At 43.9% G+C, this 72,089-nt stretch overlaps 1 protein-coding gene across 3 annotated transcripts; it reads left to right on the forward strand.

Moving 5' to 3' along the window:
- The first annotated feature begins 6,521 nt into the window (after positions 1–6,521).
- Positions 6,522–50,752, forward strand: LOC122941361 (oocyte zinc finger protein XlCOF7.1-like). Of its 3 annotated transcripts, none has more exons than XM_044298552.1 (7): positions 6,522–7,047; positions 14,544–14,681; positions 14,789–14,980; positions 15,125–15,248; positions 15,369–15,457; positions 15,878–15,989; positions 50,486–50,752. In XM_044298552.1, exons 2-7 carry the CDS (start codon positions 14,601–14,603, stop codon positions 50,515–50,517), a joined length of 630 nt encoding a protein of 209 aa, XP_044154487.1. In that variant the 5' UTR covers positions 6,522–7,047; positions 14,544–14,600; the 3' UTR covers positions 50,518–50,752. The 3 variants fall into 3 exon arrangements, with proteins under 3 accessions (XP_044154487.1, XP_044154484.1, XP_044154485.1); XM_044298549.1 differs by lacking the exon at positions 50,486–50,752 and adding an exon at positions 38,526–40,523; XM_044298550.1 differs by lacking the exon at positions 50,486–50,752 and adding an exon at positions 38,529–40,523.
- Positions 50,753–72,089: the final 21,337 nt, after the last annotated feature.

The raw sequence follows: 72,089 nt of genomic DNA on the forward strand, positions 1-72,089 counted from the left end.
GGCTCAAAGTGTTTCTACGTGACATAGTCTGCCCTGTGTCATCAGGAGCGAAAGTCTCTCAATAAGGTAAGCCTGTAGAGGAAAAGTGCCCCACACTTTTGCGTGTCAATGCTTCGGCTCTATGACGGCCGTACACGGGCGCATGAGCGCCGAAAGGATATCAGACAAGCCCCGCCTAGGGGGAGGTATGTGCTGTTACTAATGCGAATCAAGACTTGGCGCGTCATCTGAAATCCGCCGCCTTAACCAGCCGAGTACCCTGGTAAATGCATCCACCTCCTTACGATTGCGCAATCCAGCAGACATTCGCACAAACGTGCCAGCAGGATTAGGATTTAGTCCAGACTGTATGTTGTGTAGCGGGTCTATTACCTATTGCTGGTATAACCCGGGCATCTCCTGTATATAATTATATATGTACAGCTGGTATACGTTATACATCTTCATGTATATAGTGACATGGACCATGCTGGTATAACCTGGGCATCTTCTATATATATATATATATATATATAAATATATATGTACAGATAGTATAAGTTATACATCTTCTTGTATATAGTGATATGAAGCATGCTGGTATAACCTGGGCATCTCCTGTATATAATTATATATGTACAGCTGGTATAAGTTATGCATCTTCATGTATATAGTGACATGGACCATGCTGGCATAACCTGGGCATCTCCTATATATAAATATATATGTACAGCTAGTATAGGTTATACATCTTGTATATAGAGATATGGACCATGCCCTGTATATGATTATATATGTACAGCTGGTACAGATGTCCTCCTTTTTGGGGCTCTGCTGCAAGTGGCCACCCTAGATGTTTACTGTGAGCTTACAGAGGAACAGATTCCATAGTAACCATCACCACATTCCTAAGGTCTTGGTTGCACATTTCATTTAGTGTTTTGTTCCTTAACCACTTGGCGCCACGCTAACGCCGAAAGGCGTCATCTCCGCGGCGCTCCCAGGCTACGCTAACGCCGATTGGCGTCATCTCGCGTGAGCCGAGATTTCCTGTGAACGCGCGCACACAGGCGCGCGCGCTCACAGGAACGGAAGGTAAGAGAGTGGATCTCCAGCCTGCCAGCGGCGATCGCTCGCTGGCAGGCTGGAGATCCGAATTTTTTAACCCCTAACAGGTATATTAGACGCTGTTTTCATAACAGCGTCTAATATACCTCCTACCTGGTCCTCTGGTGGTCCCTTTTGTTAGGATCGACCACCAGAGGACTCAGGTAGGTCAGTACAGTCGCACCAAACACCACACTACACTACACTACACCCCCCCGTCACTTATTAACCCCTTATAAACCCCTGATCACCCATGATCACCCCATATAAACTCCCTGATCACCCCCCTGTCATTGATCACCGCCCTGTCATTGATCACCCCCCTGTCAGGCTCCGTTCAGACGTCCGTATGATTTTTACGGATCCACGGATACATGGATCGGATCCGCAAAAAGCATACGGACGTCTGAATGGAGCCTTACAGGGGGGTGATCAATGACAGGCGAGTGATCACCCATATACACTCCCTGATCACCCCCCTGTCATTGATAACCCCCCTGTAAGGCTCCATTCAGACGTCCGCATGCGTTTTGTGGATCCGATCCATGTATCCATGGATCCGTAAAAAATCATACGGACGTCTGAATGGAGCCTTACAGGGGGGTGATCAATGACAGGCGGGTGATCACCCATATACACTCCCTGATCACCCCCTGTCATTGATCACCCCCCTGTCATTGATCACTCCCCTGTAAGGCTCCATTCAGACGTCCGCATGATTTTTACGGATACATGGATCGGATCCGCAAAACACATGCGGACGTCTGAATGGAGCCTTACAGGGGGTGATCAATGACAGGCGGGTGATCACCCATATACACTCCCTGATCACCCCCCTGTCATTGATAACCCCCCTGTAAGCCTCCATTCAGACGTCAGCATGCGTTTTGTGGATCCGATCCATGTATCCATGGATCCGTAAAAAATCATGCGGATGTCTGAATGGAGCCTTACAGGGGGGGGTGATCAGTGACAGGGGGGTGATCACCCTGATTACCCTGATCACCCCTGTCATTGATAACCCCCCTGTAAGGCTCCATTCAGACGTCCGCATGCGTTTTGTGGATCCGATCCATGTATCCATGGATCCGTAAAAAATCATGCGGATGTCTGAATGGAGCCTTACAGGGGGGGTGATCAGTGACAGGGGGGTGATCACCCTGATTACCCTGATCACCCCCTGTCATTGATAACCCCCCTGTAAGGCTCCATTCAGACGTCCGCATGCGTTTTGTGGATCCGATACATGTATCCATGGATCCGTAAAAAATCATGCGGATGTCTGAATGGAGCCTTACAGGGGGGGTGATCAGTGACAGGGGGGTGATCACCCTGATTACCCTGATCACCCCCTGTCATTGATAACCCCCCTGTAAGGCTCCATTCAGACGTCCGCATGCGTTTTGTGGATCCGATCCATGGATCCGTAAAAAATCATGCGGATGTCTGAATGGAGCCTTACAGGGGGGGTGATCAGTGACAGGGGGGTGATCACCCTGATCACCCCCTGTCATTGATAACCCCCCTGTAAGGCTCCATTCAGACGTCCGCATGCGTTTTGTGGATCCGATACATGTATCCATGGATCCGTAAAAAATCATGCGGATGTCTGAATGGAGCCTTACAGGGGGGGTGATCAGTGACAGGGGGGTGATTACCCTGATCACCCCCTGTCATTGATAACCCCCCTGTAAGGCTCCATTCAGACGTCCGCATGCGTTTTGTGGATCCGATACATGTATCCATGGATCCGTAAAAAATCATGCGGATGTCTGAATGGAGCCTTACAGGGGGGGTGATCAGTGACAGGGGGGTGATTACCCTGATCACCCCCTGTCATTGATAACCCCCCTGTAAGGCTCCATTCAGACGTCCGCATGCGTTCTGTGGATCCGATCCATGTATCCATGGATCCGTAAAAAATCATGCGGATGTCTGAATGGAGCCTTACAGGGGGGGTGATCAATGACAGGGGGGTGATCAGGGAGTCTATATGGGTGATCACCCCCCTGTCATTGATCACCCCCCTGTCATTGATCACCCCCCCCCCCCCTGGTAAGGCTCCATTCAGACATTTTTTTTGGCACAAGTTAGCGGAAATTTTTTGTTTGTTTTTGTTTTTTCTTACTAAGTCTCATATTCCACTAACTTGTGTCAAAAAATAAAATCTCACATGAACTCGCCATACCCCCTCACGGAATCCAAATGCGTAAACATTTTTAGACATTTATTTTCCAGACTTCTTCTCACGCTTTAGGGCCCCTAAAAAGCCAGGGCAGTATAAATACCCCAAATGTGACCCCATTTCGGAAAGAAGACACCCCAAGGTATTCCGTGAGGGGCGAATTGAGTCCATGAAAGATTGAAATTTTTGTCCTAAGTTAGCGGAAAGTGAGACTTTGTGAGAAAAAAACAAAAAAAAATCAATATCCGCTAACTTATGCAAAAAAAAAAAAAATTCTAGGAACTTGCCAGGCCCCTCATTGAATACCTTGGGGTGTCTTCTTTCCAAAGTGGGGTCACATGTGGGGTATTTATACTGCCCTGGCTTTTTAGGGGCCCGAAAGTGTGAGAAGAAGTCTGGGATCCAAATGTCTAAAAATGCCCTCCTAAAAGGAATTTGGGCCCCTTTGCGCATCTAGGCTGCAAAAAAGTGTCACACATGTGGTATCGCCGTACTCAGGAGAAGTTGGGGAATGTGTTTTGGGGTGTCATTTTACATATACCCATGCTGGGTGAGAAATATCTTGGTCAAATGCCAACTTTGTATAAAAAAATGGGAAAAGTTGTCTTTTGCCAAGATATTTCTCTCATCCAGCATGGGTATATGTAAAATGACACCCCAAAACACATTCCCCAACTTCTCCTGAGTACGGCGATACCAGATGTGTGACACTTTTTTGCAGCCAAGGTGGGCAAAGGGGCACATATTCCAAAGTGCACCTTTCGGATTTCCCCGGCCATTTTTTACACATTTTGATTGCAAGGTACTTCTTACACATTTGGGCCCCTAAATTGCCAGGGCAGTATAACTACGCCACAAGTGACCCCATTTTGGAAAGAAGACACCCCAAGGTATTCCGTGAGGGGCACGGCGAGTTCCTAGAATGTTTTATTTTTTGTCACAAGTTAGCGGAAAATGATGATTTTTCTTTTTTTTTCTTTTTTCCTTACAAAGTCTCATATTCCACTAACTTGCGACAAAAAATAAAAAATTCTAGGAACTCGCCATGCCCCTCACAGAATACCTTGGGGTGTCTTCTTTCCAAAATGGGGTCACTTGTGGCGTAGTTATACTGCCCTGGCAATTTAGGGGCCCAAATGTGTGAGAAGTACTTTGCAATCAAAATCTGTAAAAAATGCCCTGCAAAATCTGAAAGGTGCACTTTGGAATATGTGCCCCTTTGCCCACCTTGGCAGCAAAAAAGTGTGACACATGTGGTATCGCCGTACTCAGGAGAAGTTGGGGAATGTGTTTTGGGGTGTCATTTTACATATACCCATGCTGGGTGAGAAAAATATCTTGGTCAAATGCCAAATTTGTATAAAAAAATGGGAAAAGTTGTCTTTTGCCAAGATATTTCTCTCACCCAGCATGGGTATATGTAAAATGACACCCCAAAACACATTCCCCAACTTCTCCTGAGTACGGCGATACCAGATGTGTGACACTTTTTTGATGCCAAGGTGGGCAAAGGGGCACATATTCCAAAGTGCACCTTTCGGATTTCACCGGTCATTTTTTTACACATTTTGATTGCAAGGTACTTCTCACACATTTGGGCCCCTAAATTGCCAGGGCAGTATAACTACGCCACAAGTGACCCCATTTTGGAAAGAAGACACCCCAAGGTATTCCGTGAGGGGCATGGCGAGTTCCTAGAATTTTTTATTTTTTGTCGCAAGTTAGTGGAATATGAGACTTTGTAAGGAAAAAAGAGAAAAAAAAAAAAAATCATCATTTTCCGCTAACTTGTGACAAAAAATAAAAAATTCTAGGAACTCGCCATGCCCCTCACGGAATACCTTGGGGTGTCTTCTTTCCAAAATGGGGTCACTTGTGGCGTAGTTATACTGCCCTGGCAATTTAGGGGCCCAAATGTGTGAGAAGTACCTTGCAATCAAAATGTGTAAAAAATGGCCTGCAAAATCTGAAAGGTGCACTTTGGAATATGTGCCCCTTTGCCCACCTTGGCAGCAAAAAAGTGTGACACATCTGGTATCGCCGTACTCAGGAGAAGTTGGGGAATGTGTTTTGGGGTGTCATTTTACATATACCCATGCTGGGTGAGAGAAATATCTTGGCAAAAGACAACTTTTCCCATTTTTTTATACAAAGTTGGCATTTGACCAAGATATTTTTCTCACCCAGCATGGGTATATGTAAAATGACACCCCAAAACACATTCCCCAACTTCTCCTGAGTACGGCGATACCAGATGTGTCACACTTTTTTGCTGCCAAGGTGGGCAAAGGGGCACATATTCCAAAGTGCACCTTTCGGATTTCACCGGTCATTTTTTACACATTTTGATTGCAAAGTTCTTCTCACACATTTGGGCCCCTAAATTGCCAGGGCAGTATAACTACCCCACAAGTGACCCCATTTTGGAAAGAAGACACCCCAAGGTATTCCGTGAGGGGCATGGCAAGTTTTTAGAATTTTTTATTTTTTGTCGCAAGTTAGTGGAATATGAGACTTTGTAAGAAAAAATAAAAAAAATAAAATCATCATCATTTTCCGCTAACTTGTGACAAAAAATAAAAAGTTCTATGAACTCACTATGCCCATCAGCTTACTTACTTTCCGAAATGGGGTCATTTGTGGGGGTTTTCTACTGTTTGGGCATTGTAGAACCTCAGGAATCATGACAGGTGCTCAGAAAGTCAGAGCTGCTTCAAAAAGCGGAAATTCACATTTTTGTACCATAGTTTGTAAATGCTATAACTTTTACCCAAACCATTTTTTTTTTGCCCAAACATTTTTTTTTTATCAAAGACATGTAGAACAATAAATTTGGCGAAAAATGTATATATGGATGTCGTTTTTTTTGCAAAATTTTACAGCTGAAAGTGAAAAATGTCATTTTTTTGCAAAAAAATAGTTAAATTTAGATTAATAACAAAAAAAGTAAAAATGTCAGCGGCAATAAAATACCACCAAATGAAAGCTCTATTAGTGAGAAGAAAAGGAGGTAAAATTCATTTGGGTGGTAAGTTGCATGACCGAGCAATAAACCGCTAAAGTTGTGGAGTGCCGATTTGTAAAAAAGGGCCTGGTCACTAGGGGGGTATAAACCTGTGGTCCTTAAGTGGTTAATGAAGTAAAAGAAACATGAGCGGAGGTGCATGAGGCAGCTAAAGAAATGCAGGCATTATTTTCCAGCGGCAAACATTCACAATTATAACACCCTTTATTTATTTGCGTAATAACAAACAAGCAGCACAGGTCCCGGACTATAACACCTGCCCATAGCTGCTGCCAGTCACAGCAATGTCTCTCCTAGCTTCCGGCGCTTCACCTCTGCACCGGAAGTTATCACTGCCACTTCAGTCCGATCCTTGGTGGTTTTTGAATCAGAGTTGGGTGACTCGGACATAAAAAAAAGATATACAGTGTACTCTACCAGCCCAGGATCCTGAACAGTACCGCACATGGTCGTGAGAGACGTCATCCGCCCCGAAAGAAAACTAGAGAGAGAACTGGAACACAGTGAATTGCCCCGATTGTCAGGAGTATACATAAAGCGGCCATTTTGTTGTGGACAGACGTGGCAAATCCATCCTACCAGTGGTTATTCATACTTCAGTTCCCAAAACCTTCTTTTGTATAAGTGATAACTCCCAGAATCCTCTTCTGTCCATGGATGACTACAATCCTCAGCATGCCTTCTTTAATTTCCTGTGTCACTGGGCAGTTGTAGAGGAGCTGTGTGTGACTCGGCTCTGAGCCTCCTGCAGGTAATTGCTGGATTTCTTACAGTGCTATAGTTGTGACATCTCTTGTAATGACACATTATTGGTAATCAATAATAAAGCTCTGATAAATAATGGGAGCATGAAAATAAATGAAATATTGTTACAGGATATGAGTTATTGCAAGACCCACTGAATAATAATCCTATATTGTTTGTTGTAACTACCGTTATTATTGTATAATTTACAATACCGCATATTTCATTTCTTTTAAATTATTATTTACTGTCTGCGGTTGAAGCTGTTATTGTTAATTTTGTTATTGATAGGCTGCATTTACACGGCCGTATGTGTTGTGCAGTCCGCAAAACACTGATCCGCAAAAAATGTGGATGACGTCCTTTTGGCATCCGTATTGCATTTCTTTTGCGGATCCATTGCAACAATGCCTATACTTGTCCATTTTAGGAAATGCTCTATATTTTTTGCAGGGCTACGGAACGGACACACTGATGTGGACAGCACACGATGTGCTGTCTGCATTTTTTGCGGAACCGTTGAAATGAATTAGTCCTCATCCAGTCCGCAAAAAAAATGGAACAAACATGGAAACAAAATATGTTTGTGTGAATGTAGCCTTAAGTGCAATTACCAAAACTGTTACAAGGAGAGAGAAAAAATGAAGCAGTTGCCCATAGCAACCATATACCATCTCATTCTTCAGAGGCCCTTTGTAAAAATAAAAGCTGAACCAGATTGGTTGCTATAGGTAATTGCTCCACTTTTTCTACCACCTAATAGGACATCTGAATGTGACCTTACAATGGCGTGCGCCATATTCACGTTGTCTTCTTATGTTGTAGTGGAACATAATGTGACTTTTTCCTGCTCCGTACAATTTATGCCAGAAATCAGTCTCCATGCTGGAAGAGTAGTAACTGCTATGTCACTATTAATAATACATTATTAATATTAATCACTAAATTAAAGGCATTTGCCACTTTGCTGCTAGTACTTAGGCGCAGTATGGGAAAAATGCAACATCTTAGAAAAGCTTCTGGATGGCAGCAACTCAATGCAACAAAATAAATACAATAGTGCCATACTGACTATAGAAACTGTACTAATGCTACGTTATAAATGTGAGATTCTTGGCAAATACATTTTCTACAAAATTATTTGTGCCTGTCCGCCAACAGCAAGACGATCTCTTTAGGACAGAAACCTACACTGAATCTACCTCTGTGGATGCCATCCTGGCCTCTAGAGATGAGCGAATTTTTAATATTTTGAAATCTGTTCACGCTTCGTTTGGTGGTAAAAGCAGAATTGAGTTATGGATTCTGTTACCACGGACCATAATGCAATTCTGTGACGGAATGCATAACGGAATGCCTTTAGAGGGTCATTAGTCATAATAGAAGTCTATGGCCTGCAAAACTACATTTATTCTGGCCGCCTCTCTGCATGTTTGCCGTGCTGCCACTGGAACTCTGGCCCGCCCCATTATAGTCAATGGGGCTGGAGCGTTAGTCCGGGGGCACGTGTGCACTAGCGGCAGCACGGATCCGACAGGTTGTTCACCCGTCGGAACAGCCTGCCAGAGTTCCTTGCCACTAGTGTGAAAGTAGCCTTAGTCAGCACGTCCCAATGCGCAGGTGCACATCGCCATGACTGAAAGCATAGAAGCAAAAACAAATATAATGCAACAGCAATCTGCAAACACAAATAAGAAGGTAAATGCGACAGTGCCATGCTCACTATAGAAAATGTACTAATGCTACATCATAAATTGTAAAATCCGGTTAGGTGTAGGGACCCACGTACCTTTCAGGCGCAGGTAGATGACGTCTTCCAGTCTTTTTTAATGGAATAAAGAAAGTTTCTTTTTCTTCAAAGTGCACTTGAATTTGTAGAAGCGGGGTATTTTTCCAAGGTCCTACGCCAAGTCATTTTTTAAAGAGTAAAATGTCCTGTACAGGCGTTGTTGTGATCTCTGAGTGGGCCCAATACACAGAGGAGGCACAAAGCATTCCATTATATTTTTTTTCTATAGGTTCTTCTCCTGGTTTTGGCTTACAAATAGATTCGGTAATGACCAGCATTCACAAGGTTCTGTTGCGTCCTCAGTATTTTATTAAAGGGAACCTGTCACCGGGATTTTGGGTATAGAGCTGAGGACATGGGTTGCTAGATGGCCGCTAGCACATCCGCAATACCCAGTGCCCATAGCTATGTGTGCTTTTATTGTGTAAAAAAAACACGTATTTGATACATATGAAAATTATCCTGAGATGAGTCGGAGCTTGAAAATATGACTCTTCTCTGGTCACACAAGTAAGATCTGACTCTTATGTTAATTTGCATAAAAGGCGGGAAGTACAAAAATGCATAATACTTATTGAATTCGTCTGCAATTGAAATTAAAAGTGTAATTTATATGTTTAGGGTAACACAATGAACATTTAGAAAGAAGAGCACTTTGCAGTGTCCATCTGTAGAATGTAATCTCTGTCAGGGATGTTTGCAAATATATGTGAAAGGATACCGAATGTCATACCTAGTATCATACACACACAATACACTGTCCCATAACTTTACCCAGAATATAGAAGAGGACTGTGGCACACTCAAGTCTTCAATTCAATCTAGCAGTTTATTCACCAAAAAAGTGCAATGTTTTGACCTTACATGGTCTTTTTCAAGCTTGACTTGACTTTAACCACCTCCGGACCGCCTAACGCACATGTGCGTTCCGGAGGTGGCAGCCCTGCGCTCAACGACGCATATACGCGTCATCTCGCGAGGGCCGGGATTTCCTGTGAACGCGCGCACACAGGAGCGCGCGCTCACAGGAACGGAAGGTAAGCGAGTGGATCTCCAGCCTGCCAGCGGCGATCGCTCGCTGGCAGGCTGGAGATCCGAATTTTTTAACCCCTAACAGGTATATTAGACGCTGTTTTCATAACAGCGTCTAATATACCTCCTACCTGGTCCTCTGGTGGTCCCTTTTGTTAGGATCGACCACCAGAGGACTCAGGTAGGTCAGTACAGTCCCACCAAACACCACACTACACTACACTACACCCCCCCCCCCCCCCCCCCGGTCACTTATTAACCCCTTATAAACCCCTGATCACCCCATATAAACTCCCTGATCATCGCCCTGTCATTGATCACCGCCCTGTCATTGATCACCGCCCTGTCAGGCTCCGTTCAGACGTCCGTATGATTTTTACGGATCCACGGATACATGGATCGGATCCGCAAAAAGCATACGGACGTCTGAATGGAGCCTTACAGGGGGGTGATCAATGACAGGCGGGTGATCACCCATATACACTCCCTGATCACCCCCTGTCATTGATCACCCCCGTCATTGATCACCACCCTGTAAGGCACCATTCAGATGTCCGCATGATTTTTACGGATCCATGGATACATGGATCGGATCCGCAAAACGCATACGGACGTCTGAATGGAGCCTTACAGGGGGTGATCAATGACAGGCGGGTGATCACCCATATACACTCCCTGATCACCCCCCTGTCATTGATAACCCCCCTGTAAGGCTCCATTCAGACGTCCGCATGCGTTTTATGGATCCGTAAAAAAATCATGCGGATGTCTGAATGGAGCCTTACAGGGGGGGTGGTCAGTGACAGGGGGGTGATCACCCTGATTACCCTGATCACCCCCTGTCATTGATAACCCCCCTGTAAGGCTCCATTCAGACGTCCGCATGCGTTTTGTGGATCCGATCCATGTATCCATGGATCCGTAAAAAATCATGCGGATGTCTGAATGGAGCCTTACAGGGGGGGTGATCAGTGACAGGGGGGTGATCACCCTGATTACCCTGATCACCCCCTGTCATTGATAACCCCCCTGTAAGGCTCCATTCAGACGTCCGCATGCATTTTGTGGATCCTATCCATGGATCCGTAAAAAATCATGCGGATGTCTGAATGGAGCCTTACAGGGGGGGTGATCAGTGACAGGGGGGTGATTACCCTGATCACCCCCTGTCATTGATAACCCCCCTGTAAGGCTCCATTCAGACGTCCGCATGCGTTTTGTGGATCCGATCCATGTATCCATGGATCCGTAAAAAATCATGCGGATGTCTGAATGGAGCCTTACAGGGGGGGGTGATCAGTGACAGGGGGGTGATCACCCTGATTACCCTGATCACCCCCTGTCATTGATAACCCCCCTGTAAGGCTCCATTCAGACGTCCGCATGCGTTCTGTGGATCCGATCCATGTATCCATGGATCCGTAAAAAATCATGCGGATGTCTGAATGGAGCCTTACAGGGGGGGTGATCAGTGACAGGGGGGTGATCACCCTGATTACCCTGATCACCCCCTGTCATTGATAACCCCCCTGTAAGGCTCCATTCAGACGTCCGCATGCATTTTGTGGATCCGATCCATGTATCCATGGATCCGTAAAAAATCATGCGGATGTCTGAATGGAGCCTTACAGGGGGGGTGGTCAGTGACAGGGGGGTGATCACCCTGATTACCCTGATCACCCCCTGTCATTGATAACCCCCCTGTAAGGCTCCATTCAGACGTCCGCATGTGTTCTGTGGATCCGATCCATGTATCCATGGATCCGTAAAAAATCATGCGGATGTCTGAATGGAGCCTTACAGGGGGGGTGATCAATGACAGGGGGGTGATCAGGGAGTCTATATGGGTGATCACCCCCCTGTCATTGATCACCCCCCCCCTGGTAAGGCTCCATTCAGCCATTTTTTTGGGCACAAGTTAGCGGAAATTTGTTTGTTTTTGTTTTTGTTTTTTCTTACTAAGTCTCATATTCCACTAACTTGTGTCAAAAAATAAAATCTCACATGGACGCACCATACCCCTCACGGAATCCAAATGCGTAAACATTTTTAGACATTTATATTCCAGACTTCTTCTCACGCTTTAGGGCCCCTAAAAAGCCAGGGCAGTATAAATACCCCACATGTGACCCCATTTCGGAAAGAAGACACCCCAAGGTATTCCGTGAGGGGCATATTGAGTCCATGAAAGATTGAAATTTTTGACCTAAGTTAGCGGAAAGTGAGACTTTGTGAGAAAAAAATCAAAAAAAAAATCAATATCCGCTAACTTATGCAAAAAAAAAAAAATTCTAGGAACTTGCCAGGCCCCTCATTGAATACCTTGGGGTGTCTTCTTTCCAAAGTGGGGTCACATGTGGGGTATTTATACTGCCCTGGATTTTTAGGGGCCCGAAAGTGTGAGAAGAAGTCTGGGATCCAAATGTCTAAAAATGCCCTCCTAAAAGGAATTTGGGCCCCTTTGCGCATCTAGGCTGCAAAAAAGTGTCACACATGTGGTATCGCCGTACTCAGGAGAAGTTGGGGAATGTGTTTTGGGGTGTCATTTTACATATACCCATGCTGGGTGAGAAAAATATCTTGGTCAAATGCCAACTTTGTATAAAAAAATGGGAAAAGTTGTCTTTTGCCAAGATATTTCTCTCACCCAGCATGGGTATATGTAAAATGACACCCCAAAACACATTCCCCTAACTTCTCCTGAGTACGGCGATACCACATGTGTGACACTTTTTTGCAGCCAAGGTGGGCAAAGGGGCACCTTTCGGATTTCGCAGGCCATTTTTTACACATTTTGATTGCAAGGTACTTCTTACACATTTGGGCCCCTAAATTGCCAGGGCAGTATAACTACGCCACAAGTGACCCCATTTTGGAAAGAAGACACCCCAAGGTATTCCGTGGGGGGCACGGCGAGTTCCTAGAATTTTTTATTTTTTGTCGCAAGTTAGTGGAATATGAGACTTTGTAAGGAAAAAAGAGAAAAAAAAAAATCATCATTTTCCGCTAACTTGTGACAAAAAATAAAAAATTCTAGGAACTCGCCATGCCCCTCACGGAATACCTTGGGGTGTCTTCTTTCCAAAATGGGGTCACTTGTGGCGTAGTTATACTGCCCTGGCAATTTAGGGGCCCAAATGTGTGAGAAGTACTTTGCAATCAAAATGTGTAAAAAATGGCCTGCAAAATCTGAAAGGTGCACTTTGGAATGTGTCCCCCTTTGCCCACCTTGGCAGCAAAAAAGTGTGACACATCTGGTATCGCCGTACTCAGGAGAAGTTGGGGAATGTGTTTTGGGGTGTCATTTTACATATACCCATGCTGGGTGAGAGAAATATCTTGGCAAAAGACAACTTTTCCCATTTTTTTATACAAAGTTGGCATTTGACCAAGATATTTTTCTCACCCAGCATGGGTATATGTAAAATGACACCCCAAAACACATTCCCCAACTTCTCCTGAGTACGGCGATACCAGATGTGTCACACTTTTTTGCTGCCAAGGTGGGCAAAGGGGCGCATATTCCAAAGTGCACCTTTTGGATTTCACCGGTCATTTTTTACACATTTTGATTGCAAGGTACTTCTCACACATTTGGGCCCCTAAATTGCCAGGGCAGTATAACTACCCCACAAGTGACCCCATTTTGGAAAGAAGACACCCCAAGGTATTCTGTGAGGGGCATGGTGAGTTCCTAAAAAAATTTATTTTTTGTCGCAAGTTAGTGGAATATGAGACTTTGTAAGAAAAAAATAAAATAAAAAATAATCATCATTTTCCGCTAACTTGTGACAAAAAATAAAAAGTTCTATGAACTCACTATGCCCATCAGCGAATACCTTAGGGTGTCTACTTTCCGAAATGGGGTCATTTGTGGGGTAGTTATACTGTTTGGGCATTGTAGAACCTCAGGAAACATGACAGGTGCTCAGAAAGTCAGAGCTGTTTCAAAAAGCGGAAATTCACATTTTTGTACCATAGTTTGTAAATGCTATAACTTTTACCCAAACCATTTTTTTTTTTGCCCAAACATTTTTTTTTTTATCAAAGACATGTAGAACAATAAATTTGGTGAAAAATTTATATATGGATGTGTTTTTTTTTGCAAAATTTTACAGCTGAAAGTGAAAAATGTCATTTTTTTGCAAAAAAATCGTTACATTTTGATTAATAACAAAAAAAGTAAAAATGCCAGCAGCAATGAAATACCACCAAATGAAAGCTCCATTAGTGAGAAGAAAAGGAGGTAAAATTCATTTGGGTGGTAAGTTGCATGACCGAGCGATAAACGGTGAAAGTAGTGTAGTGCCGAAGTGTAAAAAGTGCTCTGGTCATGAAGGGGGTTTCACCTAGCGGGGCTGAAGTGGTTAATGTGCTGCGGTCCTCTTCTATATTCTCCATAACTGTTAGAATATATTAATATATGAGTATAGACAATAATAATACTGATAAGTCGTGATAAAAAACGGTATCGCTCAAGAGTTTGTGACTCCAGTAATTCCTCCCTAAAAACATTGGAGGATTTTAAGGTCATACCCAGAAATGAAAGAATTCTAGATCCCCCCCCCCCCCTTAAAGAAGCAGACCCTGTGTACTGTTTGTACTAGAATGAAAGTTATATATTTTAAATATGCAGTTTCCTTTATTGCATAATTCATGTTTTTATTGTTCCTGTTTTGCAGAAGGTACCTCGTATTTGATTAGATCCATGAAGGCCTGATTCCATCTTTAAGGTCTTAATGATGGAGAACGGGAAGGGTCTCATAACTAAGAGAATATTAGATCTCACCTTGGAGATCATCTACATACTTACTGGAGAGGTCAGTGATTCTGGAAGTGATGACATCCCTCTTATCTCCGAGTAAAGATGAGAGTAATTGTTAGAATACTACACCTATGTTTATAAATGTAGTCATATTTTTATCAGGAGTCCACAGTAGTGAAAAAGACATCAGGAGAGCCAGTCACCCCGAGCAACTGCCCACATATGTCAGGAGTATGGAACAGGACAATGAGCCCCGTGATGGAAGCATCATCTCTCTCGCTGATACATGAAATTAACAATGAGCAAAGGATCCTAGACCTCACCAACAAGATCATTTGTCTGCTGACTGGAGAGGTGAGCGCTGTCTGGAGTATCGGAGCAGATCTGTGAAAATCTCTAAAACAAAAACTGTCTTTGTTGCCCATAGCAACCATTGCTTTTTGGCAGTTTCATAACTCTTCTATGTCTGGATGATGACTGTATCATTTTGTAAGTCAGGTTCCTATAAGATGTCAGGATGTCACTGTCTATTTCTCCATGGAGGAGTGGGAGTATATAGAAGAACATCAGGATGTGTACAAGGACATCATGATGGAGAATCGCCAGCCTCTCATATCACTAGGTAAAACTGGATGTAAAGGGGAGAGTAGCTTTGATGGTCACAAAGATACAACCATCATTCAGTTATCACAATGTACCTATCACAGTGTTTTAAAACCGTTTTTGTGTGATTAATCGACAGATGAATCCAGTTATGAAAATTCACCAAAGAGACGTCCCAGCCTTGTGAATTTTCAGGATGGTCCAGATGAAAATCACATTGTCTCTCAGGTAGGCTGAACTGACTTCTTGTCAGATTGCAAAATGAATTATTCGGGAAATAATACTGTACAGTTTATGTATAATGAAAGGAGTTGTCCAGTCCTTGACAAGTGATGGCGAGGGTCTGACAATCAGTTGTTTTGCAGTAGCTCTGGTGCCAGTGCCACATGGCTCCATCCATTGTGTAGTGGGCAGAGTGGTTACTGCAGTCCTGCTCCCATTGAAGTATGTGGGAGCAGCACTGCAGCTACCAGCTCCATCCACTATATGAAGGTTTGTACTTCCAGTGCTAGTCTGGTGGGGCCGGGTGTCAGACTCCTGCCGATCAGACGTTGATGGCCTATCCTGAGGATAGGCCATCGCTTGTAATGTACAGGACAACCCGTTTGATCTTGAATTATTGAAAATCTTGTTCTCTGGATTATCTAGGACGAAGGTTTTGTTGGTATTAAAGTTGAAGTTATAGAAGGGTTGGAAGAAACTTATGGGACAGGTGATCTGCAGTCGGGAAAGAAGAACACCCCTACAAATTCCAGTAAAGGTAAGTAATAAAGACACAGAAAAAGAGTAAAGCTGGCCATACACATTAGATGTATTGCCCGATCCTTTGTTAGAGGAGTCTGGCAGAAGCTTTCTCTCCTTTGCCATTCATTGCTTGTGCAGCCAGTTCAGCTGTACAGCTACACTACACTACAAAGCGGAGAGTGGGGTTTATTGGACTGGTGGAGGCGGAGCGTAGCAGTGTGCAAGGGGCCTCCAGACATGCCACATCCACCTCTGCTCCCATTGACTACATACGTATGCTCGGCCAAGATTATGCATATGTATCGGGGCATCATAACAGCTGGCAGCCAAACAAGCAGTCACCATTCTACACCTTTCTCAGTCAGGACAAAGTAATAAGGAAATTCTCCTACCTAGTGGAGGTTCTGTGCTATCCCCATTGCTTGCTGCCAAGGCAAAAGATGCGACAGATCCCCCACATACTCATTGGTCTTAGCCTTGGGGGCATCATTCTGCCTGCCCACACTTACTAGTATTTTTCAAACTATCATTTCTTACCTAGCAGAGCAACATATTTCAAAATTACTCTGTTATTAGGTGTCCTTAATTTCACATTACAATGGTTGGAGCTGTTTATTTGTTTTTATTTTGGCAGCGCTAGGCTTAAAGGGGTTGGCCAATCTAAATGTTAAAATGTATACAGGCACCAGAATCCTCTATATCTGCCATGTGCCAGTGCCTCCAGTTACCACTCAGCGCCTGTTTACACTGTGCATGACACTCATGGGCTAGCCTCACATACTGTGCGTGTTATTCAATGGACATTTCTGGCAACATGCCCTGCCATAAGCAGCCATGTTTGAACTTGGCACTATACAAATCAAGAAATCAGTGACGATCTTTCAATAATGTTATACTAGTAAGTGTGTTTCCAGCACACTTGGGAAAATAAAGTGGGCAGACGCTTTAACCCCTTCCCGACATATGACGTAATAGTACTTCATGGCGACAAGTGACTTGCCGCATTTCGATGTACTATTATGTCTTAGTGATCGGGCGGGCAACAGAGTGGTGACAGTCCCTAATATCCACCCTGCTGTATCGCTGTAAAATCTGATGCCGGCAGATTAACCTCTTCAATGCCGTGGTCAGCACTGACCTGCCTTCTATGGGGGCCGAGGAGATCCAGCCCCAGGCTGTGTCTCCTAGGCAACCTGTTAGTTAATTACTCAGTGTAATACACTAACAGGAAATGCATTACACATTACAAGATGTATTGTAATGCATTGCAGAGGGGATCATAAAAAAAATTAAGTTTCAAGTAAAAAAAAAGAAAAAACGCCCCTTTCCTCTGATTTTATAATAAATAAAAAAAGGGGGAAAAAAACACACCTATTAGGTATCACTGCGTCCATAATGACCGGCTTTATAAATATATCCACCCCGTCCAATAAACACCATAAAAAAACAACCATTTTTGTCACCTTACATCACAAAAAGTGCAAGACCAAGTAATCAAAAAGGCGTGTGTTCCACAAAATGGTACCAATAAAACCGTCACCTCATCCCGCAAAAATGAGCCCCATCATAAGAAAATTGCTAAAAAAAAAAATATATAGCTCTCAGAACATGGAGACATTAAAGGGAACCTGTCACCAGGATTTTGGCCATAGAGCTGGGGACATGAGCTGCTAGATGGCCGCTAGCACATCCGCAATACCCAGTCCCCATAGCTCTCTGTGCTTTTATTGTGTTAAAAAAACGTTTTGATCCATATGCAAATGAACCTCATATGTGTCCTGTATCCGGAGATGAGTCCAGCGGAAAGGAGCCCAGCACCGCCCCGCATCCTCCGAATCTCCTCCTTGCTGGCTGACGTCACAGAGCTGGAGCGCATGCGCAGTGTCGGCATCATGTTCATTCCCTGTGCTGGCAGGCAACGAACTACGCATGCCCTAGCTCGCGCATCGCGAGATTTCGGCGCTCCAGCTCTGTGACGTCAGCCAGCAAGGAGGAGATTCGGAGGACGCGGGGCGGTGCTGGACTCCTCTCCAGATACAGGACACATATGAGGTTCATTTGCGTATGGATCAAAACGTTTTTTTAACACAATAAAAGCACAGAGAGCTATGGGGACTGGGTATTGCAGATGTGCTAGCGGCCATCTAGCAGCTCATGTCCCCAGCTCTATGGCCAGAATCCTGGTGACAGGTTCCCTTTAAAACATAATTTTTAATGTATACAAATTAGATGATGCCACATCCATAACAATCTCCTCTATAAAAATGTCACATGACCTAACCCCTCAGGTGAACTCTGTAAAAATAAATAAATAAAAAGTGTGCCAAAACAACCAATTTTTGGGTCACCTTGCTCCTTTAAAGTGTAATAATGAATGATCCAAAAAATCATATCTACCCAAAAATGGTACCAATAAAAACGTCAACTCTTCCTGCAAAAAGCGAGCACCTGCACAAGACGATCGGCAGAAAAATAAAAAAAATATGGCGTTCAGAAAATGGAGACACAAAAACTTTGCTTTATTATGTAAAACTGAAACAAACAAAAGAAAGTAGACATATTTGATTTCATTATGTCCGCAACAACCTGCTCTATAAAAAATGGCACATGATCAAATGAATGTTGTAAAAAATAAAAACCATGCCATTTTTTTGGTTACCTTGCCTCACAAAAAACGTAATATAAAGCAATTAAAAATCATATGTACCCCGAAATAGTACCAGAAAAAACTGGCACCTTATCCCCTAGATTCTAAAATGGGGTCACTTTTTGGGAGTTTCTACTGTAAGGGTGCATCTTTAAATGGGACATGGCATCTAAAAACCCAGTCCAGCAAAATCTGCCTTCCAAAAACCATATGGCGCTCCTTTTCTTTTGCGCCCTGCTGTGTGCCCTTACATCAGTTTACGTCCACATGTTGGGTGTTTCTGTAAAGAATCAGGGTAATAAATATTTAGTTTTGTTTGGCTGTTAACCCTCGATTTGTTAAAGAAAAAAATGGATTAAAATGGAAAATCTGCCAAAAAAGTTAAATTTCATCAGCATTTTCCTTTAATTCTTGTGCAACACCTAAAGGGTTAACAAAGTTTGCAAAATCAGGTTTGAGTAACTTGAGGGGTGTAGTTTCTACAATGGGGTCATTTATAGGTGTTTTCCACTATGTAATCCTCACAAAGTGATTTTAGACCTGAACTGGTCCTTAAAAAGTGGGTTTTGGACATTTTCTTAAAAATTTTAAGAATTGATTCTAAAATTCTAAGCCTTCTAACGTCCTAAAAAAATAAAATTACATTTACAAAATGATGCCAACATAAAGTAGACGTATGGGGAATGTTAGGTAATAAATATTTTATGAGGTATCACTTTCTGCTTTAAAAGCAGAGAAATTGAGAATTTTTCAAAATTTTTGGTAAATTTGGGCTTTTTTTCATAAATAATGGGGAAATATATTGACTCACATTTAGAATATCATGAAGTACAATGTGTCATGCGAAAACAGTCTCCGAATGACTTGGATAAATAAAAGTGTCCCAAAGTTATTACCACATGTCAGATTTGCAAAAAATGGCCTGGGCAGGAGGGCAAAAACTGGCCCGGGGTAGAAGGGGTTAAAGGGTACTTTTGCTTTTTTGCTAGCATTCTTGTTTACAGTCAAAAATTAAAATCTGACTGATCTGTTTGTATGGTTACTAAGACAACAGTATAATGGTCCTCCGGCATATCGTAGATGGGTCAAAGGATACGTTCAGCGGGGACATAAAACACAGCAGAAAATATCAGTGGATTTTGCTGCGGATCCAGGGCAAAAACCGTGTGAATTACATGCAGATTTTGATTGCAGAGGGTGAAATCTGGTGGCGATCAACCATATAGATTGATGTGCTGCAGATTTCAAATCCACACTAAAGGTCAATTTGCAGTTTTGTGTTGTGAGGTTGAAATTCCTTAAGATCTAATTGACTTTGCTTGTACTGTACGAAAATCCACAAAGGCAGATCTGCTGCATAACTGTAACATGTAAACATGCTACTAGGGGGTCTTATGGTTTCCTTATACACAGTACTGCCTGATCTGCCGTATCCTCCGTAGAGTCCTTTAGGTTATATCCGCATGGGACAAAATTGCCTCAGCTCTGCACTTCCACAGCAAAATCCTCTCCAAATCCGTGGCAGAATACTCTTCTGTTACATAAGGATTGCGGATTTGCTGCTTATTTCACCCCATGCAATCCACAGTGAATGTCCGCAGCCTACATTCACGTGCTGACGATTTAAATTCCACTTGGCAGGTCAATTTCTGCTGCTATTTGTTTTTCACACAGCATAGACGAGAGTTCTTAAGGGGCATCTGTCAGTAGATTTGTAACTATGACACTGACTGACCTGTTACATGTGCTCTTGGCAGCTGAAGGAATCTGTGCTGGTCCCATGTTAATATATGTGAATGAGCCTCTAGGAGCAATGGGGTCATTGCCATTACCCCTAGAGGTTCTGCTCTCTCTACAACTGTTTTCCACTTCACCACCATGACAGCCCAGAGAGATTGACCCCTGACCTCTGTAGGGGCAGGAACAGAGAAAGGTTTAAAAGGACCCCTCCCACCACCATTCACCAGTGTGTTCCTGCCCCTATAGCGGCCAGGACAGAGAAAAGTCCTCTCTGGCTTCGGAGAGGCATCATCCAGGAAAGCGTCCCCTGCTCTCCGGCGGACTAGTTCTAAAGCTGGCAGGGTGACGCCAGGGTCACACTCCCTGTTTAGGGAAGCCTGCCCTGAGCTTCCGCCGGTCGCCTACCTCCCTGTGGGGGAGCCGACCGGAAGGATGTTCTGCGCAGTCACACGCGTCTGACGTCACTTCCGGGTTGCCGGCGAAACCCGGAAGTGGACGGGGGCTCTATAAAAAATAAATGCTTTCAAGCACTCTTCCCGCTGCGCTCTCTGCATCGCTCTCTGACCGGAGGACATGTCGGACCAGGAGAAGGAGACGCAGCAAAAGGAGCCGCAGCAGAAGGAGCAGAGCGCCCCTGCGTCAGTAGCCCACCTGGGCAGCCGGCAGCTTCACAGATGGCAAGAGGGGGGGGGGTGAACCTTAGTGGGATCCACTGTTCCCCCTCCCCCTGGGGGTCTGCTGGTATACTGCATCTAAGTTGTGCTCCTATACCAGATTGGCATAAATTTCATGAGCTGCCTCTCTCACTTTAGGCCAAACTAACTTTAAAAAAGTCAAAGAAGACCGCCAGATGCATCCAGTGCTCCGTGGCTTCCTGATGACTATACTAAAAAAATTAGCAAGGATTGCATTGCCAAATTAGTGAGAGAGGAACAGCACTCAATTATGCAGGAGTTCAGATCCATGGTTCAGGAGGAGGTTAAGTCTTCACTGGCCTCCCTCCGTGAGGATATCCGGGGGTCTCGCCCACCTAAACGGCCCAGGATGGCGGATATTTCCTCTGACTCCAAAGATTTGGAGGACGATGCCTCATCCTCTAAAAAAAGAGGACGACGACCCCTTATCTGTGGGTGAGATCGTCAAGGACTCTCGAAAAATTTTCTTTACCCCCAGTGAGATGAGTGACCTTTTTAAAGGCTGTCAGGGATACCACCGGGGTGGAGGACATCCAGCGACCCATACAGTTCAGGAGGAGATGTTTGGTGGATTGAAGGTCAAACGCTCCAGGGTCTTCCCCATAAATGAAAACATTAAGGAAATGGTGATGGATGAATGAGCCCATCCTGAAGAGAAACAAGGAATTCAGGAACCGCCTTGTATTTGACCCGTCAGATTCTAAGATTTTTGACTAGGTCCCTAGAATTGACGTCCAGGTGGCCAAGGTCAATAAGAAAACCTCACTTCCATTTGAGGACTCCTGTCAGTTAAGGGACACTATGGAAAGGAAAGCTGACAGTTTATTAAAGAAGTCTTAGGAGGCAGCTATGTTTAGTGTCAAGACAAACATAGCTGCTACTTCAGTCGCCAGGTCTATGTACCTGTGGCTGAATGAATTAGAAAGTCATCTAGTTAACAAGACGTCTAGGGACCAGATACTAGATTCTATTCCCCTGCTAAAATCCGCCACGGGTTTTCTAGCGGACGCCTCTGCAGAGACAATTAGGTTCTCAGCCAAGGACGCCACGTTGTCCAATGCTGCCCGGCAGGCACTTTGGATGAAATCTTGGTCGGGTGACTTCTCTTCCAAGATGAAGTTATGTTCTATAGCCTTCTCGGGGGAATATGTGTTTGGTCCTGTACTGGACAAGATCCTTGAGAAGGCTACGGATAAAAAGAAAGGGTTCCCTGAGGAGAAGACCGCTAAAAAGAAAACCTCCTTTCGTAGTCAATATTCCCAAAATAGCTCCTTTCGTGGTAAAGGTAAATCCAGACGTTGGAGTTACCCAAAAGGGGGGAAGGGTAGAGGATTCCTCCTTAATCCCCAAAACAAGGGAAGTGAGAAACAGTGACGCCAGGGTAGGGGGAAGACTATCCCAATTTTTTGCTCAGTGGCAGCAGACTTCTCCCAGCCTCTGGGCTCAAAATCTTGTCAGAAACGGATACAGGATAGAGTTATCTCCCCCCCCCCCCCCCCCCTCCGAATGTGTTTCTGATTTCTCACCACCCTTCTCAGCACAGCCAGATCTGGAGGGAGGTCCAGAATCTCCTGGACTTGGGAGTAGTGATTCCTGTTCCCGAGCTTCAACGGGGGCAAGGTTTCTACTCCAGCCTTTTCTTAGTAAAGAAACCGGGGGGTTCCTTCCGTATGATCATAAACCTCAAGAGGCTTAACAAATTTGTTATCTACAAAAAGTTCAAGATGGAATCTCTAAATTCCACCATTCCTTTAATTCAAAAAGATGTGTCCCTCTGTACAATCGACTTAAAGGACACATACTATCATGTTCCTATTTACTCCCAGTCTCAAAGGTTCCTGCGGTTTGCGGTAAGGGATCACAGAGGGTCTGTTCACCACTTCCAGTTCGTGGGTCTCCCCTTCGGGCTGGCCTCAGCCCCAAGGATTTTCACGAAGCTGGTGGTAGTGATGGTCGCCTCCCTGAGGTCTCAGGGTGTGACGGTCGTTCCTTACCTAGACGACTTTCTACTAATTTCAAACTCGGTAGATCAGTCTATAGCAGACCGAGACATCTTCTGCTCCCTTCTGACATCTCTAGGTTGGGTGATAAACCTAAAAAAGTCATCCCTAGTTCCAAATATAAGGGTAAAATTCCTGGGGGTTTTGCTAGATTTGGAAAAACAAACAACCTTTCTTCCTGCAGAAAGAATTCAGAACCTGCAGTCAGCAATCAGGGCCCTCCTGGGACGTCGCTCCTTCTCGTGCAGAGAAACGATGAGTCTTTTAGGTCAGATGACAGCCTGCATAGTAGCAGTCCCTTGGTGCCAGGCCCATTACAGAGCCCTTCAGTCCTGGCTTCTAAGGAAATGGGACAAAAAACTTAACGAAGGGTATGGTCTGGTTCAGAACCCCAGCAGTGCATGTTTATACCGATGCCAGCGTAAAGGGGTGGGGCGCAAAAATTTTCTCCGATCTCTACCAGGGAGACTGGCTCCCAAAAATTGCAGCTCAGTCTTCAAACTACAGGATGCTCAGGGCAGTTTGGGAGACAATACAAGTAGCCGCTCCAAAATTAAGGAACCAACATATAAAGGTCTATTCAGACAATGTAACGACCGTGTTCTACCTCAAACATCAGGGGGGCACACAGTCTCAGAAACTGGAAGGTCTGTCCAGAAAAATCTTCCTCTGAGGGGGAAAAAAATGTAAAGTCGATATCTGCAATTCATTTAAAAGGAAGCCTAAACTGTGCAGCGGACTTCCTTAGCAGGACTACCATAGACATGGGGGAATGGTCTTTAAACAAGGACATCTTCAATCTGATTGTCCAGAGGTGGGGCCTCCCACTGGTAGACCTATTCGCTACAAGGATAAACACAAAGGTATCAACCTTTTGCTCCCTAAACCCAAGGGACAGGCCCCTAGCGATCGACGCCTTCTCCCTGCACTGGAACTGGGACATTGCATATGCCTTCCCTCTGTTCCCATTAATCCCAAAGGTTCTCCAAAAAATCATCAGGGACAGGGCCAGAGTAATCCTGGTCACCCCGTACTGGCCCAAGAGGAGCTGGTTCTCGATTCTAACCAAAGCTCTCCCCACAGGAAGCTTTTATTCTCCCAAAGAGGAAGGATATCCTGATCCAGGGGCTGGTTCTCCAACCCCATCCGGAAATCTTCTATTTCCTGAATCCAACCTTTTAAGACGTAGAGGTCTCTCTGAAGGGGTTATTTCTACCTTGAAGGCCAGCAGAAAGAAGGTGACAAACTCCATTTATTTTAAAATCTGGAAGAAATTCTGTACCTGGTCAGGCAACGAAGCCCCAGACCAAACCAAACCTAATATACTGAAGATTCTGGATTTCCTGCAGAAGGGACTAGAGTCAGGGTTAAGTCCTTCTACCCTTAGAGTCCAGGTCTCAGCACTTAGTGCCTATTTAGATTCCGAATTGAGCCAGCCATATATGGATCCAAAGATTCCTGAGGTCTGCAGCCAGACTAAGACCATCTCTCAAATCAAAGGTGCCTACCTGGGACTTAAACACTGTCCTTAGCGGACTCACAGGTCCGCCTTACGAACCCTTGGACTCAAGTTCTCTGAAGCATCTTTCTAAGAAGCCGGCTTTTCTTATTGCTATAACATCAGCAAAAAGATTGAGCGAGATCCAAGCATTGTCAATAAGACAACCATACCTCACAATACAGGAGGATTGTGTTACCTTGAGGCTAGACCCGACGTTTTTGCCAAAAGTAGTAACAGACTTCCATAGGAACCAGGAGATCATTCTTCCCTCCTTTTGTGAAAACCCTAAGAATTCTGGAGAAGAACGTTTCTATACCCTGGATGTCAAACGAACAGTGCTAAAATACCTAGAGGTCACTAGAGACCTGAGGAAGGTGGACTTACTAGTGCTCTTCTGTGGTAAAAATAGGGGGAAGGCAGCTTCCAGATCTACCATTGCCCGATGGGTAAAACAGACTATTACAGACTGCTACAAGATCGAAGACATCAGTTGTCCAGACGTCATTCGGGCTCACTCCACGAGAGCCATGTCTGCCTCTTTTGCTGAAAGGGCAGGAGCTTCCCTAGATCAAATATGCCAGGCTGCAACTTGGTCTAGTGTAAACAGCTTCATTAAACATTATAGACTTGACTTATCCAGGTCCTCAGACCTGGCCTTTGGTCGCAAGGTCCTACAGGCCGTTGCCCCACCCTAAGACGTATATAATTTGTTATGTCTCTTTCTCTGGGCCGTCATAGTGGTGAAGTGGAAAGCCGGAATTAGACTTCCCGGTATTTCATTTTCCACGAATCCACCATGACGGCATGATATCCCACCCAAAAAAATAAAAAAAATATATTTTTTTACTCCAATGATTTGGTATGAGTTAATACCAAAAAAACAAAAACACTTTGTTGTTTCACTTGTTAACCGGTGATTGTGGCACTATAATCTGGAACTCACTGGTGAATGGTTGTGGGAGGGGTCCTTTTAAACCTATCTCTGTTCCTGCCCCTACAGAGGTCAGGGGTCAATCTCTCTAGGTCATCATGGTGGATTCGTGGAAAATGAATTACCGGTAAGTCTAATTCCGGCTTTCCTATTGCCCCCTTTTCTCCCGTAGTCAGCGCTCAGAACCACATTTAAATACATGGTCAGGACTGCCATGCATGTGCACCTGAGTCCTCCACCACAGCAGTCCAGACTGTGCATGTCAGTGCATCTTTGTGTGCTGACAGCGGGGGAATGGGGGGCAGTAAGAAAACAAAGAACGGTGAAGTGTACTCCATATATGCAGTACTACACATGTATTACTGTAGATAATAGTCCAAAATCGGCACAACAGATTCATTTAAAGGACGCAGCCTAGTCTGGTACTTAAAGGGTCATTCCATGATTTTAATATTGATGGCCTCTCCGGAGGAGGTAGTGCCATTGGAGTGAATGGAAGCAGTGCTGCACTAACCAGCTTCTACTACACAGTGGACAACTGTGTAGTTCTGGTGCTGGAGCTACTGCAGAGCAGTTGGTCGGCAAGTTGTTGTACTCTCGCCAATCACATATTGATAGCCTAACCTAAGAATAAGCCATCAGTATTAAAATCCTTGTATACCCTTTAACCCCTTCACTACCGGAAGTTTTTATTTATTTATTTATTTATTTATTTATTTATTATTTTTTTCGTTTTCATTTTTCTTCCCTATTTTCCTTGAGCCATACTTCAGATTTCCGTTCATATAACTCTATGAGGGCTTATTTTTTGTGGGACAAGTTGTACTTTCTGACAAAGAACTTAGATTTGGGGGCACACCAAGTAAGGCTGCTTTCACACTAGCGTTCGGGTTTCCGTTCGTGAGCTCCGTTTGAAGGAGCTCACGAGCGGACCCGAACGCAGCCGTCCAGCCCTGATGCAGTCTGAATGGAGGCGGATCCGCTCAGACTGCATCAGTCTGGCGGCGTTCAGCCTCCGCTCCGCTCGCCTCCGCACGGACAGGCGGACAGCTGAACGCTGCTTGCAGCGTTCGGGTGTCCGCCTGGCCGTGCGGAGGCGTGCGGATCCGTCCAGACTTACAATGTAAGTCAATGGGGACGGATCCGTTTGAAGATGCCACAATGTGGCTCAATCTTCAAGCGGATCCGTCCCCCATTGACTTTACATTGAAAGTCTGGACGGATCCGTCCCAGGCTATTTTCACACTTAGCTTTTTTTAGCTAATATAATGCAGACGGATCCGTTCTGAACGGAGCCTCCGTCTGCATTATTATGGGCGGATCCGTTCAGAACGGATCCGCCCGAACGCTAGTGTGAAAGTAGCCTAAACCACATAGAGTGCAAGCCATGGTATTAAAACACAACCATGTAGACACAAGAAAAGAAACACCAATTGCAATGCTGCACCTCTAATTATAAAAATATATAATTTATTAGAAAACACAAAGCCCAAACATTAAAATCATTGTATACAATTACAGTACCGTGTGTGGACTAAAGATATGTCCAACACACATGCCTACAACAACCAGTTTCTAGGTAGAAACATACGTATGCCGCCAAAAATGATACATATACACAAGTAGAGCACCAAAAAATGCAATACTTATCATATAAGACAATCAGCAAGCATGGTATGTAGGTCAAAATACGGCCCACGCATATCGCCAGGTCAAACTGGCTTCCCCAAGGGTTCATAAGTCAGAGCAAATGTGCCTAGTATAAATACATAAATCTATAATGAGTAAATGAGTGTCACCTGTTAAAAATAAATGTAAAAACTAAAATGCGCTGATGATGGTACTCACTGGATGGCGCCATTGTGTAAAGATGTAAGGATATGGGTCCTACACCGGCGGAAACATCAGTGTGGTTTTACCATCCACCGCCTTGCTTCTAACAGGTGACACTCATTTCCTCATTATGGATTCATGTATTTATACTGGGCACATTTGCTCTGACTTATGGACCCCTGAGGAAGACAGTTTGACCTGGCGATACACGTGGGGCGTATTTTGACCTACACACCATGCCCTCTGATTCTTATATGATAAGTATTACATTTTGTGGTGTTCTACTTGTGTATAATGTATAATTTTTGGCGGCATATGTATGTTTCTACCTAGAAATTGGTTGTTGTAGGACATATTGTGTTGGACATATGTTTAGTCCACACTCGGTACTGTAATTGTATACAATGATTTTAATGTTTGGGCTTTGTGTTTTCTAATAAATTATATACTTTTATAATTAAAGGTGCAGCCTTGTATATGGTGTTTTCTTTTCTTGTTTCTGCAAATTGTACTTTCTAATGCCACCATTAATTATGGCAAAATCCAAATGGGGTGGAATTGGAAAAAAAAAATGCAATTCCTCCACGGTGTTTCATTTGCGGCAAAACTGACCCATGCCCTTCATTCTCTGGGTCAGTACGATTACAACAATACCTCATACGTATAGGTTTTATGTATCTAAATAGTGTAAAAATAAATTTGGACTTTGAAAAAAATAAATAAACTTTTTTACATGACCATATTCTGACCCCCATAACTCTTTTATACTTATGTCTACTGAGCTGTATAGGGTCTCATTTTTTGCGGGACAATCTATAGTTTTCTTTGATATCATTTTGGAGTATGTGTGACTTTTTTTTTATCACATTTTATTGCATTTTTTAGGGTAAGCGAAGCAAGGAAAAAATGGCAAATCGGCCATTTTGACCCTTTTTTCTGTTATGCCATTCACCGTTTTTTGGTTATATATATATATATATATATATATATATATATATATATATATATATATATATATATATATATATATATAGTTTAATAGTATGGTCGTTTTCGGTCGCGGTGATACCCATGATGTTTATATTTCTTGTTATTTAGGTATTTTTTTATTATACGGAAAGTGGGGGTGATTTAAACGTTTTATATATCAATTTTTTTTTATATATTTTTTTTTTTTACATTTGTTTAAAAAAAAATTGTAATTATTTTAAAGCTCATATGAGCCTATAAAATAAGTTTTTATTTTTATTTTGTACAATCAGATTTTTAAAATGACTTATGTTGGTCTGCCATCTAGTGTCCAAAATAAGAATTGCAGCATGAATACCATCAGCCTGGTCTGCGAGGCTGATAGCATTCACAACAACTACCGACAGCCCCATTGGCCACAGGGGGTGTCGGTAGGAAGCGCATTTAGATGCCGTGATCTCACTTGATCACTGCATCTAAAGCCTTAAATTAGGGCAATCGGCATTATTGCCTGTCACAGTAATTAGCCGCAGGTCTCTGCTGTTTGAAACAGCAGAGAATTGCCGGCCATGACGCCCGCTGCACGGGCGAGTGGACGCCATGTTCGCACATCGCTCCATTGCCGTACATGTATGGCGCTGGTAGCGAAAGAGTTAAAGGGGTTTTCTGAGATTACTATGCTTTTTAACAGATATGCTCATTTAGTTACTTGAATTTGAACTCTCTTTTCCTGTTTTCGCCATGTAAACATATCACTCTGTTTTTTGTACATCCTTTATGTAGCACTTCCTTTTCCTGTATCCAACCAAACCCATGATGCACTTCTCCTTTCTCTGCCACAGCTGCAGCACCGCCCATAACAACGCCTGGCAAGCTTATAGCTCCTCCCACCCAGCTAGTTACATAGACATTTAACGTTTATAAGTTTGGTATCTTCATAATCGCACTGACCCAGAGTATAATGTCATTAATACAGCATGGTGCATGCTATAAAATAAAAATAATACAAGTTATACAGTACACTATAAGTACCCCAGAATGGTGCAATTTAGTGTGCAATTAGTCTTGCAAAAAGCAAACCCTCACATGGCTATATCGATGAAAAAATAAAAAAGTTATGTCTTTTGAAATGCTTTAAAAAATCACTTCATCCTAAATAAGCCCTGTCCATAAAGAAATTTTCCAGGATTATGGGCATTTTTAACCACTTCAACCCCTCTAGCTGAAACACCCTTAATGACCAGGCTACTTTTTACACTTCTGCACTACACTACTTTCACCGTTTATTGCTCGGTCATGCAACTTACCACCCAAATGAATTTTACCTCCTTTTCTTCTCACTAATGGAGATTTCATTTGGTGGTATTTCATTGCTGCCGACAATTTTTACTTTTTTTGTTATTAATTGAAATGACATTTTTCACTTTCAGTTGTAAATTTTTTTTTTTTTAAAACTACATCCATATATAAATTTTTCGCTAAATTTATTGTTCTACATGTCTTTGATAAAAATAAAAAAATGGTTTGGGTAAAAGTTATAGCATTTACAAACTATGGTACAAAAATGTGAATTTCCGCTTTTTGAAGCAGCTCTGACTTTCTGAGCACCTGTCATGTTTCCTGAGGTTCTACAATGCCCAGATAGTAGATAAACCCCACAAATGACCCCATTTCGGAAAGTAGACACCCTAAGGCAGTGATGGCGAACCTTTTAGAGACCGAGTGCCCAAACTGCAACCCTACCACCCACTTATTTATCGCAAAGTGCCAAGACTGCAATGGCAATAAATACCAATATAGTATATCTTCAATGTAATTTATCATTTAGCTATAATATCCTGCCTACACTCAGCGTGCTGCCTGTGCTGTTCATAGTGTGCCCTGTGCTGATGAATGGCAGGAAAAGTCTAAGGCATATTGGTACACCATAGACTTTTTCCAGGGTGCGAGTGCCTACAGAGAGGGCTCTGAGTGCCGTCTTTGGCACCCGTGCCATAGGTTCGCCACCACTGCCCTAAGGTATTCGCTGATGGGCATAGTGAGTTCATAGAACTTTTTATTTTTTGTCGCAAGTTAGTGGAAAATGATGATTTTTTTTGTGACAAAAAATAAAAACTTCCATGAACTCACTATGCCCATCATGAAATACCTTGGGGTGTCTTCTTTCCAAAATGGGGTCACTTGTGTGTAGTTATACTGCCCTGGCATTTTAGGGGCCCAAATGCGTGCACAGATTTTGAAATCAAAATCTGTAAAAAATGGCCTGTGAAATCCTAAAGGTGCTCTTTGGAATGTGGGCCCCTTTGCCCACCTAGGCTGCAAAAAAGTGTCACACATCTGGTATCGCCGTACTCAGAAGAAGTAGGGCAATGTGTTTTGGGGTGTCTTTTTACATATACCCATGCTGGGTGAGAGAAATATTTCGGCAAAAGACAACTTTTCCCATTTTTTTTATACAAAGTTGGCATTTGACCAAGATATTTATCTCACCCAGCATGGGTATATGTAAAATGACACCCCAAAACACATTCCCCAACTTCTCCTGAGTACGGCGATACCACATGTGTGACACTTTTTTGCCGCCTAGGTGGGCAAAGGGGCCCACATTCCAAAGACCACCTTTCGGATTTCACAGGCCATTTTTTACACATTTTGATTTCAAACTACTTCTCACGCATATGGGCCCCTAAAATGCCAGGGCAGTATAACTACCCCACAAGTGACCCCATTTTGGAAAGAAGACACCCCAAGGTATTCCATGAGGGGCATGGTGAGTTCCTAGAATTTTTTTATTTTTTGTCGCAAGTTAGTGGAATATGAGACTTTGATTTTTATTTTTTATTTTTTTTATTACAAAGTCTCATATTCCACTAACTTGCGACAAAAAATAAAAAATTCTAGGAACTCGCCATGCCCCTCATGGAATACCTTGGGGTGTCTTCTTTCCAAAATGGGGTCACTTGTGGGGTAGTTATACTGCCCTGGCATTTTAGGGGCCCATATGTGTGAGAAGTAGTTTGAAATCAAAATCTGTAAAAAATGCCCTGTAAAATCCTAAAGGTGCTCTTTGAAATGTGGGCCCCTTTGCCCACCTAGGCGGCAAAAAAGTGTCACACATGTGGTATCGCCGTACTCAGGAGAAGTTGGGGAATGTGTTTTGGGGTGTCATTTTACATATACCCATGCTGGGTTAGAGAAATATCTCGGCAGAAGACAACTTTTCCCATTTTTTTATACAAAGGTGGCATTTGACCAAGATATTTATCTCACCCAGCATGGGTATATGTAAAATGACACCCCAAAACACATTCCCCAACTTCTCCTGAGTACGGCGATGCCACATGTGTGACACTTTTTTGCAGCCTAGATGCGCAAAGGTGCCCAAATTCCTTTTAGGAGGGCATTTTTAGACATTTGGATCCCAGATTTCTTCTCACGCTTTAGGGCCGCCCCTAAAAAGCCAGGCCAGTATAAATACCCCACATGTGACCCCATTTTGGAAAGAAGACACCCCAAGGTATTCAATGAGGGGCCTGGCGAGTTCATAGAATTTATTTTTTTTGGCATAAGTTAGCGGAAAATTGTTTTTTTTTTTAGTTTTTTCTCACAAAGTCTCACTTTCCGCTAACTTGGAACAAAAATTTAAATCTTTCATGGACTCAATATGCCCCTCAGCGAATACCTTGGGGTGTCTTCTTTCCAAAGTGGGGTCATTTGTGGGGTGTTTGTACTGCCCTGGCATTTGAGGGTCTCTGCAATCATTACATGTATGGCCAGCATTAGGAGTTTCTGCTATTCTCCTTATATTGAGCATACAGGTAATGAGATTTTTTTTTTCCGTTCAGCCTCTGGGCTCAAAGAAAAAAAGGAACGGCACAGATTTTGTCATTCGCATCGATCAATGTGGATGAAAAAATCTTTGCCAAAAAAAAAAAAAGGAGGGGAAAGGCGTCTGCCAGGACATAGGAGCTCCGCCCAACATCCATACCCACTTAGCTCGTATGCCCTGGCAAACCAGATTTCTCCATTCACATCAATTGATGTGGATGAATAAATCATTGCCAGGATTTTAATTTTATTTTTATATACAAAGTGTTTGCCAAAGCATATGAACACCGCCACCTACTCAGCTCATATGCCTCGGCAAACGTATCTTTTACTGCAGAGGAGAAATCTCGTTTTGCAGTGCCGCATACACTGACTTGTGTGTAATCTGACAGCAGCGCAATGCTTCTGTCAGAATGCACATCAGTGCTGCAGCTAGTCGATCGGTTGGTCCACCTGGAAGGTAAAAAAAACAAAACAAAAAAGAATAAACCAGGCCGCAACGCAATAATTTAATTAACTTTAACAATTGAACAGAACATATAAACTTTATTTAACTTTTGGAACTGAACGTTAACTTTTTTGCTTACTGGTGTTTTTTTTTTTTACCTTTATAGGACAAACCTCTCCTTCCCCATGGGACAATGCGCAAATTGCCCAAAGATGTGGCGAAGTGCATTATGCACTTTGTCCCAGGTGAAAGGAGAGGTTTGCAGCAGCTGTGTGTGAATGGGCCCTAATAGCCCTGTGTGCCTGTCCTGGTGAGATGTGATCCCTATGCTAGGTGTACCTGTGTGTGGTACTTCCGGAAACACTCCCCTGAGCATAGGGCAGGGTGGTTAGGGCAGTCAGGACAGAAATAGCGGGTGTCACGCCTTATTCCACTCCTGCTACAGACACGACATCTTTTTCGGGCTGACTGTTGAGGTACCAGCAACGACATTGGGGAAATGTCGCTCTTGTAGACGGCTAACTACACTGGTGGATGGGGCCACGGAACCTCCTGGATACAGGAGGTTCTCGATGATCTCTTCCTGAAATTTAAGGAAGGATCCTGTTCTCCCAGCCTTACTGTAGACAACAAAACTATTATACAGAGCCAATTGAATTAAATATACAGACACCTTCTTATACCAGTGTCTGGTGCGTCGGGAAACTAAATACGGAGACAACATCTGGTCATTGAAGTCCACCCCTCCCATGTGAAGGTTATAGTCGTTGGCTGAGAGGGGCTTTTCAATGACTCTGCTTGCTCGCTCAATTTGGATTGTCGTGTCTGCGTGAATGGAGGAGAGCATGTAAACGTCACGCTTGTCTCTCCATTTCACCGCGAGCAGTTCTTCATTACACAAGGCAGCCCTCTCCCCCCTTGCAAGATGGGTGGTAATGAGCCGTTGGGGGAAGCCCGCGCGACTAGCTCGCGCGGTGTCACAGCAGCCAATCTGTTCTAGAAACAAATGCCTGAAGAGGGCCACACTTGTGTAGAAATTGTCCACATAAAGATGGTACCCCTTGCCAAATAAGGGTGACACCAAGTCCCAGACTGTCTTCCCACTGCTCCCCAGGTAGTCAGGGCAACCGACCGGCTCCAGGGTCTGATCTTTTCCCTCATAGATCCGAAATTTGTGGGTATAGCCTGTGGCCCTTTCACAGAGCTTATACAATTTGACCCCATACCGGGCGCGCTTGCTTGGGATGTATTTTTTGAAGCCAAGGCGCCTGGTAAAATGTATTAGAGACTCGTCTACACAGATGTTTTGCTCAGGGGTATACAAATCTGCAAATTTCTGGTTGAAGTGGTCTATGAGGGGCCGAATTTTGTGGAGCCGGTCAAAAGCTGGGTGGCCTCTGGGACGGGAGGTGGTGTTGTCGCTAAAGTGCAGGAAACGCAGGATGGCCTCAAATCGTGCCCTGGACATGGCAGCAGAGAACATGGGCATGTGATGAATTGGGTTCGTGGACCAATATGACCGCAATTCATTCAGTTTTAATTTCGGAAACTTGGACTGGTTTCCACCGGAAAAGCTGGGCATATAGCTTCCCGGGTTGGCGGTTATAAATTGTGTGGCATACTGGTTTGTTTCTGCCACGACTATGTCCAAGAGCTCCGCAGTCAAGAACAGCTCAAAAAATCCCAGGGCCGAACCGATCTGAGCTGTCTCAACCCGAACTCCAGACTGGGCGGTGAAAGGGGGAACTAATGGTGCGGCTGAAGTTGGGGACTGCCAGTCAGGATTTGCCAGCACCTCAGGGATTCTAGGGGGTCTACGCGCCTGTCTGTGCGGTGGCTGCGACGGGGTAACTACTGCATGTGCCACCGTACCAGCTTCAACTGCCCTTCTGGTGCTCGCCACTTCACCATGTTGTACGTCAGTGCTGGTACTAGGTCCAGGGAAGGCTGCGCTGCTGGTGTATGCCTCACCACGTAATCTGACAACGCCAGCCCCACTCTGCTGCCCTTGAAGCGGATCCTGCGCAACGTGTGGTCTAGCGACACGGGGCCGGGTACGCCTGGTGGTATCAGGGACCTCAACCTCCTCGTCCGAACTTTGTGTCAGACTGCCACTGCTTTCTACAGGTTCATATTCTGACCCGCTAGATTCCTCATCCGACTGGGTCAGAGGCCTGTAGGCCTCTTCAGAAGAATACCCCCTGTTTGACATTTGGGCTGATAAAATTTAGGGGTATTCCCTGAGACTACCCAAGAAAAAAAAGCAAGCTTGTCTTACAAATGGGAGGCTAGCGAAGTACCGGAGGCCGCTGTGGTTGATTAAAAAATATCAGAACTGATTTTTTTTTTATTGCCGCAGCGCTTGTAAAGTGATTGTGCAGTGATAAAAAAAAATATATATTTTTTGTCACTACGGCGGGGCTGGCGAGGGTGAACGCACGTGTGGGCGACTGATCATGCCTGATCGGGCAAACACTGCGTTTTGGGTGGAGGGCGAACTAATGTGACACTAATACTATTATAGAGCTGACTGTGATCAGTTCTGATCACTTACAGATACTATAAAAGTACAAATGCTGATTAGCGATACGCTAATCAGCGAATAAGTGACTGCGGTGCGGTGGGCTGGGTGCTAAATGATCGCTAACTACCTAACCAAGGGGCCTAAACTATCCCTAAATCCTAACAGTCAATACCAGTGAAAAAAAAAAGGTGACAGTTTACACTGATCACTTTTTTCCTTTCACTAGGTGATTGACAGGGGTGATCAAGGGGTTCATTTGGGTGCAGGGGGGTGATCTGGGGCTAAGTGTGTGGTGTTTGGTGCTACTCACTGTGATTCCTGCTCCTCTGCCGAGACCAACCGACCAAAAGGACCAGCAGAGGAGCAGGGAAGCCATTTAACACATTATATTTACAAATATAATGTGTTAGATGGCTTGTGATTGGATTTTTTTTAAATCGTCAGCTTGCCAGCCACGATCATTGGCTGGCAAGCTGATGATGTGACCCCCCTCAAACAAATGCCGGCCCGCGATGCGCATGCGCGGGCCGGCTAAGCGCGTCATCTCGCGTCTCGCGAGATGACGCACCGCTGCGTGACTCTGCCTGGAGCTGCCGCCTCCGGGCCGCGATCCTGCGTTAGGCGGTCCGGAGACGGTTAATTAGCCCCTGTAACATGTGGTACCTTATGTAAAAAATCTTTCTCACTTGGCAAACTTCTGGTTCCCGACTTCTTTACTTCCGGCTGGAGTTTGGATGTGGTTTCGTTTGCTGTTGCTGCAGCCAATTACTGGCTTCAGCAGTGACATGTGCCCAAGTGGTACATGACCCAACAGGACAGTCATTGGCTGCAGCAGTGCACGTGACCCCATCCAAACCCCAGACGAAATTAAACTAGCTGGGAACCAGAAGTTCTATGAACACATGATTTATCAAACACGCACTCGTAAAGTTAGGTCCATATATATTTGGACACTGACACAAATTTTGTTTTTATTACCAGTTTACTAAAATATATTCAAGTTATAGTTATATAATGGACATAAAGTCCTGAATTTTATCTTTCATTTGAGGGTATCTACATTAAAATTGGATGAAGTTTTTAGGTCCTTTACATGTGGCACCCTGTTTTTAAAGTAACCAAACGTAATTGGACAGTTGACTCAAAGGCTGTTTCATGGTCAGGTGTGGGCAATTCCTTCCTTCCTTCATTATTTCATTCTCAATTAAGCACATAAAAGGCTTGGAGTTGATTTGAGGTGTGGTGCTTGAATTTTGAAGATTTTGCTGAGAAGTAAACATGCGGTCAAAGGAGCTCTACATGCAGGTGAAACAAGACATCTTTCATCTGCGAAAACAGAAAAAATCCATCCGAGAAATTGCTACACTATTAGGAGTGGCAAAATCTGCACTGTTACAACCTGAGAAAGAAAGAAAGGCAGCACTGGTGACCTCAACAATGCAAAAAGACCTGGATGCCCACGGAAGACAACAGTGGTGGATGATCACAGAATAATTACCATGGTGAAGAGAAACCCCTTCACAAAAGCCAACCAAGTGAACAACACTCTCAAAGATATAGGCATATCAATATCCAAATCTACCATAAAGAGAAGACTGTATGAAAGTAAATACAGAGGGTTCACTGCACGGTGCAAGCTACTCATAAGCCTCAAGAATAAGAAGGCTAGATTTGACTTTGCTAAAAAAAAATCTTAAAAAACCAGCACACTTCTGGAAGAACATTCTTTGGACAGATGAAACCAAAATCAACCTCTACCAGAATAATAGAAAGAAAAAAGTATAGCGAAGGCATGATACAGCTCATGATCCAAAACATACCACATCATCTGTAAAACCGGGCGGAGGCAGTGGGATGGCTTGGGCATGCATGGCTGCCAGAGGCACTGGGTCCCTGGTGTTTATTGATGATGCGACACAGGACAGAAGCAGCCGGATGAATTCTGGGGTTTTCAGAGACATACTGTGTGCTCAAATGCAGCCAAACTGATTGGTCAGTGTTTCATAATACAGATGGACAGTGACCCAAAACATAAAGCCAAAGCAACCCAGGAGTTTTATTACAGCAAAGAAGTGGAATATTCTTGAATGGCCAAGTCAGTCACTTGATCTGAACCCAATAGAGCATGCATTTCACTTGTTAAAGACTGCCGTATTTTTCGCCCCATAAGACGCATTCCCCCCCCCCCCCCCCCCCAAAAGTGGGGGAAAAGTTCCCCTGCGTCTTATGGGGCAAATGCTGGCAATTTACATTGCAGTCTGCGATGTATTAGTGAGGAGGGACTGTATTAGGTGGGTAGAGTATGTACTGTATTATACTTAGTGTTAATCATAAGATCTAAACTGAAAAATGATGCGCTCCCCCTGTGCTTACCGGTACATGTCACGCTCCTGTAGTAAGCACTAGCAGCTAGCAGGCAGGCCGGGTGGCCGTAACTCACTGAGGTCATGTGCCTGCTCCGCCTACTTTATGAATGATAGGGTTAATGATTCAGTGTTGATAGGGTTAATGACCACTTCCCTTGTCTCAGCTGTTGCTCAGTGGTCATCCCTTCTACCCTTTATAGTCTGACCCCACCCTTCTGACTGTGTGGTAGAGTGCTTCATTTTGTTTTTGAAAGAGCTGGAGTGTGGTTCTCCCTGAGTTCCTGCTTATCCTTCTACAACAGAAGTGTCTCGCTTGTTTGTATTTTTTCTTTTCCCCTTGGTTGTGGTTACTAGGCCTCAAGGAGACTCTTGTTCCTTCATCTTAGAAGGAACGGTTTGTCTCAACCCTGCCAATATCTTTAGGGCTCCTCAGGGTCTCCTGGTTCCTGTGTATGGGCATTTCTACCTTCAAGGGGAGCCCATACGGTTAGGAGTCAGGACCATTAGTATGGTTCTTTAGGTGGTGACCCTTCCCTAGCGTTAAGGCCTAGTGACTTTTCCCTCTACCCCTGGTTGTCGGTGTGGTGTTTACTCCTTTATCTCATCCGTGACAGACTACACTTCAGACAGAAAGGTCAACAAACAAACAGCAACTGAAAACCACTGCAGTAAAGGCCTGGCAGAGCATTAAAAAGGAGGAAACGTAGCGTCTGGTGATGTCCATGAGTTCAAGACTTCAGGCAGTCATTGCCAACATTAACATTTTATTTACAATTATTTGATTTGTCCAATTACCTTTGAGCCCCTAACATGAAGGGATTGAGTTTAAAAAATGCTTTAGTTCCTCACATTTTATTCATCTCACTGAATTAAAGCTGAAAGTCTGAACTTCAATTGCATCTGAATTGTTTTGTTCAAAATCCATTGTGGTAATGTACAGAACAAAAATTAGAAATATGTTGTCTCTGTCCAAATATATATGGACCTAACTGTATATAATGCAGTATGTATGGAAAGATGCAATGCTTACTGACTGCTTGTGTTTTCTACAAATGTTCTTCTCTCCACAGCAGCTGGCGTGACTGTCCAGAATACTGTGGAGGGATGTCTTTTTTTATCTACAGATTATGAAATAGAAGATAAGAACAATATACAAGTTTCCCCAGAAAATAACATCTCGTTTATTTATCCAGCGTTTCAAAGCTCAGAGCTATCATCTGATGCTTTTTTTTCTGAAAGATGTAATATAATTCTACCTGGCACACCTCAAAGACAAAATAATATGTTTCCCTGTCCTGAATGTGGCAAATGTTTCAGCAAAAAAGTCAATCTAGTTTCTCATCTGAAGAGTCATGTTGCAGAGAAACCATATTCCTGCTCTGAGTGTAGTAAAAGTTTCACACATAAATCGGTGCTAGTCAGGCACCAGAAAATTCACTCTGGGGAGAAGCCGTTCGTATGTTCTGAATGCTGGAAGTGTTTTGTCCAGAAGTCTGATCTAATTTATCATCAGAGACTTCATACAGGAGAGAAACCCTATCCATGTCCAGACTGTGGGAAATGCTTCAGTCATAGATCAGTGCTTGTTCGTCATCACAAAATTCATACTGGGGAGAAGCCTCATGTTTGTCCTCGTTGTGGGAAGTCTTTCATACAGAAAACTCATCTGAAGAGACATCAGAAAATTCATGTTCGGGAAAAGCCATATCTGTGCTTTGATTATGGGAAAGGCTTCAGCAAAAAAGCCGGCCTCGTGGCTCATCCTCAGACTCACCAGGTTGACTGCACGTTCCCTTACTGTGATTGTGCAAAATGTTTCATTCAGAGATCTGAACTTTATCATCAGAGTCTTCACACAGGCTAAAAACCTGTTTCCGGATTCTTCACATGAAACGTGGTGTACATAAAAAGATTTCATATAGGCTAATCGCTGCTTCCAGGTTCCTTTATATGAAAAATGTTCTAGATATAGAGACTTCATTTAGGCTGAGCCTGCAATCAGCTTCTTTTACATAGGAAATGTTTTAGATACAGATACCTCATTTAGGCTAAGCTGTACTTCCAGGTGACATGTTAGACACCTGAGCTGTTGCTCTTGCATTGTGACTAATGGCTTATTTACATGTACCGACTGAGCAGGCAGTGATCGGGACAAAACTGTATCTTTCCAATCATTGCCTGCTCATCAGAGGAGTTGTGAGCCACCTCCACTGTACGGAATGAGTGATGGCCATTGCAGTCACTCATGCCCATACAGATTCTTTGTTTGAAGCATATACAATTATTTGACCTGATGAACAAGAGTTTGCTTATTACATGGGCCGATTATCAGGATGAGCATTTACAGTCTTCATATACCTTGTGACAGAATTAGTTTCATGTTAAAGAAGGTGTAGTAACCAAGGGAACTCTACTTAAAATACACAACAAACCAAAATATTTCTACTGTTGCAGAGAAGAAAAATATTGGGTCCTTGTAGATCAGTAAGAATCATTTTAACAGCAATGCTATCTTGGAAACTTTCCTATAATTTTCAGATGCCAACATGAACTCCTGTCTGGGACCACTGAAGCTCTCTGTGGAGCTTCAGATAACTTCTTTTGAAGTTGGCATGAAATTTTTGGTGTAAGCAGAATTATTAGTATTTTCTGAAGGTGCTAATATAGGACTTTTACTGTACACTTAATAGTAGAATGAGCACTTAAAATGATATATATAGGTTTTTATATTGTCAAGATGTGAAGTGATTTCAACTTGAAGTAGAGAAAAGCGGATAGCTTACTGGGTGGTACAGTGGTCAAGGTAACCATACAACACCCGTGCATGGGGCCTATTTAGTTTAAGGCTCCTCAGATGATGGATGCTGCTTTTTTGGCCCCTGAGCGAGTTCCAGGCATCAGACTTGCAGCGTGAGTATGCAGCAGCTTCCGTCCTGACCTCCCAGCACTGAGGGGGTCACATAGCATTATATTGATTTATGATACTATGTAACACTTAGGCTGGTTTTTTGTAATGCGTTTTGCACTCGCGTGAGAAAAATCGCGCATGTTTTGTACCCAAACCCTGGGATCGGTGTTCTGTAGATTGTATTATTTTCCCTTATAACATGGTTATAAGGGAAAATAATAGCATTCTGAATACAGAATGCATAGTAAAATAGCGCTGGAGGGGTTAAAAAATAAAATAAAAAATAATTTAACTCACCTTTAATCTACTTAATCGCGCAGCCGGCATCTCCTTCTGTCTTCATCTTAGCTGTGTGCAGTAACAGGACCCGTGGTGACGTCACTCCGGTAATCACATGGTCCATCACATGATCCATCACCATGGTAAAAGATCATGTGATGACCGGAGTGACATCACCAAAGGTCCTGTAACTGCACACAGCTAAGATGAAGGCAGAAGGAGATGCCGGCTGCACGATCAAGTGGATTAAGGTGAGTTAACTTTAAAAAAATTAACCCCTCCAGCGCTATTTTACTATGCATTCTGTATTCAGAATGCTATTATTTTCCCTTATAACCATGTTATAAGGGAAAATAATAATGATCGGATCTCCATCCCGATCGTCTCCTAGCAACCGTGCATGAAAATCGCACCGCATCCGCACTTGCTTTTCACGCAACCCCATTCATTTCTATGGGGCCTGCGTTACGTGAAAAACGCAGAATATAGAGCATGCTGCGATTTTCACGCAACGCACAAGTGATGCGTGAAAATCACCTCTCATGTGAACAGCCCCATAGAAATGAATAGGTCGGGATTCAGTGCGTGTGCAATGCGTTCAACTCGCGCATCACATCCGCGCAGAATACTCGCCCGTGTGAAAGGGGCCTTACAGTTGTGGAATGTATTAGATAACACTGACATAATGCTGTCCTAAGACCTCTAAGGTTTACATAACATCATAAATCAATATAATGCTATGCGACCCGTCAGTGTTGGGAGGTCAGGATGGAAGCTGCCCCATACTCGTGCTGCGAGTCCGATGCGTGGAACTTGCTCATCTGAAAGGGGCCTTTGGCTATATTCCCACTTCATGTAAATGTAATGCTGTTGAACCAGCATACTACATGTGTTATATGAGGATTTCATTGCAGATTACGGTGCAGATTTCAACATTTGCATTGCAATGGATGAAATCTTCAGTGAAAGGCCGCAGCATGTCTACAATTCGCAACAGACTTTACTTTTATTAAACAGTAGTTTTTATTGAATAAAAAGCAAATATAGTCACACTACAGGAAGAAGATCCTATAATATAAAACTGCGACATTTATAGAACTAAGACTGGCTGGTCTATTATGGTCTCTGTGAATAGTTTATACTACATTGTACTGTACTTCTGCAATCAAAATTATGTAGTAATGTGTAACCCTGACTTTGCAGTTTACACAAAGTTGTCAACTTGTATTTTCTATAAAGCTTCCAAATGGAAATCTACTGGTTACGTACACTATATAGACAAAAAATATTGGAACACATGCCTTGGTCGCTAAATTCAGGCATTTCATTCAGTCCCATTACCGCAGGTATATAACATCCAGAACCTAGTCATGCAGTCTGCCTTTGCAAATATTGGTTAACCAATGTCTCGTTTTAAAGAGCTGTCTGAATTTAAATTTGTGAAAACATTTGGTGGAAATGTTTATGAACCACAGCAAATCTCCACTAAGTAGCAGACCACATAAAGTTACAGAGTGGGGTCGCCGAGTGCTGCGGCACATAGGGAGAGATTTACCATTTCGTTATGCCTGTTTTTTTGTATTAAAGTCACAAAACTCTGTTGGAGTTTTTGCGTTGCGCTCACCAGTTTCTGAAAAGGAGGTGTGGTAAGGATGGTGCATGGCAGGGTCATTGGCCTCCGTACATTTATATTCACTTAAGCCAGAAACTGGCATATATGATGACTGAAATCTACACCAATTATGAGCTGGAGCAGATTCAAGTCTGGCACATGGACTGCTGGAGGTGGCATTTAATTGATGACAAGGCCTGCGCCTCATCATGAATTGATTTTCTCCTCCAACAGGCCAGGGCCTATCAACTTGATAAATCAGTGCCATAGTGCATAAAAGTTGCCCATGCTCTGCTCACTCAATAACTGCAGAGTTCCAAACTTCCTCTGGCATTAATATCGGCATAAAAACCGTGTGCTAGGAGCCTCATGAAATGGTTATAGCTGCTGCATGCAAGCCTTACATCACCACACACAATGCCAAGCGTCAGATGAAGTGGTGTAAAGTGCGCTGTCACTGGACTTGGGAGCAGTCAAAACATGTTCTGTGGAGTGGCGAATCACATCTCTGATGAGTTAGTCTGGTTTGGCGCCTCTTAGTTCCAGTGAGGGGAAATCTTAATACTTTAGCATACCAAGACATTTTGGAGAATTGTATGCTTCCACTTTTTGGGTTTCACTGTTGTTTGGGAAAGGTCCCTTTCTGTTTCAGTATGACTGTTCCCCGGTGTACATAACCAAATATGCCTTTATGGACCTTGCTAAGTTTGGTGTGACACAGAGCCCTGACCTCAGCCCCATCGGATATCTATCATAGATTCTACCACATTTGATAGGGAAAATTTATATATATTTTTTCATCAAAATGATAGACTGATGGATAGGGGATATCTGTGAGATTGGTGGAGGTCCGACAGCGAGCAGGTTTCATATGGGACTGCCATGCACTATACACGGTTATCTCTAGCAGTCCCATACAAATTAAGTGAAGCTGCAGTCAGCCAGCTTTTGGACCTCTACCAATCTAACAGGTATCCTCTATCCTGTGGACCAGAATACCCCTTCATTGTACACAATTTATTTTTCTCACATTTTGTTATGTTGCAACTTTATACAATAAAACCTAACATTTCCCCCTATCAATCTACACTCAATTCCCTATAATGAGAAAGGGAAAAGGGCATTTTAGAAATGTTTGCAAAGCAAAATCTAACATTTCACATTAACATAAGTATGCAAACCTTTTGTTATGACACTTCTAATTTAGCTCAGGGAGCCTTCCATTTCTATTGATCATGTTTGAGATGTTTCTACACCTTGATTGGAGTACACCTGTGGTAAATTCAGTTGATTGGACAAAAGGCACCCACCTGTCTGTATAAGGTCTTACAGCTGGCAATCCATATCAGAGCTAAATCAAAGCCACAATGAGGAAAGAACTGTCTGTAGAGCTCAAAGACAGGATTGTGTGGAGGCTCAGATTTGGAGAAGGATACAAAAAGATTTATGCTGCATTGAAAGTTCCTAAGAGCACAGTGGCCTCCATAATTCTTAAATGTAGAAATTTGGAACAACCCGGTCCCTTCCTAGAGATTGCCACCCCACGAAACTAATCATGAGAGAAAGGTCTTGGTAAGAGGGGTGACCAAGAACCCAATGGTGTCACGGGTGGTGTTGCAGAAAACAAGAAGTAACAAATAAAGATCCAACTGACTTGATCCCAAATCTAAGGAACAAAAGGGTGAGCCCTATTAACCACTTCAACCCCGCTAGCTGAAACCCCCTTAATGACCAGGCCACTTTTTACACTTCTGCACTACACTACTTTCACCGTTTATTGCTCGGTCATGCAACTTACCACCCAAATGAATTTTACCTCCTTTTCTTCTCACTAATAGAGCTTTCATTTGGTGGTATTTCATTGCTGCTGACATTTTAACTTTTTTGTTATTAATCGAAATTTAACGATTTTTTTGCAGACGGACGTCTGAATGGAGCCTTACAGGGGGGTAATGAATGACGGGGGTGATCAGGGAGTCCATATGGGTGATCACCCCTCTGTCATTGATCACCCCCCCTGTAAGGCTCCATTCAGACGTCCGTATGCGTTTTGCGGATCCGATCCATGTATCCGTCTGAATGGAGCCTTACAGGGGGGTGATCAATGACAGGGGGGTGATCAGGGAGTCTATATGGGGTGATCAGGGGTGATCAGTGGTTCATAAAGGGTTAATAAGTGACGGGGGGGTGTAGTGTAGTGGTGTTTGGTGCTACTTTGGTGGTCGATCCAAACAAAAGAGACCACCAGAGGACCAGGTAGGAGGTATATTAGATGCTGTTATCAAAACAGCGTCTAATATACCTGTTAGGGGTTAAAAAAATCACATATCCAGCCTGCCAGCGAACGATCGCCGCTGGCAGGCTTGAGATCCACTCGCTTACCTTCCGTTCCTGTGAGCGCGCGCTCACAGGAAATCTCGGCTATCGCGAGATGACGCACGGATGCGTCCAGGAGGAATAAATCAACCACCTTCCGGACGCATCCGTGCGTTAGGCGGTCCGGAGGTGGTTAAAGTCCTATAGCTCTCCCTGAATGCTCAGCCCATGCAAAGATCTCTGTGATAGAAAGTTGCATGTCCACGTACCTAGACTGAGTGACACCTGAAACCCCTATAATAGTGAGGGATATGACCACCGGCTCCCTGCACTTAATACGGAGGGAGTCAGGGTCACCTAGGATCAAGCCAACAGGAAAACACAAATAAAGGGATAGACTTATCTAAGAAACCAGCAGTTACAGCATCTAGCAGTGAGCACAATCCAGGAAGTTGTATAAACCGCAAAGTGAGGCAGTATGGGAGGGGATATAAAGGGAGGCAATCACTGCTAATAGATGACAGCTGGAAGAGGGAGAAGAGATGTCAAAGCGAAACCAAAACAAAAGAACATCATGCAGGAGGTACTGAAGAACGTCTGTCAGAACTTCTCAGAGACCTGGCTGTGACAAAAATCCAATGGGCAGATGGAATAAATGTCCACAAGATCAGCCATCACTGCAGCACTCGTCAATCTGGGCCTTATTGAAGAGTGGCCAAAAACAAACCTTTCCTATGTAAAAGATACATAAAAGCCTGCCAGGAGTTCACAAAAAGCACCTAAGGGACTCTCAGATTGTGACAAGATTTTATGGTTTGTTGATGAAACCAAGACTGAACATTTGGCCTCAATTCTAAGCATTATGTCTGGAGAAAACCAGGCACTGCTTAATATATCCCCAGTAAAATCCCTACAGTGAAGAATGGTGGCAGCATCATGCTGGGGGGTTCAACAGGTGGGACAGGGAGACTGGTCAGGGTTGAGGGAAAGCTGAATAGAGAAATTATTATGATATTCTTATGAAACCCTTATCCAGAGTGCTCTGGACTTCAGACTGGGACGAAGGTTCACCTTTCAAGAAGACAAATGGGGGGGGGGGCGTGGCCTACCAAAGCATGGTGTGAGACGCAAATCGGAGCACTCCTGCCGCCATTCTGTATGCCGTGACCACCCGCTGAACGAAAATCACCTTCAGAGGTGCCTGGGGGTAAAAGGCAGAGCCTACATGTCTAATAACTTGCCAAGGAGGGGGAAAAGCAGCGAGCGCCCGGACAAAACAGAGCGCATCCAACATGGCGTCTGTGTGGAGGAGGAGGAGGGTCAACATGAGGCAGTGAGCCGGAGTGCGGTAGCGTGCCTCAGCAGGTTCGCAAGGGTGTCAGAAGGGACAAAAGACTGGTCCCAATGCAAGATGGCTGATATGATGTCCTCCTCGGATCAGGAGGAATGAATAACAGATGGGGAGGGGGAGAAGGATACTGGCAACCAGGTCACTGTATCATCAGAACATGCACAGGAGAAAAGGAACCCCTCTCAACCCTACTGATAAGGAGTCTACCCTTAAAGATATTATGATAACAGTAGCCAGTTGCAATTCCACTCTTAAGGCCCTTAACCTTCAAGTGGGCAGTCTGTGGGAGGATATATGCCTGATGAGGCACGATATGCATAAAATCCATGAGAGAACCTCAGAGCTGGAAAAAAAAAGTGTCGACAGTGGAGGATGAGGTTAGGCCTCTCAAGATGGCGACTAAATCAATGGCAAGAGATATAGCTGCCCTATTTCCTAAGGCAGATGACTTGGAAAATAGATCTCGCCATAACAATATCAGAATAGTGGGGATCCCAGAAAAAACTGAAGGAGCAAATGCTATGGAGAACACAAGGCCACTACCACCTTGCAGACCACCGAGACCAATATTTGCTAAAATACTGCACTTTAAAGATAGAGACACCATATTGCATCAATCACGGAATAATCTAGACCTGGTCATAAATGGAGCAAAAATTTGTATCTTCCCGGACTATTCTACAGAGTCACAGAAGAGGAGGACACGTTTCCTGGATGTCAAGAGAAGATTAATGAATTTGCAAATCCAATACTCCATGTTATTCCCGGCTAAACGGACAGTGGTGGTTATGGGTTCTTTGAAGACCTAGAAGAGGCGACACATTGGCTGGACTGTCATGAAAGTCAACTGAGGGAGAAGAACAAGGTCACTTGAGAAGTCAGCACCTAAGAAAAAGATATGCCGTTGATACTCTAGGATGTCTTGAAAAATGTCTATATTTCCACCCTTCCCGGATTATTTCTCCTTTCTTTTTCTCTTTCCTTGTTCTTTCCCCTTTTGTTTAATTATTTTTTTTATCCGTCAGTACCACCTTGAGGTGTGAGAGATCTGCTCGTCTCAGGATGGTTCCACGGATGGGACACTGATGAACACTATAACATCAGTTCTTCTGATGCAGGAGCGTGAGTCACACAGACAGTGCTGTTCATGGTTAACAGTTTTCATTGTGGTTTTTTTCCCCTTTCTGTGTTTGTAAATTGAACGGTTGAACATGCTATTTACTAAGGTGGGCAAGTTGGTTAGGAAATGCCCTATTCAAGAATTGATTTGGAATTATGGGGGAGGGCGGGTCGGTACTCACTACTCTGGCATGGCTATTGGGACAATGCGGCACATTAAACTAGTGATATGGATGATCTTAATGGGTGGGGATCACTTTTACTCTTATATTAAGTTTTGGCAATATGACATATATGATTAGGATACTCAGCTGGAATGTGAGGGGCATGGCTGACACGAATAAGTGGCTACAGAAGCCGTGGGTAGGATATGCGGCCCATGCAGTGTTTTCCTCCCATTCCAGGGGAGTTAGTATACTAGTACATAAGAGTGTTAGATTTCAATGTATTAAGGAGTTCCTAGATGAAGAAGGGAGGTTTGTTTGTACACTATGCACTACAGGAGGTATACAGATAAGGTTTTTGGCGATATATAGTCCCCCGCTATTTGCATCAACTCTTTTGAGAATGATCCTAGACATTTTGGCAGAATATTCGGGAACTCCATGGTTGATTTTAGGGGATTATAACTGTACTCCGGATGACGGACTGGATAGATGTAGAGTGGGGGACGCTTGGAGATCTCCAGGAAGTTCTGCGCTATGCAATATCATGAAGGAGGGTAGGGCTGTTAGATGTATGGAGAGTGAGACATTCTGCAGAACCTTATCCCGAATACATTTGGCATTAGTAAATGATGCGATGTTTCAGTTTATCCACTCCTCTGAATATCAGCCTAGAGCGCTATCAGACCACTCCATATTGAAAGGTGGAACTGAATCTGGTGGGGATTAGGCCGGGGCCGAAATTGTGGAAATGTAAAGCGATATGGCTACAGATCCTAGGCGACCTGACTGGTATGGCTGAATCTATTACAGAATACTTCACTTTTAATGCGGGAATGGCATCCCCACATACTGTAAGGGATACTATAAAGGCATATCTGAGGGGGCTATTGAATAAGGCAGGGATGCTCAACCTGCGGCCCTCCAGATGTTGCAAAACTACAACTCCCAGCATGCCTGGACAGCCTACAGCTATCAACCTACAGCAGGGCATAGTGGAAGTTGTAGTTTTACAACAGCTGGAGGGCAACAGGTTGAGCATCACTGGATTAAGGCGATTAGTGCCCACAAAACTAGATCTAAATAAGTTGATATAAGGGCTGACTAAGCCGTAACGGAGGCAGAGGAGGCCTTTGGAGTATCACCTTCACAGGTTACCAGCAGATCATTTAGAGCGGCACAGGAACAACTAAGATGTCATGTGATACAGGACGCAGATAGGATACGTATCTTCTATAAGCATTGCATATTTGCAGAAGGGGAAAGAGTAGGCCATATGCTAGCTGTCATTTCTAGGGCCCAACAGGGATCATCATGTGTAACGGAACTGATGGATCATCAGGGGAAGGCCTTTGTGGGCACAGGAGATATCCTGAGAATATTTAAGGATTTCTACTCCTCCCTATATACTTCTAGGGCCTCTGCCTCGGAGGATGAGCTTTTAACGTTCCTTACGGAGGCAGAGTTGCCTACATTAGCGGCAGATGATAGGGAAAAATTAGAGGAGCCTATTACTCTGGAGGAATTAGAAGAGGTTCTAAAAGATATGGCCAATGACAAAGCTCTGGGATGCGGATGGTATCCCAGTGGAAATATATAAGAGTTTCAAAGGGAATATTGCTGGCAGAATTATTAAAAGTCTTCAATTACTCTCTGGAGACGGGCTCGCTCTGGGAAAGATCCTCGTACTCCAGACTCATATAGACCGATATCCCTGTTAACGTCAGATGTCATACTATTAGCAAAGGTCTAAGCGAAGCGTTTGTCCAGGGTGATTCTTAACATTATCCACTCGGATCAGACAGACTTTTTACCCCAGAAATCTACGGCTATTAATATACGAAGAGTATTTACCAGTCTACAAATGCAGGTGGATAATAGTGGAGATAGAGCTATACTATCTCTCGATGCCGCTGAGGCATTTGACAGTGTGGAATGGGGGTTTCTCTGGGCTACATTGAGATGTATGGGCTTTGGACAGAGATTTATCAAATGGGCGCAGGTCTTGTTCTCAACCCCGAAAGCGCGGATTAGGGCTAATGGGGGAGTGTCTGACTATATTCAATTGGCTAGGGGGACTAGTGTCTGACTATATTCAATTGGCTAGGGGGACTAGACAGGGGTATCCGCCCTCGCCCTTGCTATTTGCTATAGCCATTGAACCTCTAGCGGCAACAGTGCGTAAATATCCAGATATTAGGGAGTTTCAATACGGACAGATACATAATAAAATCGCATTATATGCCGATGATACTCTTCTATTCCTGGCAGATACAGAGTCTTCCATAACAGCTATTTTGTCGCTTATTGACCGGTTTGGTAGAATCTCGGGGCTTACGATTAATTGGCAAAAAAACAGCACTGATGCTTATTGATGGACAGGTAGTGTCTGAAACGGTCATAGCTAATAATATTCCCTGTGTGGAAAGTATTAAGTAGTTAGAAATTCACATATCTCTTAGGCTAAGGGACTTTGAGGATTTAAACCTGTGTCCATTGTTGGGGAAATTTAGAGCGAAGACTAAAGCATAGTGTAAACTATTCCTTTTAGTTGTGGGTAGAGTTAATCTCAAGATGGTAATGATGCCGCAACTATTGTACAAGCTTCACAATGTCCCGGTTTGGCTACCCTTGGACAGATTTCATAAAATGAATTCTATATTCAGAGACTTAATATGGAGAGGAGGTCAACCAAGGATTAAATTGGAGATACTGCATTACGCAAAAACTTTGAGATGGGGGGGGGGGGGGGGGGGCGCCCCCAATGCTGGCGGTACCAAATCTTTGGATTTATTATTTAGCAGCGCAATGTCAGCATTTTAAAGGGTGGAACGATTATACGTTGGTGGATATTACTAGTCAGAAATGGCAGCAAAAAATAGGAGGGAGAGATCTAATATGGATACTGGAGGGCCTAGGGATATATAGTGTGGAGGACCATCTCCCCTTAATAGCGCTTATGAAAAAGGTATGGGCAAAGGTTAAGTAGCTGAGAGGGGTCCTGGGTATCGGTGAATTAGCTCAGTTATGGAGCAACCGGAGTTTCTCTTAGGATAAGGGTATCTATTAGATAATGGAGTATTTAGGTCCTTTACAGACCTACAGGAGAAATTCCAGATCCCTTGTACAATGGTTTTTCATTTTCTTCAGCTGCGTCATGCGTATGAAACCACGATTAAAAAAGGCACTAATATGTTAGAGATGGCCCAAAAATTAACGCTCACTGGGGGAGATAACAGAGGTTTGATATGTACGCTATACACTAATGGATACGTTTTTAGAGTCCCTTCCGTTGACACGAATGAAGAAGTGAGAGAGAGATCTGGGGGAGCACAGGAACAATGGGAAGATATTTTAGAAGCTGTTCCATTGATGTTGCCAAGTGAACAAGGGAAACTGATACAGCCTTGCACTGGATACAGGAGAAGTCTCCATCACTGGAGGGATTCCGGATAAACGTTAATATATGTTGCTGTGTAAAAAAGGTATATTCCTAAAAAGAGGAAAAATTTGATAAACTATAGAGTGACTGGTTATCTCATAGTCATATTGTGATTTAAAGGGGAAAGTAGGACGAAAGACACTGCCGGAGTGAGTAAGGGGTTGGGGGGGACTTTGTGTGTGTGTGTGTGTGTGTGTGTGTATGTGTATGTGTATATATATATATATATATATATATATATATACAGTACAGACCAGAAGTTTAGACACACCTTCTCATTCAAAGAGTTTTCTTTATTTTCATGACTATGAAAATTGTAGATTCACACTGAAGGCATCAAAACTATGAATTAACACATGTGGAATTATATACATAACAAAGTGTGAAACAACTGAAAATCTGTCATATTCTAGGTTCTTCAAAGTAGCCACCTTTTGCTTTGATTACTGCTTTGCACACTCTTGGCATTCTCTTGATGAGCTTCAAGAGGTAGTCACCTGAAATGGTCTTCCAACAGTCTTGAAGGAGTTCCTAGAGATGCTTAGCACTTGTTGGCCCTTTTGCCTTCACTCTGCGGTCCAGCTCACCCCAAACCATCTCGATTGGGTTCAGGTCCGGTGACTGTGGAGGCCAGGTCATCTGGCGCAGCACCCCATCACTCTCCTTCATGGTCAAATAGCCCTTACACAGCCTGGAGGTGTGTTTGGGGTCATTGTCCTGTTGAAAAATAAATGATGGTCCAACTAAACGCAAACCGGATGGAATAGCATGCCGCTGCAAGATGCTGTGGTAGCCATGCTGGTTCAGTATGCCTTCAATTTTGAATAAATCCCCAACAGTGTGACCAGCAAAGCACCCCCACACCATCACACCTCCTCCTCCATGCTTCACGGTGGGAACCAGGCATGTATAGTCCATCCGTTCACCTTTTCTGCGTCGCACAAAGACACTGTGGTTGGAACCAAAGATCTCAAATTTGGACTAATTAGACCAAAGCACAGATTTCCACTGGTCTAATGTCCATTCCTTGTGTTCTTTAGCCCAAACAAGTCTCTTCTGCTTGTTGCCTGTCCTTAGCAGTGGTTTCCTGATATTCTGCCATGAAGGCCTGATTCACACATTCTCCTCTTAACAGTTGTTCTAGAGATGTGTCTGCTGCTAGAACTCTGTGTGGCATTCACCTGGTCTCTAATCTGAGCTGCTGTTAACCTGCGATTTCTGAGGCTGGTGACTCGGATGAACTTATCCTCCGCAGCAGAGGTGACTCTTGGTCTTCCTTTCCTGGGGCGGTCTGCATGTGAGACAGTTTCTTTGTAGTGCTTGATGGTTTTTGTGACTGCACTTGGGGACAATTTTCCCAATTTTTCGGACTGACTGACCTTTATTTCTTAATGTAATGATGGCCACTCGTTAATTTTTTACTTAGCTGCTTTTTTCTTGCCATAATACAAATTCTAACAGTCTATTAAGTAGGACTATCAGCTGTGTATCCACCTGACTTCTCCACAATGCAACTGATGGTCCCAACCCCATTTATAAGGCAAGAAATCCCACTTAATAAACCTGACAGGGCACACCTATGAAGTGAAAACCATTTCAGGTGACTACCTCTTGAAGCTCATCAAGAGAATGCCAAGAGTGTGCAAAGCAGTAATCAAAGCAAAAGGTGGCTACTTTGAAGAACCTAGAATATGACATATTTTCAGTTGTTTCACACTTTTTTGTTATGTATATAATTCCACATGTGTTAATTCATAGTTTTGATGCCTTCAGTGTGAATCTACAATTTTCATAGTCATGAAAATAAAGAAAACTCTTTGAATAAGAAGGTGTGTCCAACTTTTGGTCTGTACTGTATGTGTGTATACAGTCATGTGAAAAAATTAGGACACCCTTTGAAAGCATGTGGTTTTTTGTAACATTTTTAATAAAAGGTTATTTCATCTCCGTTTCAACAATACAGAGAGATTAAAGTAATCCAACTAAACAAAGAAAACTGAAGAAAAGTCTTTTCAAGATCTTCTGTAAATGTCATTCTACAAAAATGCCTATTCTAACTGAGGAAAAAGATAGGACACCCTCACATGTATTCCCTCTTAAATTGGCTCAGATCTCACACAGGTATATCACACCAGGTGCACATAATTAGTAGATCGTTACTCTGCATGTTGAATGAGGCTTGCCCTATTTAAACCTCAGACATTTAGTTTGGTGTGCTCCTGACTGTTGAAGTGAGAGTGAGCACCATGGTGAGAGCAAAAGAGCTGTCAGAGGACTTCAGAAAAAAGATTGTAGCAGCCTATGAGTCTGGGAAGGGATTTAAAAAGATCTCAAAAGATTTTGAAATCAGCCATTCCACTGTCCGGAAGATAGTCTACAAGTGGAGGGCTTTCAAAACAACTGCCAACATGCCCAGGACTGGTCGCCCCAGCAAGTTCACCCCAAGAGCAGACCGCAAGATGCTAAAAGAGGTCTCCAAAAACCCTAAAGTGTCATCTTGAGAACTACAGCAGGCTCTGGCTACTGTTGATGTAGAAGTACATGCCTCTACAATCAGAAAGAGACTGTACAAGTTTAACTTGCATGGGAGGTGTGCAAGGAGGAAACCTTTGCTTTCCAAGAGAAACATCGAGGCCAGACTGACATTTGCCAGAGATAAAGTTGACAAAGACCAGGACTTCTGGAATAATGTTCTTTGGACAGATGAGTCCAAAATTGAATTATTTGGACACAACAGCAGAGGACATGTTTGGCGTAAACCAAACACAGCATTCCAAGAAAAGAACCTCATACCAACTGTGAAGCATGGAGGTGGAAGTGTCATGGTTTGGGGCTGCTTTGCTGCAGCAGGACCTGGTCAGCTCACCATCATAGAATCCACGATGAATTCTACTGTGTATCAGAAGGTGCTTGAAGAACATGTGAGACCATCAGTTAGAAAATTAAAGCTGAAGCGGAACTGGACCATGCAACATGACAATGACCCAAAACATACTAGTAAATCAACCAAAGATTGGCTGAAAAAGAAGAAATGGAGAGTCCTGGAATGGCCAAGTCAAAGTCCAGATTTGAATCCCATTGAGATGCTGTGGGGTGACTTGAAAAGGGCTGTACGTGCAAGAAACCCCTCAAACATCTCACAGCTGAAAAAGTTCTGCATTGAGGAGTGGGGTAAAATTTCCTCAGACCGATGTCGAAGACTGGTAGATGGCTACAAGAACCATCTCACTGCAGTTATTTCAGCCAAAGGAGGTAACACTCGCTATTAGGGGCAAGGGTGTCCTATCTTTTTCCTCAGTTAGAATAGGCATTTTTGTAGAATGACATTTACAGAAGATCTTGAAAAGACTTTTCTTCAGTTTTCTTTGTTTAGTCGGATTACTTTAATCTCTCTGTATTGTTGAAACGGAGATGAAATAACCTTTTATTAAAAATGTTACAAAAAACCACATGCTTTCAAAGGGTGTCCTAATTTTTTCACATGACTGTATATATATATATATATCAATATATATATATCAATATCGATACTTTTGTCCCAGTATCTGTTCGGTGTGGAGACTTGCCTTTTATCGATACTAGGCTGCGCTACTGCATAGTCCAGTATCAGAGAGCATGGAGTACGCTGCTGTCGGCGCATGCCATGTTCCCTCAGCAGCACAGGGGAGGAGTTACTCTCTCCCTCCCTCTGTGCCGCCTCTGCCAATGAGGAGAGAAAGCGGTGGGCGCACTGCGCCACCAATGAAGATTAACGTCTAAAACAGATACAGGGGCCGGGTGCAGTGGCAGAATCACATAGCCTGCACCAGACCTCAGTGACAGGGAGCTGCGTTCCGTGGCAGTAAAAAAAAAAAAAAAAAAAACGCACAAAAAAAACTACAAAATATTAAGTATAAATCACCCCTTTTCCCAATTTTACATATAAAATATATACAGTAAACAATAAATAAATAAACATATCACATATTGGCACATCTGAAAAGTTCAAACTATTGAAATATGAAAAAAATACGGTGAACACCATAACAGAAATAATTAAAAATTCAAACTGCGTGATTCCACCTTTTTTTTCCCCTCACATTGCCCCCCCCCAAAAAAAATAGGATAGGACTAGAATGGTATTGAGTATCTCAATACTTTTTTATGGTATCGGAACTGAATCAAAATGTTGGTATCGCAACAACCCTAGGATAAACATTAGTAGGAACAGTTGATGTTGAATGGCAAGGGGACGGCTGACACTCACTGTTGGCTGGAACTGCTGGCACTGTGGCTGATGGCTGAGACGGCTGGCACTGTGGCTGATGGCTGAGACGGCTGGCACTGTGGCTGATGGCTGAGAGGGCTGGCACTGTGGCTGATGGCTGAGACGGCTGGCACTGTGGCTGATGGCTGAGACGGCTGGCACTGTGGCTGATGGCTGAGACGGCTGGCACTGGCTGATGGCTGAGACGGCTGGCACTGACTGGTGGCTGAGACGGCTGGCACTGACTGGTGGCTGAGACGGCTGGCACTGACTGGTGGCTGAGACGGCTGGCACTGACTGGTGGCTGAGACGGCTGGCACTGACTGGTGGCTGAGACGGCTGGCACTGACTGGTGGCTGAGACTACTGTGGCTGGTGGCACTGACTAGTGGCTAAGACTGTTGGCAGCGACTGGTGGCTGAGACTGCTGGCAGTGGCTGCTATCTGTGGTTGAGAGTGCTGGGACTGTGCGGCTCTGTGATGCACGGACAGTAATGGCGGCGCTCCGATGTAGAGAGCACACCATAACCTGCGAGTGGTGATTGGGCGGCACGCAGGTGTGCGCGGTGTGTGGAGCGCCATGTGATGATTGGTTGGCCCACCGCATATGTGCAGTTCAATTATTGGCACAGACACGCAGCCCAGAGCACGCACACTGGGCTTTTATTATAAGACATAGCTTGTACCATTGATTCCCTCAAACACAATGTATAATAATAAAAGCCCTGTGTGCGTACTCTGGGTCCGTGCGTGTGTGGATATTTAAACTGTGCATGCAGGGCATGCCGACCAATCGGCACATGGCGCTCCTGGTGTCCGCACGAAGGGCCGGGGCTCCTGTTACCTGACAGGCTGCAATGCATGCCTCCGATGCTGCTATACAGCTCCAGCACCCGCAGCGGTGCCATCACCAGATCCCGTGGTCTGCACGCTGCTCCCTCCTCTTCCAGAGCCCGGGCACTTCTGCGTGAGGCCACCCGACGGAGGACTTGCTTCCCGGGGCTCAGCTCTGAGGGGAGTTCCGAGGAGGATGTTCTGTGTATAGAGGCGGCGGCATCAGGTGCTGAGTGCAGGGGGCTGCCGCATGCTTGGTATTTGCCTCTAGTAGTAATACTCCTGCTCTAGAGTCCATCCATTAGTGATCCTACCCCTGCTCCAGGTAACCCCCATCAGTTGCCCCTGCTTCAGCTTCCCCCTTTCTGCTGCAGGTGTTCCCCAGAGCCCCTACTCTCCCTGCATCTAGGATCCCCCTCTTCGAGTACCCCTACTCCAAGTGCCTCCCCTTTAGTTCTAGATGCCCCCTCTCCCGATTCTGTTCTCCTATTGGCTCCTTAGCCATCAATCACATTTTCAACTTTTTTGATTGGTCATCTAGATTGTAGAGGCGGGCTGTGTCTGCAGCACAACCCGGCAGGTGCACTGTGACCCGGAACAGGTGTGTACACGTTGTGTGCCTGGTTTCGGGATGATTGTGTGTGCACCATGAGGCTGCTGGACGACTGAGTATACATGTAACGTGCAGAAGACAGGAGGGAGCAGGGGGACTGGATGGTGGCGGCGTGTGCCGATTGGTCTGTGGCGCGCTGATGTGGGAGGTCCGGGCAGCTGCGCTATGATTCTATTGGCCAGCGCCCCGTGCATGCGCACTGACCCAGTGCAGGCACAGAGGGCTTTTATTATAGATATATAAAATAATCAGACAGAATACAAAGTATTGTACCAAATATCTTTTTTTTTTCTGTTAAGATGTGATACGCAAACGGTGTATCTGTAATAATTATTTTGTTAATAAAAATGATTTGATAAAAAAAAAAGACAAATGGGGCTGATTTTGATGTCACTTTTGTGTAAAAAAATATAAAAGGCCCAAACTGCAAGATTGCAACTTTTTAATCACCGTTTGTTTTTGCACAAGTGGCGTTTCTCTGCCGGCCTTGCTATTTTCTCAAAAAGGTGTCATGGTGAGAAGGTGACGGGGCCAACTGCCCTGCCACATTCATCATCTTTTACACCAGTTTTCTGGACTGGTTATCATAGACAGGTGAAATACGGTCCCCAATGACCCTAAGCACACAATCAAGACAACACAGGTGTGGCTTAGGGACAATTCTGTAAATGTCCTTGAATGGCCCAGCCAGAGCCCTGACTTGAAACCAATCTAACATCTTTTCAGAAGCGTGAAAATAACTGTCCACAGACTGTACCTGACGGAACTTCAGAGGATCTGCAGAGAAGAATGGCAGAAAATCCACAAACCTAGGTGTGCAAATCTTGTGGTATCAGAAAACTGGAGGCTGTAATTGCTGCCAAAGGTGTTTCAACTAGGTCCTGAGTAAAGGGTCTGAATACTTATGACAATATAATAATAGCCAAGACATGTGCACTCTGCGGTCTTACTAAACCCTCAAACTGATGTTAAAATTGAGAAATTAGCCAACATATCTTACTGTGGAGGACATGTCTGAGCCCGAGCACCGCGCCAAGGTTTCTCAAGTAGCTCGGGTCCTAACACTCGCCTACCTGAGCCGTATGGGCAATACCAGGGGCCAGTGGGCGAATTACAGGAGTGTGAGGTCTGACTCACAGACAACTCGCCAGTTAACTCCAGCATTTAACCATACTAGCAATGGGAGGAGGGAGGAGTCTGCGAGTCCCACTTATGTCTATGCAATAATATAGTTTTTCCTTTTCAATCAATAAGCAAAGATTTCAAAAATAGTGGATAGGTTTAAAAAAAAGTGAACCTTATAAAAAGCGGCGCTGCTGCAGAAGACAGGACTCGGGTAGATAAAATAAAGTGGGTCTTTATTTATATTGGTCTACGCGTTTCAGGGGCGGACTGCCCCCTTCATCAGGACAATATGTCTGTACTGACATATTGTCCTGATGAAGGGGGCAGTCCGCCCCTGAAACGCGTAGACCAATATAAAGACCCACTTTATTTTATCTACCTGAGTCCTGTCTTCTGCAGCAGCGCCGCTTTTTATAAGGTTCACTTTTTTTTTAAACCTATCCACTATTCTCCATACCCCGGATATCGTGCTCCACAAAAACGGGTAAGAACCTGGGCAGTAGCGGCAGTCATCCCCGCAAGCTGGACGGGCTTTTTCCAGCACAAGCGATTCATAGGAGTTGTGACCCATCACAACCCAATACGGTAAGCACAATCAGTGCATTGTTGTTTTTAATATTTTCATACGGTTCTACACACGAGGTGCTGCCTCCTGTCTCTCTCCTTTTTTTTACATAAGATTTCAAAAATGTTATTTTCACTTTATCATTATGAGGTATTGAGTGCAGAATGATGGGGAAAAACTTGATTTTTTTTTATTTAGCACAAGGCCACAACATAACAAAATGTAAAAAAAAAAAAAAAAAGAAAGGATCTGAAGACTTTCCAATTAGATTGCAGCAGTGTACAGGAGAAGTATTGTGTTCACAAGTTAAGAGAAGCTGAGCAAATTGGTATGCAGTTTTATAGGAATAGATTCAGTAGAACTTGTAATTTTATACATTTATATTCCTTCTATTCTTTGAAGTCAAGGAGGTTGTCCTATAAGTGATTGACAGCTATCCCTGTATACACAGTCATAGAGGGATGGCTGTCAATCACTAATAGGACCGCCTACTTGACTCTAAAGCCCAACATGAGCATAGATAAATGGCCTTAGCTAAAAATTGTGTGACAAAAAGAGTACAGCTACATGGCAACATTTGTTGTGTGACTTCTCGCTTAAAGTCAGTCAACATTTTTTGCAATGATAGTCAAAGGTGCTGCAATGCAACACGCTGCAACTGCGAGGGTCATAAAAAAAAATTCAACTTGGCTGTAACAGCGGCCGCTGTTCCCCCTGCTTACCGCCGCAGTCCCGGGCACCGTGTTCAGTGGTGATCTACTGCCAGTGTTTCCTTTCAGCCCTGGCCATAGCATGCTTGCTACTTGTTTCCTGCAGCCTTTCCTTAAGGATTTGTGCGCATCACTTCCTGTGTTTTATGGGTTGGATCATGTGACCTCGCCAACCAATCCTAGCTCTCCTGCACATATATAGGAGGCTCAGCCCCCTTCCCAGTTGCCTCGGTGTCAAGGTCCTTGTGTCCTGCTGAGGGTCCTGATATCTGCTTGTGGTCCTGGACTCTGATACCTGTTTGATCCCTGCCTGCTTGCCTTGATTCTCCTGTTGCTGACCTGGATTGCCTGACCTTTTGCTTGTTTGACTTCACCTCTGCCTCATCCTTCGGTCCGGCACTGTTGCGCCAGGTTACAACTCAGCCTGCTCACAACGCCTTTCTCAGGTACCTCCTAGACCAGCTGCCTCGTGTGCCTATCCCCCTCAAGAGGTAGCGACTTGGTGTTCCCCCTCGGGAAAGTCTATCCCCACCATCAGGGGTACTATGAAGATCGAGGGGTTCACTTAGACAACGCCCTTAGAGGAGGTAGGACATGTGGCACAGTGGGTTCACACCCGCAGGTTCGTGACATTGGATGGATTTTTTGCGATTGTCTCATCGCTGCATGTCACAGTGACATGAAGTCATGCAACACATGTAGCCCTAGCCTAAATGTAAAAATTACAAGTTTTACTGAATCTTTTCCCCCCCCAAAAAAAACATATCAATCTGCTCAACTTCTCCTGATCTATAACATGCTGCTGGCAGATTCCATGTTTAATATGACAAGTTCTATTTAAAATTAAACAATTGCTAAATTCAGGGAAGTTACTTGTCAGTTCAGCTGGCAGCAGTATATGGCATGAGACAACTGATTATCTGCAGTAGTCATGTGTTGTATACAGGCATGCCCCTGCAGCAGTCATGTAAATAACATCTGGCAGGAAGGACTGGTGCAGCAGTGCTGGGGTTGTTCACCCTTTGGGTTCTTTTGGTCATATCTCCCCTTAACGTGGCTGGACCTGCAGAGGGAACCATACTTAACCTGATCCACTGGGTCACATGATGCACAGGAGATATGTCACCGCTGAAGCCAGTTATTGGCTGCAGCAGCAGCTACGTGATCCACTTGAACCCAGATGTTTGCATGGGCAGAGCGGAATAAAGAAGCAAGAATTGAAAGACAGGGGCAAGTACGATTCCCTTCACAGGTCTGTTCCATGTTGGGGGTCTGATCGAAAGGGGGGTGTGAACAAGCCCTTTAACGGTATGTTCACACGTGGTATAAGCACTGTGGATTTGTAGTCGGCGAATCTGCACCATTCTACAGTTCCTGCAAAGTGGATGAGATTTTAAGAAATCCAATCCACATGCTGTTGAGAAACCCTGCAGTGGAAACTATTGTGCTGCGCATTTTCACCAGCCGTTTTTGTCTGCAACGATTTTACTCCTAATCTGCTGCAGATTCCTACCATGTGAGGATCACTTTTGGAAGGTACTAATTATTGATTTGCTGCAAATTCCTACCATGTGCAGACTATTTTTGGAAGGTACTAAGTACTGCATATTAGGAACACCTCAAAAGACCTGCTGTTTTTGATATTCTCTGATCCAGTTGTCATAATTTGGTTCTCTGTCTTCCTACTTATATAGCACCAACATATTCCACTGCTCTTTATAGACATTACCATCACTTTTTGTCCCCAGAAGGGATCACAATCTAGATTCCCAATCATTCTGTCTTGGGAGTGTGGGACGAAACTGGAGTATTTTGTGAAAACCCATGCAAGCACCAAAAGAACAAACTCAATGCAGATGTTGTCCTTGGTTTGAACCTAGGACCGCAATGCTGCAGTACTAAACATGAGTACTAGCCACTATGCAGCCATTATGTTTGCCCATTTTCCCTGCCTGCATAGTCAGATAGATCATCAATACCTAATTAATGGGGGGGGGGGGGGGATTAGACTCCCGGCACCCCCGCCAATCAGCTGTTTGACGAGGCCTTGATGCTCCAGTGAACACTGGGGACTTCTCATAGCTTACCAAGCACAGCACCATACGATAGTGGTTGTCCTTAGTATTGCAGATCAACCCCATTCACTTGAATGGGACTAAGCTGCAACTAGGCCATGTGATGTCACTGGCCTCTTCAAACAGCTGATCGGCTGCTCGGAGTTGGACTCCCACCAATCTGATACTGACCAATCCTGAGGATATGGCATCAATATTAAACACCCGGAAAAACCCTTTAACTCGTCAATTTCTAAATAACTACACTGAAAACTGTGTCTGTACAGAAACTGCATCCCATTGTTTTCAGTGGGAGTCCACATTGTGATGCATGTGGTTGCTGTTTGGAAAAACCAATGGAAATAGACTACGCCAACATGGTGTTATAGATTTTTTCATGGCATTCAGTTACCTTTATTGTGCGGGTCCGTACAATTATAGTGATACCAGATATTTATACAGTTTTCCTTATTAGTCACTACTTTTTATTTAATTCACCTTTACTTACCTGATACCTATTCACCTTTAATTTCTTTCTTTTGAAGGGCGGGGGAAGAAAAGCGAGCAGAACAACTTTGTGACTACCTGGGTGTGGACATCACTTGCTGCAACCACGTCCAGAATTGTCATACTAGAAACTTTGGGGGCCATTTATTAAGACTGGCATTTAAGATGCTGGTCTTAATAACGCCTATATCTGGCGGTGGATCCGCTGAAGTTATGAAAAGGTGCAGGCCTCCACATAACTTTGGCACATCAAGCGCCAGTCTAAAGTTAAGACTGCTTCCTTGCTGGCTTACATTTAGATCATTTTGCCATAACTAAAACAGACATACAAATCGATGAATGAGACGGGCCTCCTGGTCCATCCCCTGCCACGCCCACTTTTTAGACCTAGTTAATATAGGTGTATTTCAGGGTCATAAATGACCCCCTTTATTTATTCATATCTCAATAAAACAAAACGTTTTGGAGTGTGGATATTCCTGTAAGAGGAGGTCAGTGGCCACGTGTTGGAGCTAGCAGGATCCAGGCGGTGTGTGTGTTCTCCATTAGTGTTTTGCCTAATTTAGCACAACAAAAAAAAGTGAATAAAATCACTTTAACCACTTCAACCCCCCTAGCTGAAACACCCTTAATGACCAGGCCACTTTTTACACTTCTGCACTACACTACTTTCACCGTTTATTGCTCGGTCATGCAACTTATTACCCAAATGAATTTTACCTCCTTTTCTTCTCACTAATAGAGCTTTCATTTGGTGGTATTTCATTGCTGCTGACATTTTTACTTTTTTTTGTTATTAATCAAAATTTAACGATTTTTTTTTTTTTTTAAATGACATTTTTCACTTTCAGTTGTAAAATTTTGCAAAAAAAACGACATCCATATATACATTTTCCGCTAAATGTATTGTTCTACATGTCTTTGCTAAAAAAAAAAATGTTTGGGTAAAACAATAAAATGGTTTGGGTAAAAGTTATAGCGTTTACAAACTATGGTACAAAAATGTGAATTTCCGCTTTTTGAAGCAGCTCTGACTTTCTGAGCACCTGTCATGTTTCCTGAGGTTCTACAATGCCCAGACAGTACAAACACCCCACAAATGACCCCATTTCGGAAAGTAGATCCTAAGGTATTCACTGATGGGCATAGTGAGTTCATAGAACTTTTAATTTTTTGTCACAAGTTAGCGGAAAATGATGATTTACTTTTCTCATACAAGTCTCATATTCCACTAACTTGTGACAAAAAATAAAAACTTCCATGAACTCACTATGCCTATCACAAAATACCTTGGGGTGTCTTCTTTCCAAAATGGGGTCACTTGTGGGGTAGTTATACTGCCCTGGCATTTTAGGGGCCCAAATGCGTGCAAAGTAGTTTGAAATCAAAATCTGTAAAAAATGACCGGTGAAATCTGAAAGGTGCTCTTTGGAATGTGTGCCCCTTTGCCCACCTAGGCTGCAAAAAAGTATCACACATCTGGTATCGCCGTACTCAGGAGAAGTTGGGGAATGTGTTTTGGGGTGTCATTTTACATATATCCATGCTGGGTGAGAGAAATATCTTGACAAAAGACAACTTTTCCCATTTTTTTTTAAATACAAAGTTGGCATTTGACCAAGATATTTATCTCACCCAGCATGGGTATATCACATTGTATGATTGTTAGTTTTTCTTTAAGAACCCTCCTACTCTTCACTCATTACCTGTATTAATTGTACCAGTTTGAACTCGTTGCCTGTATAAAAGACACCTATTCACACACCAACCTCTCCACCATGGCCAAGACCAAAGAGCTGTCTAAGGACACCAAGGACAAAATTGTAGACCTGCACAAGGCTGGGATGGGCTACAGGACAATAGGCAATCAGCTTCGGTGAGAAGGCAACAACTATTGGCGCAATTATTAGAAAATGAAGAAACACAAGATGACTGTCAATCTTCCTCAGTCTGGGGCTCCATGCAAGATCTCGCCTCGTGGGGTAAGGATGATTCTGAGAAAGGTCAGAAAGCAGCCCAGAACTACACGTGAGGACCTGGTCGGGACCACAGTCTGAAATATTACCATTAGGAACACACTATTCCATCATGGACTAAAATCCTGCAGGGCAAGCCAGCAGATGTCCAGGTCCATTTGAAATTCGCCAATGACCCTCTGGATGATCCAGAGGAGGCATGGAAAAAGGGTCATGTGGTCAGAGGAGACCAAAATAAAACTTTCTTTCTCGCCTATGACAGCACCCCTGGACGACGCCTTGGATTTTTTAGCTGACGCTTCTGCGGATACCTTGAGATTTTCCGCTAGGGCCTTAGCCTTATCCAACTCTACCCGGCAGGCTATTTGGTTAAAGGGCTGGAATGGAGACCAAGGCAAAAGGCAAAAAAGTTCCAAGGCAAAACTGTGTGCTATCCCTTGTCAGGGAGAATTCTTGTTTGGGCCTGTTCTTGATATTTATTAGAAAAGGCCTCAGACAAGAAGGGCTTTCCCTCTGATAGTCAGCCACCCAAAAGATCTTACCGTCCCAGATTTAACAAAGGGTCCTTTAAGGGGAAAGAAAGAGCAAGACAGTTTACAGGTCTGAACAAGAAGAATAGCGGTTTTCTTTTTTCTGTGTCAGATGTCTCAGAAACGCAGTCCCATTGCCGCCAGGGCATCGGTTGGGGGTCGTCTGTCCCTCTTTGTACATGAATGGCAGAGGATCTCCAACAGCCCCTGGATAAAGTCAGTGAAAGAGGAGGGCCTAAAACTAAAGTTCCAAAGTCTTCCATTTGTAATTACAGATTTCCATTCAGATCCCGCAAAACATTCTGCCATCATATCAGAGGTTTTTTCCCAGATAGAGAAAAATGTGCTAGTAAGAGTCCCAGAGCAGGAATTGACAGAGGGGTTTTATTAGACTCTTTTTTTTTTCTGGTCAAAATACCAAATGGCTAGTTTCAGACCATAATAAAATACAAAAAAATTCCTAAAACCCCTTTAAATATAGGCATTTCATAAATGCAAATAAATGTGGAAGGGATCTGGCAAGAATGATTCAAAAACAGAGAAACAAAGCTATTATTCATAAAATTAAGAACGAGAAAGGTGAGATGGAGCAACTAACGGAAAAAAATAGCTATAACCTTTCATAACTTCTTTGAGAAGCTTTATAATCTTAACGCCAATGGTTCGGTCCCTGATACATGTGATAAAGATATACAAGATTATTTGAACCAAATAAAGCTGCCTCTTCCTAATAAACTACAAAAATAACTATTATCCGCCCCTCTGACACAAAAAGATATTGATGAAGCAATTACAAACCTCCCATCTGGTAAATGTCCAGGTCCTGATGGATTTGGTATATCGTACTATAAAAAAATCCTGAGCAAGTTGGTTTCATGCCAGGAGGGGAGGCGAAAGATAATATAATGAAAGCTCTATTTGCTATAGAATATAGCAAAAAGAATAAAATACCCACTAGTCCAAAAAGTCAAATTTAGAGGAATGGAACTACCTTTTTATTACTTGGTTTGGTAGAGTGAATCTCATTAAAATGATTACACTGCCTAGAATTCTCTATTTCCTACAAGGTATTCCCATAGAAATACCCCAAAACTTTTTCATGGCCATTAAAAGGGCAATTCTCTCATTTGTACTGAAAAAAGGGCAGAGATGACTCTCTTATAGCATTCTAACCAGACCAAGGAATGATGGCTGTCTCGGTCTCCCAGATTTAGAAAAATATGGAAGGGCAGCTTCCCTGACAAGTCGCAGAATGGAATACTTTACCCAAAAGAAAATACTGGGTTGACTTAGAAGAAGAATGTATTACCTATCCACTGAATTCATCTAAATATAACAAACACCTCTATAAAAAAAATTGATAATCCGTACACCAAGTACACACTTAAAATTTGGCAACATATACTTAAAACTAATAAAATACAAGCACCTGATTGTAAGGAACTACCTCTATACACTCTAATCCCCAAAAAGTTGAAATTACTTGGAAATAGAGTTAATTCTCACCCTCAGGGCTTTGAGGTCACTCTGAAAGGCATATTAATAGCTAATAAATTAATGGATTTTACAATATACATACAAAACCTAAAATTTCCTTAGTTTACCAAAAAAGAATACACCCAGTTGCAAAAGCATGACAGCGGCACTCTCTATTACTTGCGAACCAAGATCCCGTTTATTTAAGCACTTGGCCGTGCTTACAGTGGGGCTCTGGTAGAAAGTGCGCAGTACTCTGCTACCTCGGTTGATTCAGGCAGTACCCTGCATTTTGCAGTACTTCAGTAAATGCAATGCTGCCGCCCTTCTCTTCTCCTGCCGGCAGCAGCTCCCGACCGGCACTTCAGTCCCCTGCGTCTGCTGCTTTTCAGGCTCAGATATTCACGGCACTAGCAGAGGCTATCTGGAGGTACATGTTGTAGCACCTCAATGTCAGTGGTGCTTGTTAATGCCTGTGATGGTGCGGGGTCCCGATGGAGAAAGAGCGTCCCTCCACTGCTGCGGGTGTCTCAGTTAATGGCCTAGAGACAGCAAAGCCTTATCGGTACAATGTAGGAGCTCCTTTCTTCCTCGGCCTGCAACGGCCTCAAACTGGAAATTCAATCCCCGGCGTCTGCAGCGGTCAGGCCCCCGGTGTTCTTATGATGTGCCCTTTTTTCTCTGATAGAGTTTTAGAAGTCGCTTGCTGCGGGTCGCAGGTGGGGAATAGGAGGTTTCCGCAGCAGTCTTCTTTAATAATATTAGCCTCCGGCTATGTTCTTGGCTCCGCTGCTGTTAAAATACGGCGCTTCTTCTTAAGCCTGCTGTGGGCCCAGACCGGAAGTTCGGGCCCCAACTCCCGTCTCAATTTAAATCTCTGTGCCAACTGAGCATTTACTGGTCCCACTTGGGTACTTGGTAGAGGATGCCTTTCTGGTTTATGACGGCCCGGGTGCCTGCTTCAATCTCCGCTAGCCTGCAGAGCCCTGCAGGTTCAATAGAGCGGCACAACCTTTCTCTGACCGGCTTCGGCTCTCAGCCGGAACTACTTTCACCGGTCACGATCGCGGCCTGGTTCCCGCAGTATATCGCGCTGACCCCCCCGTGTGCAGGGGGTATTTTCCTGGTTATCGCTGGTCCGGGTGTCTGCCTCAGGTGCGGTTAGTCTGCAGAGCCCTGCAAACTTAGTAAGGCGGCACTCTTTTTTCTTTGTAGGCTTTGGCGTCAGCTTAAGTTCAGGCCTCCGGTTATGTAGCGATGTTCCTGGCTATAAAGATGATGACATAAGGGTGCCTGAGTGTCAGCCCCACGTATTTATGTTGAAAATGCCTCAGATTTGATAAGGGAAGTTTAAGTAAGAAAAAAAATATTTATAGAGCAGGAGCTCCTCAAGCATGCGTCTGCTCAGCCCAGCAGTCAGCACCGCCCCCCCACCCCACCCCAATTGTTTTAATTTCAGTTTTTTCTGAAGGATCCCAGCAATGCTCTGAAAATCTCAAAAAGACTTTCCAGACTCTAAGGTAGATTTTTGAGGTAATTTGCTTGCGGTTGTACAGAAGAGTGTTGATTACCGCATCTGATAGACCCCTAGCTCTTAGGAGGGAACGCTCAGTCTCCAGGCTGTCAGATTCAGCTGCCGTTCATCCGTATGATAGACAGGGCCCTGAAGAAGAAGGTCCAGGATTCGAGGAAGCGTCCAGAAGTTCCCTTTGGCTAGGCTTAACAGGGGAAACCAAATCCTCCTTGGCCAGAATGGAGCTACCAAGATTATCTCGCATTTGTCCTCCATTACTTTGGCTAGGGTTCTGGGATGAGAGATTTAGGGGGGGACATATAGGATTCGAGAATGCGTCCACCCTGTTTGGATTGTCCCGAAAGGATAGGGAAAAGAAATGTTCTACTTGCCTGTTCGCTCAGGAGGCAAAAAGATCCAAGATTGGAGTACCCCACTTTTCACACAGAAGTTGAAAGACCCTCTTGTTCAGGGACCATTCTCCTGACTTTAGGGGTTGTCTGCCAGCTGATTTACTTTTCCTCTGATATGGACTGTGGATATCGAGTTTATCCAGACCTGTGCCCAGGAGAACAAAAGGCAAGTCGGCTGGCTGAGGTTTTTGCTTCTCATGCCCCCCTGCTTGTTAACATAGGCCACTGCTGTCCGGAAAAAAAAAAACAAAAAACGTCTTTTTGCTGTATGGTCGATTGAAAGGCTTTTAGGGCCAGGAAAATCGCTTGAAGTTCCCTCATGTTTTAAGACATGGGAAGGTCTGATTGCTTCCAAACTCCCTGGACAACCAAGTCTCTGCAGTGAGCCCCCAACCTAAACTGCTCGCATCGGTGGTAATCACAATTGGGTTCTGCGGTCTCCATTGAACTCCTTGAGTCAAGTGATCTTTTTTTAACCACCAGATTAAAGTCGTTCTGATCTGGAATGGTGACACTTTTCTGTCCAGAGAAAGGGAGCTTTTGTTCCAGGTTGATAAAAGAACATTTTGTAGAGGTCTGCTGTGGAACTGTGCCCATTTGACAGAGGGAATGGTTGAAGTCATCAGCCCCAGGATAGTCATAATTTGCCTGAAGGAGACTTTCGGTGACGACCGGAATGACAGGATTTTTTATCTCAGGTCCTAAATTTTCTCTCTGGGAAATGGAAATCCATGGAGAACTCCTAGAAATTATTTCTTGTAAGTTTTTTTTTTATAAGAGTAAATAATGCTTTACAAACATTTGGAGTTAATTCACTACAATCAAATCAAGTTATATCGATATCATTAAAGGGGTTGTCCGAGTTATGAAAAAAAATAATATAGCACAGAAAATCTGATATATAACTGAGCTAAGCAAGTTTTATGCAAAATAAATATATATTTTTCCTAATTTCCCTGGTTCTCTTCTGGCTCTTTGTTTATATGCAATAAAAACAATCTCTGCCCCTCCCCTGCTCTGCAAAGGGAGTGAATACAAGAGCTGCCCTGGGTGACATGTGTGCCTGCTGGGAGACTCTGCAGCATGTTGTATGTGTAGGACTACAAGTCCCAGCTGTATAATGACACTGCTAAGGGAATGAATACAAGAGCTGCCCTGAGTGACATGTGTGCCTGCTGGGAGACTCTGCAGCATGTTGTATGTGTAGGACTACAAGTCCCATCTGTCTAATGACACTGCTAAGGGAATGAATACAAGAGCTGCCCTGAGTGACATGTGTGCCTGCTGGGAGACTCTGCAGCATGTTGTATGTGTAGGACTACAAGTCCCAGCTGTATAATGACACTGCTAAGGGAGTGAATACAAGAGCTGCCCTGAGTGACATGTCTGCCTGCTGGGAGACTCTGCAGCATGTTGTATGTGTAGGACTATAAGTCCCATCTGTCTAATGACACTGCTAAGGGAGTGGATACAAGAGCTGCCCTGGGTGACATGTGTGCCTGCTGGGAGACTCTGCAGCATGTTGTATGTGTAGGACTACAAGTCCCATCTGTATAATGACACTGCTAAGGGAGTGGCTACAAGAGCTGCCCTGAGTGCTGGGAGACTCTGCAGCATGTTGTATGTGTAGGACTACAAGTCCCATCTGTCTAATGACACTGCTAAGGGAATGAATACAAGAGCTGCCCTGAGTGACATGTGTGCCTGCTGGGAGACTCTGCAGCATGTTGTATGTGTAGGACTACAAGTCCCAGCTGTATAATGACACTGCTAAGGGAGTGGATACAAGAGCTGCCCTGAGTGACATGTCTGCCTGCTGGGAGACTCTGCAGCATGTTGTATGTGTAGGACTACAAGTCCCATCTGTCTAATGACACTGCTAAAGGAGTGAATACAAGAGCTGCCCTGAGTGACATGTCTGCCGGGAGACTCTGCAGCATGTTGTATGTGTAGGACTACAAGACCCATCTGTCTAATGACACTGCTAAAGGAGTGAATACAAGAGCTGCCCTGAGTGACATGTCTGCCTGCTGGGAGACTCTGCAGCATGTTGTATGTGTAGGACTACAAGTCCCAGCTGTCTAATGACACTGCTAAGGGAGTGAATACAAGAGTTGCCCTGAGTGACATGTCTGCCTGTTGGGAGACACTGCAGCATGTTGTATGTGTAGGACTACAAGTAAGTGTAGAACTATCCCAGCTGTATAATGACACTGCTAATACACACATGATCTTCCCCCTACCTTCTTGTGCAATGCTCTCTCTACTATATTAGCTCCAGTGCCCAGCATTGTCTCCTCACCGCTGTGCAGCTGAAGGGGTTAAAAATCCTAGCAGAGAGTAGACTGAAAGGGGGGGGGGGGGCAGCACAGTGACAGGCTTGTAAACAACCTTTATCAGAGCAGGGAGAGAAGCTGACATCACAGGTCATGTGACCCTCAGTGAAATCTGAGAAACCAGCCACTGCAGATAAAGTGAGTGAATTTGCCTAGTTAGGAACATAGAAAGAATAAAAAATAACTCGGATAACCCCTTTAAGCAAGTCAAGAACAAAATAATACAACCAACAAGGAAGGAAAGGAGTGAACATAAAAAGGGGGGGGGGGGGAGAAAGAGGAGGAAAGAGGGTAAGGAGGTACCAGTCAATATTCATACGTAAGTACATACAATGTGTATTATCACCTTGGACAAAATGTTTTGTACAATTAAACAGATACATGACAGTAATTGAGAAACTTTCTCTGGAGTCAAATATTCCAACCAAGCGCTCCATATGTCCTTGTATTTTTGCAGATTTTGTGTAACAGTCCATCTAAGTTTTTCAAAGTCCTGTAGTTTCTGGATTTCCAGGAACCACTCTTTAACCATCTGTGGATCTTCTTGTAACCATTTTCTTGGTATAAGGATCTTTGCAGCGTTTAGGAAATATATACACAGTTCGGATTTTATATCTGCATGGCCAACATCAAATATGTTAAACAATATAAATCTTTCTGTGAACTTGGACTTAGTTTTATATACATCATTTACTATCTTATTTATAGCTTCCCAGAAAGGAATAATGCGTGGGCATCTACACCAGATGTGTGTAGTTACCAGTTTATTTTTTACATCTCCAGCAACAATCTGAATATCTCCTGGTTGATCCTTGTGCATTAGGGCTGGAGTTTTATACCAGCGAGTTGTTATTTTATATTACAGTGAGTGATTTTTTTCAAAATATGTTCTGTTTGCATATTGTTAAATTGCAAGTTAAATTCCTTGTTCCATTTATCTATATAAGAGGGCAAGTTATCCGTTTTATTAACCAATTGCATTTTTTTGTGGAGCAAAAAGGTCAGAAGATTATCCTCTACAGGATCAGTCTGCTTAGGAAGCCATTTTTGAAATGCTGAGAGGGCCGGCCAGAGGAGGAGATCGCGGCTGGCCCTGTCAATCAACACGACAAGGGGGTGTTTTTTTTGCAGCGGCTACCAGCAAGTAGATGCCCTACTTGCTGGTAGAGACCTAATTTACATATTATAAAAGTTTGTTTTTATAAGAAACCGCTGAAGGAAAGTAAGTAACACCATTATATTTTCATATATCGCAGTATGAGGAATTTAACTAGCCCCCCCCCCCCCCCCCAAAAAAAAAGGACTTTAGTGGGGTGACAGAAGCCCTTTAAGGTTATTTGGGTATTGAGAGGTTTTCTACAACATGGCAAGGCATAGAGCAGTCCTGTTCTATGTCTACCCAAATTTTGTTTGCTGGGGAAACACCCCATTCTAGCAATCTTGACAGAGTGATCGCCTTATAATAATTTTCAATGTCAGGTAGACCTGTTCCTCCATTTTTCCCATATCTGGTCAATGTATTGTTAACGTCTCCTCCTAAAATGAGTCCCATCCAAGAATGGAACCTATCAAATACCAACTTAAAAAAGGAGAATTGTTTGTCATTTGGGACATAGATATTGGCAAAGGTGAACATTCTCTCCCCAATTTTATCTTTAATGAATATAAATCAGCTAAGGGCCCTTTCACGCTCTCTATGTCTGGATCCGGCATAGAGTTCCGTCGTCGGGGCTCTATGCCGGAAGAATCCTGATCAGGATTTTCCTAATGCATTCTGAATGGAGAGAAATCCGTTCAGGATGCATCAGGATGTCTTCAGTTCCGGAACGTTTCTTGGCCGGAGAAAATACCGCAGCATGCTGCGCTTTTTGCTCCGGCCTAAAATCCTGAAGATTTGCCGCAAGGCCGGATCCGGAATTAATGCCCATTGAAAGGCATTGATCCGGATCCGGCCTTAAGCTAAACATTGTTTCGGCGCATTGCCGGATCCGACGTTTAGCTTTTTTAGAGTGGTTACCATGGCTGGCGGGATGCTAAAGTCCTGGCAGCCATGGTAAAGTGTAGTGGGGAGCGGGGGAGCAGCATACTTACCGTCCGTGCGGCTCCCCAGGCGCTCCAGAGTGACGTAAGGGCGCCCCAAGCGCATGGATCATATGGAACACGTCATCCATGCGCACGGGGCGCTCTGACGTCATTCTGGAGCGCCCCGGGAGCCGCACGGACTGTAAGTATACCGCTCCCCCGCTCCTACTATGGCAACCAGGACATTAATAGCGTCCTGGGTGCCATAGTAACACTGAAAGCATTTTGAAGACGGCTCCGTCTTCAAATGCTTTCAGTACACTTGCATTTTTCCGGATCCGGCGTGTAATTCCGGCAAGTGGAGTACACGCCGGATCCGGACAACGCAAGTGTGAAAGGGCCCTAAGGCTACTTTCACACTTGCGTTCAGAGCCAATCCGTCTGGGGACTGCCCAGACGGATCCGCTCATATAATGCAGACGATGAGATCCGTTCAGAACGGATCCGTCTGCATTATATTGTAG

The sequence above is a fragment of the Bufo gargarizans genome, chromosome 6 (assembly GCF_014858855.1).
Source record: "Bufo gargarizans isolate SCDJY-AF-19 chromosome 6, ASM1485885v1, whole genome shotgun sequence".
Lineage (NCBI taxonomy): Eukaryota > Metazoa > Chordata > Amphibia > Anura > Bufonidae > Bufo > Bufo gargarizans.

Excerpts from the sequence above, each read along its gene's own strand:
- LOC122941361 (XM_044298549.1), top strand. The coding sequence starts at position 14,601 with ATGATGGAGAACGGGAAGGGTCTCATAACTAAGAGAATATTAGATCTC. Across the intron at positions 14,682-14,788 it reads TCTACATACTTACTGGAGAG|GAGTCCACAGTAGTGAAAAA; the intron begins GTCAGTGATTCT and ends TATTTTTATCAG. Across the intron at positions 15,458-15,877 it reads AAAATCACATTGTCTCTCAG|GACGAAGGTTTTGTTGGTAT; the intron begins GTAGGCTGAACT and ends TGGATTATCTAG.